The sequence below is a fragment of the Puma concolor genome, chromosome D3 (genome assembly GCF_028749965.1).
Source record: "Puma concolor isolate L17-30 chromosome D3, mPumCon1.1.hap2, whole genome shotgun sequence".
Taxonomy (NCBI): Eukaryota; Metazoa; Chordata; class Mammalia; order Carnivora; family Felidae; genus Puma; species Puma concolor.
Window position 1 is genome coordinate 5,527,907 of NC_141678.1, and position 63,048 is coordinate 5,590,954.

A 63,048-nucleotide genomic window follows, 5' to 3' on the forward strand; every position below is an offset into this window, starting at 1 on the left:
GACAGGTAAGTTTCGCTTGTTTAACTGTTTCTGGGAACGAAACCTAGGAAAAGGGAGGGCACCCGGGAGGCGGAATGTTGCAGTCCACCTGCTTTTCCTGTTTTGGCTGCTGGCCAGTCTGGCCCATACCTGTTCTCACTCCATCAACCGTCTCCAGGCCCCTGCCCTGCCCGCCAGGGGCGTGGGGCGGCTGAAATGCCAGCCCCAGGGAGCGTGGTTTCCTGTGTACTCGCCGAAAGGCCTGATACAGCAGTAGCTCAATTTTATTGATCGTGTCAATGGCAATAATTCAAGAAAGCTATTTAAATTCACGGGAGGAAGCCAGAGCAATTATCCACGTCTGCCTCAGATTCTCCATCATTTTTGTTGTTGGCTATTGAGCGTGGAGACAGACATTTTGTGTAAGGCTGACGTGGGGGCTGGTGAAGGCTGGGGTTTTGTTTGCAGCCGGGAAAAAAAAAATCATAATCAACAGTTCGTCAGATATAAATCTATATGCACAAAGGTTTATGGGGCGCTCTCGCGGGGCGTGCGGGCACCCAGCGGTTTAAATACATTTTATCCCTAATCCCGGCCAAATCCCCTTGGCATATTCCCGCAGTCCCCTATTTCAGCACATAATAACATTGTGATTTGTGACAGAGCAGGTGACTTTTTTTTTGCAGTCTTTCCCCTGTAGTTAAACTTTAATGAAAGCTTAAATCACACCGGAATTCTCGCGGGTGACAAGCAGACGAGATCAGTAGAAGGTCCGGTGAGTCTGGCTGGGTGGGCTGTGAGGTGGGGCGGGGGGAGCTGAGGGGGGAGAGGACCCCGCCCCCCTGCCTCACACCCCATCACATGGCATCTTCTCTGGGCGGGGGTCGTGATTAATTCAGCTCTAAGTCCCTGGCTCCTGGCACAGTGCCTGGGACACAGCAGGTGCTCAATGAATAATTGAACAAATGAATGAGCTGGGGGTGGGGGGGTTGCTTACTTTAAACGGTGTCTGGCCGGACTCGGTTGCCCCTGGATATCATGATGTCATGGTATTTTCTCTGTCTGTGCTGGACATCTTCCGTTTGCCTCTCCAGGTCTCTCTCCACCTCTTTTCCATTGTGACCGGTACAGGCTGACCCGTGTGGGCCGCGGCCCCTGGGCTCCTCAGCCCTCTGGCGTCCAGGGGGAGTCAGCCAATGGGAGGCGCCAGCTGGAGGCTGGAGGCGGGCGGAGAGAGAGGCCAGGGTATTTACTCCCCAGCTCTCTGCCTGCCTGTCTCAGGTTGAGTGTGCCCCTCCTCCTCCTCCGTGGTGGTCCTCTCCTAGAGCCCCACTTCCGGCTCCAGTAATGCTCACCCTTCCCCGGGGCAGTGGCAGCAAAAGCTTGTCACCTTGCTGCGGTGGAGGTGGGGGACGAGGGGGGCGGGGGGGAGAGAGGGGGAGGGGCTTTACCCTGCCCATACTTTTGCAAATAGTCCCTTTGTTAGCTTTTCTTGATTTCCCATCTGAGGGTGCCCTCTGTCTCTTATGGGGATCTTAACTGATAACATACCTAAGCCATGACGTCCTAAGGATTATCCCTTTAAAATAAATTCATGTGTTTTCGCTCAAGTACCGACTTTGTCCTACCGCAAGTAGGGCAGTTCTCAGCAGTTCTCAAAGTGTGGTGTTGGACCGGCAGCCCCGGGATGGCCTGGGAGCTTATTAGAAATGCAGAGTCTCAGGCTCCACCCAGCTACCTGAGTTTCCACAGATCCCTGCAGGGGACTTTCTTGACTCCTGCCCGAGCCAAGAACCGCGACCTTAATAGTTCCTGCCAATCATAGGTTTGGTGTGCCTGAGCCGCACTGGTGGTTGCCTTCCGAGTATCTATTCTCTCTCTCTCTTTTTGGTACTAATAAAACAATAATTTTGTATGGGACAGCAGTGTGCCCAGTTTAAATTTTTTTTTTTCAACGTTTTTTTATTTATTTTTGGGACAGAGAGAGACAGAGCATGAACGGGGGAGGGGCAGAGAGAGAGGGAGACACAGAATCGGAAACAGGCTCCAGGCTCTGAGCCATCAGCCCAGAGCCCGATGAGTGTGCCCAGTTTAAACTCCACCTTTCCAGCTTCCTCTGCACATAGGGGTTGCCCATGAGGCAGTCCCGGCCAGTGAGATGTGGCACTTCGGTGAAAACTCTTTAAAAAGTGGAGAGTGGGGGTGGGGAGCAGCAGGACCTGGTACAGACCTTTTGCCCTTTGTTCTTTTCCGTCTTTCTGCCTGGAATTAAGATGCAATGCTGGAGGTGGAGCAGCCACGTTGTGACCACAGGTGACCATTAGAATGAAAGACTTTAGGGGCACCTGTCTGACGTCGGCTCAGGTCACGATCTCACGGTTGGTGGGTTCGAGCCCCGCGTGGGGCTCTGTGCTGACGGCTGGGAGCCTGGAGCCCGCTTTGGATTCGGTGTCTCCCTCTCTCTCTGCCCTTCCCCCACTCATTTCCTCTCTTCTCTCTCAGAAATAAATAGGCTTAAAAAATATTCCTGATTCTTTTAATTTTTTTAACGTTTATTCATTTTTGAGAGACAGAGACAGAACGTGAGTGAGGGAGGGGCAGAGAAAGAGGGAGATGCAGAATTGGAAGCGGGCTCCAGGCTCCGAGCCGTCAGCACAGAGCCCGACGCGGGGCTCAAACCCACCAACCGGGAGATCGTGGCCTGAGCCTAAGTGGGACGCTTAACCCACTGAGCCACCCAGGTGCCCCACCAATGATTCTTTTTTTTTTTTTTAGCGTTCAGCTGTGTGTGCCCTCCAAATCATCCTGCAGGTGATGAAACCCTGCTCGAATGAAAACTTCACTGTTAAAGGCAAGATGCCATTATAGATTGGCAAAAAAGAGGCTTGCCTGACATAGAGCTGGGTGCGTAGCAGATCCCGGGGTTTATGAATCTGTTTAGACCCACATCCCGGCAAAAGAGGATTTGAAAACACTTCTGGAGACACGTTAGCTGAGATGAAATTGGAAGCGGAACTAAGGAGACCTGGCTGGTCTCAAATGACATTTTCTCCATCGTCGTCATCACCGTCACCGTCACCATGGTCACTCGCAAAATCCCTAGAATGCCCACTGTTTACAGGGCCATGTGCCGGGTCCTAGGGACTCCAAAGGCGCTAGTGACCTGACCTAAACATCCAAGGTGCTCACTGTGCAGGCAAGAGGAGACACCAAGAGGTCATCGGAGCCGGGCAGTCAGGGAAGACTGCGTGGAGGAGGTGGCATTGGGGCTAGCAGCCAGGGAAAGAGAGAATGTCCGCTAACCGAGTATCTACTTATTTTGGGCACTGTGTATTGGCAGCCGCCAGTCTCATAGCTTCTCTGTGATGAAGGGATGCCCGTGAGGAAACGGCCTCAGAGAGGCGGAATGATTCGCTGATGTCACACAGCATCTTAGGGGTAGAGGCTCAACTCTGAACTGTGAGGAACCCGGTGAGCCAATCAGTATTATGTACGGCACTTTGCCAGGACACTGAGAGATGCCAGGGAGGGGACCCCCACCCCAGAGAGACCATAGCCTCTACTGCAGCCAATGGCTCAGAATCTAGCAGAGCCCTCCCAAGAGTTTTGCATCGTCCGTCTCTTCTAGAAGAGGAAACTGGTTCAGAGAGGTGAAGCCACTTTCCCAGGGTCGCATAGCTCGAGGAGCAGAGCCGGGGTTCAGACCTCGGCCCATGGGGCTCCAGGGGCTCTGAGTGCACTGGGGATCCCAGGAAGGCTTCATGGAGGAAGAGGGCTAGATTTCACCAATAAGGGAGTGGAGGGAAAGGCCAGGCAAAGGTGGCCTGGGTTCCAAAGAATCCGATGTTCGTTGTGTCTTTCTTATGTACGCCATTCTGAACCCTTCGCACTTTGGTGTTATTTAGTTTTTATTAAACTTCACGCTCACGAATCCCCGTAATCTCTACAACCATGTGACGTTGGTGCTAGTTTTGACCCCATTTTACGGAAAGGGAAACTGAGGCAAGTTGTTGGTTAATCTCTCTGTTCTTTTCGGGCATTTCTCTCTTTCCCCATTCTGCAGGCAGCCCGGTGACCGGGGCAAGATTTCTATGCAATTCCAGGTGAGTGCAGGCAGCAGGGACTTTGAGGCTTTGCTTTAGCCACCTAACCCCACTGACGGACCCTATCATACAACTGTTCTCTTCTCCTCACGTCGTGGCCCCCACAGTGCACGTCTATGGCCTTCCCTGCCCAGGCTCTCTCCTTCTGGAAGGAAATTCTCCCCTCCCCTGTCCCACTGGGGAACCACCCCTTCCTTGTTCTTCATCTATGTGGTTTGAGGGAGTGAAACTCCGCCCCATCACCACCGCCATTGGTTAGGGGGTGGTCATGTGACCTAGTCACGTGGCCCAGGCTGAGCCAATGAGAACCTTCCCTGGGACTTTTGCTGGAACCACTTGGAAAAAAAAACCTCTCTTTTCCCACTGAGTTGTTATACCAGTGGGACGTAATTGAACCCGCCGGAGAAAGAGACCCGCCTGGAGGAAAGTAGCACCAAGAAGGAGGGACCGATGACATTATTTGTGCCCCTGAGCCCAGCCATGTCTGAAATCTACCTGGGACTTTTCAGTTACACGAAACAAGAAATCTGAGCGTTGGCCTTCTATCTCTGGCTAGTTAATTGTCCTGACTCACACAGCCTCCTTTCTGAGATTCCCCACCCACCCCCCTCCTCAGCCCGGGTCATTTCTGGTCTCAGCAGACTTTGCGGAGACTTGGGAGCAAGGGAGGGGTTTTGCAGACCATGCTGCTCAGACTCTGCCCCTTTCCTGTTTTCCAGTCCCCTTCCTCCCCTCCCCCTCCCCCCCAAAACTATATCTCCTGAACTTCCTGCGCAGCCCTCCCCCACCAAGTTTGGGCTCCCATCACCTTTCTGAGCCCTTGTCATTGTGTCTTACTGAGAAAATGGCTGTCCACTCTTTCCCCGCACCCTGGCCTCATAGAAGAACGGGCTCTGGGCTTCGGCAACGTCCGCTTTTCCCTTCCCCTTTGTGAAGAGGCTAAAAGCACCAGAAGGTCTAAGTTCAAGTCCCAGCCCAGCCCCTCTCTCCGGCAGCCGCCGGCAGCCGTGTGGCCTTGGGCAGGTGACTTAACCCTCTCTGTGCCTCAGAACCTGGCCTGGAAATGAGAATGCAGACGATGCCTTTTTCTTAGGTTTGCAGTGAGGATTCATTGAGTTGAATCTGTGCTGAGCGAAAACACTCAGAGGCGAGCCTGGCGTATAGGGATGGCTCTGAAGCATTTCAGTTATTAAGAGGAGGCAATGTAGGAATTCATATCCCCGCTGGAATGGATTCCGCTCCCTCCCGGAGAAGGCAGAAGCAGTTACCATCCCTTCGACCCACTGCGTCGGGGGTTTCTTCTGCCCAAACAGAAAGGAGAGCCCTGAGAGGAGACGGGCTGGGGGAGGCTGGCGAAGGGGAACCCGCGGCATGGGGGGGGGGGGAGGCTTTGGACTTGAGTCCTGGGAATGAGGCGTTGTTACTGGTCTTTGAGTAGGGAGAGGAGGCGTCTCACATGTGCTGTCTGGGGTGTATGCAGTGGCGCCGCATTCTTGCGATAACCGAGGGGCTCCGGCCCTCCCGCTCCCGCGCTGGTAATAAAGGATCAGTGGCTCCTCTGCGAGCTGAGAGCGCCCAACGGCCTAACAGCCGAGACGTGCAGAAGAAAAAAGGACTCAATCAAGCTAACAGCCCTTCCCGGCTGCCCCGCGGTGATCGCGCTTTGTGCTGAGCTGGGGAAAATACCGGCCCTTAAGTGTTCTCGCTCTCTGGGGAGCAGCGGTGAGGAGAGCGCGACAACCCACAACGGCAGGGTCAGCCTTGAGACAGGGTGAGACGCTGTGCGCCGCGGAGAGGGGAGGTCTGTTCCGCGCCAGCCCCGCGCCCTCCCCTGCCTGAAGTGACCACACACTCACGTTCACGGGGACGGCGTGCTCTTTATGTATGCTGGGCTCACTTTACCCCCCGGGACAGATGAGGAAACTGAGGCTCGGCACGGGAGAGCGGCCCACTCAAGGTCATATGCCTGGAAAGTTCCAAACGGGGACCAAAGTCCACGTAATGTTTCCTGGGCTGGCGGCCTCGCAGGATAGTGGGGTAGAGAAGCTGGTGTGGGAAACAAGTTAGGGAAGGCTGCGGCTTTGCAGTCAGATAAGGGCGGCCTGTGTGCAGGCAGGAGGAAGAGGGTGTGTGTGTGTGTGTGCATGAGAGGTGTGTGTGTGTGGGGGGGAAATTATCAGCCTCTTTCTCGATTCTCAGAATCCCCTGATGTTCCAGACTGCTTCCAGGCCTGTGAAATATCCGCTCATTTATTCACTCAACATATACATACAATTAGCTGAGCACCTATTACATACCAGGCAAACTCTGACCCTTCATGGAGTGTGTGCGTGAGTCGCCGGGCAGAGAGAGAAAAAGGTAAATAAGGAAGGACCAAGAGAAAGGCAAACAATAAAGAGCAGCGTCTCAGGAGTAAGGCAGGGGAGGTGGGACAGAAAATCCGTGGCATGGGGGGGGGGGGGAAGGGGCCACTTTGAAATAAGATGAGATGGGAAGGCTTCTTGGAGGAGGTGATGTGTGAACTGTGTGTTTCTGCGTGTCCGGAAAGAGCCGAGGGCTGGGTGTCCGCAGGCTGGGACTGGGCGAGCCCTCCTCTGACACCCTTCACCTTCACCTGGAGGGAGAGAGATGGGACAGAAACCCTTCAGAGGGACCGCGACCGCAGCTGACGTCCCGAGAGCAACTTCCGGGGAGACCCGGAGCCAGAACCACCCACTGGGTCCCTCCCGGGTCCCCAACCCACAGAAACTGAGATAATACTTAATTTTCATTCAAAGCTGCAAAGTTTGGGGGCGTCTCGTTACGCGGCAACAGGCAACTGCCACACGGGCCATGGTGGGTGGAGAGTGTCTGTTTGAGAGTGCGCAGATCTTGCCTGGAAACCTGCCAGGAGTCGAACACGTTGTGGCCCCTGGTTGCCACCGGCCACCGGTCCCTGGTTAGGGGCCTGGTCCTCTTGAACCAATCAGAACACACGCCCTGGGGCTGGCTCTCTGGGCCTGGAGGATCCCGAAGGAAAACCAGGAAAGAGGGTGTATACACAAGCCCTTCCTCCTGACCTTCAAAGCCTCCCACGGTTTAACCCCCGTGCATCCTTTGATGTCAACAACGACCGTTTATTGAGCACTAACTGTATGCCTGGGTTCCCCCCCCCCCCCCGGGGGAGCTCTGGCTCCATGGTTTTCTCCTATCGACTCGCCCTCGCCCTAGTCTTTGCACGAGCTGGTCCCACCACTTGGCGTGTCTTTCCTGCCCCCGCTGCCAGTTAAAGTCCCATTCATCCTTCCCCTCCGTCTCTACCTCATCTCAGAAGCCTTCCAAGCCACCCCCCCCACCCCAGAGAGTCCCCGACAGGCAGCGTGATTTAATCACCATCACTGCCCCCGGTGACTCATCACATGCACTTGGTTTCTTTACAGCCGGTCTCTCCTCTGCCAGCCCCGTTAGAACAAAAACTCGAAGAGGGCACGGATAGGGTGCGTGTTGTCACCCCTGTATTGCTCGGAAGGGGTCTGGCCACTTGGGTTCAGATCCTGCTCCTCTGGTTATTGGCTGCGTGACCTTGGACAAGCCGCTGACCCTCCCCGTGCCTCAGTTTCCCCATCTGCAAGATAGAGATGGTAATGGCAGTTCCCTCAAAGGGGCCGTGATGATTCCGTGAAACTCGCGTAGCCCAGTGCTTGGCATTCGCTGTGTTCTCACAAATGAATTAATGAGTTAGAGCCCCTCTCCTCCACTGTTGGAGGGCCACTCCCTTTGCTGTGGCCTTGGGCTCATGAGGGACGCGTTCTCGCTCTCTCTGGCAGCCACCCTGGCTTTGATGCAGAGGGTGAGCTCCGAGTCTCGTGGGCTGGCCAACCTCGACCACGATGCTGATCGCTGGCTCCTGAGCCCCCGAGTCCCCGGCAAGGGCCAGCCCTTCTCGAATGTGCGCTGCTTTCCAGACGAGGCGTGGGGCAGGAGCGTCCTTCCTTGGGCAGCCCCGCACGGCAGGCTTTCCGCCACCCGAGGGTGCGCCTGTGCCCGCGCCCGGGGAGCGCGAAAGCAGGCCAGGCTCAAAAGAAATCAGACCCCGGTTTCCCTTGGCTTCTCCTTTCCACTCATGGCTGCCCCGGGGAATCAATCGCTCTCGGGGACGGGACTCTGGCTCCTTAGCAATAACAATGACGTGGTCACTTGCAGAGAACTCCCCGCAGGCCAGGCTCTGTGCGGAACAGACGGGGTTCCAGAACGGGCGCAGCGGCCCTGCGAGCGGGCTGTAGCATCGTCCCCACTTCACAGATGAGGATGGCGAGGCCCCGGCCCTGAGGGGACTCGAGGGAACCCAGGCCTGGAGTCTGAGGAGTGGGAGACATTTTTGAGGGCTGTGCCGTGGGCTCGAGTGACTGCGACTGAAAACAGTAAGACCCCGGGCTTGGGGTCAGACTGGCCTGGGTGAATCTGGCTCCTCCCCCACCAGGCAAATTCTTTTTTTTTTTTTTTTTTTTAACGTTATTTATTTTTGAGAGACAGAGACAGAGCGTGAGCGGGCGAGGGACAGAGAGGGAGACACAGAATCCGAAGCGGGCTCCAGGCTCCGAGCTGTCAGCACAGAGCCCGACGCGGGGCTCGAACCCACGAACCGCGAGATCATGGCCTGAGCCGAAGTCGGAGGCTCGACCGACTGAGCCCCCCAGACGCCGACCCCTCCCCACGCCCCAGGCAAATTCTTAAGGCCCCGGCACCTCGGTGTCCTTCTCAGTAAGACGCAGGGAGATGCGGCCGCCCTTCCAGGCCGTTAAGAGCACTGCAGGAAGGATGGATACGGAGCCCACGGTACACATGCTGTACCCGGCATCCACCTGGCAGAGAGCGGATGCTTAGAAAATGATAGCTGGGAAGGCAGCAGGAAGATGAGATTCCAGCAAATCCTTGGAAGGCAGGCCTCTCCCTGTCCCTCACTTTTGACAAGGTACAGACTTTGAAGGACCACTTACTTTCCCGTGGGAAAAGGAAGGAGGTAGGAAGAGAGAAAAGAAGAGCATCAGGTAAGAGTTTGGGTTGCGGATAAGAGAAAGCCTAACCCAGCGTTGCAAACGGAGTCGCATTTTCCCGTATAAAAAGACGTCTGGGAGGCGGGAGAGTTGGTTCCAGAGCTCAGGTCTTCCCAGGTCACCGCCTGTGCTTCTCACAGCCTTTCCCTCAGATCACAAGGCGGCTGCCATGACTCCAGGCATCACATCCACACTCAAGGGAGGAAAAAAGGGCGCAGGGGACATCAGCTACCTTTGATTTTTTTTTTTTTTTTTTTTTTAAATCAAGAGAAGCAGAACATTTGCCACAACCTCCCGGTTGCCTTCTGCCTGCGTTTCATTGGCCAGAACTGCCAGGCGAGCCCGGGAAAGCAGAAAAGGCTGGGGGAGAAAAGGCTGGGAACAGGTGATGGGTCAGTCACAGTGTCTGTCACAGAGAGCCCACTCGTGGCCAATATTTTTGGCTTCGGGACGATCCCACAATACTCAAGAGAGTCAAGAGCACCCGCCCGAGTTCAGACCCCTGCTCGGCCATTTTCCAGCTGCTTGTGGTAGTGACTCAACTGCTCTGTGCCTCGGATTCCTTATCGGTGAAGGTGGCAGTCACTGCAGCCTGTCCCTCGGTGGGTCGTCATCTGGGTGAGATGTTCACGCACACGATGTCCTCCGACCGGGCCCGGCGCACACAGAGCTGTCTCCGGCTGTTAGCGGCAGCTTTCCCCACTGTCTCGCCTCCCAGTGCCCCTCGTGGCTGAAAACGGACACAGGCCACCTGCCCCGGCTTTTATGGGACGCCTTACGGACGATCCCGACCTAGTAGGACGGCGGCGACCCGGCTAAGCCCGCGAGGCCCAGCGTGGCATCTCAGGCTTGCCCTGCGGATTCCCTCACATCAACACACAGCTCAGCCCTTTCTCCACTCACAAACCGGGCAACTTCCTCCCCTCTATGGAGGGCACGGGGCTGCGCAGAATCTTCCTGAAAAGAATGGACAAGGCGTTCCGGAACCTGGTGCTAACAAAACTGCTCGGGAAGCATCTCTCCCCTGTGGGAAGTCAACCCGCTCCCGATTGCGAGAAAGCCCCCCCTGCTGCAGCCTGGCCCTCCCGGTGGCCAGGAGGCCGGCGGTCCTCCGACGGAGGACGTTTCGGCCGCCCGCCGGGGGTCCTGGTTCGCTACGTGCTCGGAGGCAGCCTGGAGTGTGGTCATGGGCAGGAGGCACGTGCTGGGAGGCATTTGGGAGCTGGCCGACTGCCGTCCCGGGGAAGGAAGTGGGCGGCCGGCTGTCTCCTGACCTGCCGGGTTCCTCTTTATGAGCTTTCAAAAACAAAGGCTGTGTTTGGAGAAGACAGTACAGTATTCACAGGTACCTGAGGAAGATGCTGGAATGTTTGGCTCAGGGGAAGCAGGACAAGGCCCAAGGCCTGGAGCCTGTTCTGCAGATTTGGACGCTTGGAACAATCCGGTTTTCACGGGGTGAGTCACTCTCGGGAGGCAGAGGGCCCTTCCTCACCCCCTTTGTGTCAGCTGAGAAAAGCATTCGATACCCGCCGTGGACCGAGGCTTGGGTTCTGTTCCTCTGCTCCCGGGACACTCCTAGTTGGGCTTTGTTTGGAGGTGTGGACAAACCGTGGTGTTCCTTGGGCCGCTCTGTGAATTACCGGGCACGACGACGGGGATGAGGCGCGGGGCTTTGAAGGGTTGACACTCTGGGGCCCTTAGATGTGCAGCCGACCGGTAGGACGAATGTTTCACCCCCAGAGCCTTTTTCGGAACCGGGGACGTTTCGGACCACGGCGCTGGGGCCCGCGTTTCCCCTCCTGACAAGCTCAGATGTAGAGTCTGTGGGTGACAGGGCAGCTCAGACCTCCTGCCCAATAAGCCCAGATCTCACTGGCTTCCCCCAGAGTGCCTGCTGTGTGTCACATGCAAACTACAGTGCGCATCCCAACGAATTACGTCCTAAGGATTCAAGGGGGTCACACATGGGCCGTTTGGACCCAGACGGGCACAATGATCGTTCCGGGCTGCGTGTCGAGGGCCGCGGAACATGACATGGGCTCACAAGCAGTGGAGTGACCTCTGTGTGCTTGGCATGAAATTATCTTCTAGGCAAGCGGCGATACGAAAAAAGCAAGTCGCGGAACAGTACGGAACGGAAAAGGGGGTGGGGGAGGGAAGAAAAAAGAGTTAAAAAAAATCAAGAGCTTTTCTGTTGAGAGGGGGCGCTGGCATAGCGGTCACAGGTGACGGTCAGAGCCAGACCGTCTGAGTTCGGCCCTGTTCTACCACTGGCTAGCCCTGTCCCTCTCTGAGCCTCAGTTTCTCTGTCTGTAAAAGGGGTGTAATGATAGTGACACCCTCAGGGGATCGCTGGGGGCCCTATGCCAGCATCTGTCAGACAGACGAATCTGGCCCTTCCGAAGGGTGCCCAGCACCCCTGCCTGTGGCTGTCTGTCACCTCTGCACTGGGGGCTGGAATCGGGAAGGCGAGGATCTCCCCCCCCCCCCCCCATCACAGTCTAGAGATTTTGGAGCTTCTTAGTGTCAGCGCATGTGGGTTACATGTATACATTTTAATAATAATAATAATAAAGAAAATTAGTAATGCTATTGTAAAGGGTTAATACGCAGGGCGTGTCCCTACCCACCGAGGGGCCGTCCTGCAGCTTGGGGGGCGGGCGGGGGACTGACACAGGGCCCTGGTGGAGGCAGGCCGCCGGCCGCTGGACATCTATCAGCGTTGGGTGGGGAGACACGCTTTCTCCCGAGGGGCCCCTCTCACGTTACCTGGTGGCTCTAGGACAGAAGCGATGAGCTGAGATTAAAGGCTCTGTTGACGCACAAAGGAATAGTTTTATCTGGAAAATTCCACGGGCGTGGTGAGGCTTGCCAGGCCTCTAATGCAGGGGCCTGGGGATTCCCGAGCGTTCCCGAAGAGCCCAGAGGGGTGGGCAGGAAACCGGCCTGTTCAGTCATGTAGTTAATTTTTACTGAGCGCCTGCTATGAGCCAGGCCCCGGTCCGGGCACCGACAGCCAATAGGTATGCGATTGAATGTGACAATTCCAGCCAGTTGTGAATTCCATGAAGACAGTCACAGGTTTGACGGGATCGAATGTGACTGAGTGTCGGGCCTGGTGGGGGTGGGTACGTCCACTTCTAGCCGTGGGGTCAGGCCGTCCTCTCCGAGGAGGCAACGTTTGCACGGAGATCCGCATAAAACAAGGGAGTGAGCTGGAGTCTCTATAGGAACAGCATTCCGGCAGAGGGCACAGCAAGGCCCCGAGGCTTTGGTGGGCTTGGCATGTTCTGGAAGGAGCAAGGAGGTCCGTGTAGCTGGAACCTGATGGTTTGGGATCGGGGTGGGGTGGCTGGGGGGGGGGGGGTGGGAAGCAAACTTGCTTGGAAATGGGGACCGTGCAGATGTAACCAAGTTAAGATGAGGTCATTAGGGTGGGCGTTAATCCAGTAGGACTGGTGTCCTTACAAGCAGGGGAGGTGGGGTGCCTGGGTGGCGCAGTCGGTGAAGCGTCTGACTCTTGATCTCGGCTCAGGTCACGATCCCACGGTTTGGGAGTTCGAGCCCCTCATCGGGCTCTGCGCTGACGGTGCGGAGCCTGCTTGGGGTTCTCTGTCTCCCTCTGTCTCTGTCCCTCCCCCACTCACCCTCTCTGTCTCTCTCTCAAGATAAATAAACTTAAAAAAAAAAAGAAGGGGCCACCTGGGGCCCACCCGAGGCTGGAAGACGTAAGGAAGGACCCTCCCCCGCAGCCTCGGAGGGAGCATGGCCCTGCCCACACCTTGACTTTAGACTTCGGACCTCCAGAACTGGGCTCTAAGCCACCCAGCTTGGCGGGGTGGGGGAGGGGGTGGGGGAGGGGTTGTTAACTCAGCCCGAGGATGCGAACACAGACGTCCAGCAGGTGAGGGCACCAAGGGCCTCGAGGGGGGCCACGACCTGCCACAGCCACACAGCTGGTCAAGGTCACCGTCAGGGCTTGAGCTCGGCCACGCCTTCCCCTGCCTGCAGGGCGAGGGCTTGTCACAGAGCCCTGGGGACCTTGTCAAGTGCGGGCTCTGGTTCAGGATCGCGGCGGTGGGGTTCGAGCCTGGCTCCCTGCCACTGGTCTAGGGGACCGTGCGTCGAGTAGCAAAGTACTTGAGGCCGACTTAGCGGTGACCCGGCCGCCATCCACTTCTGTCTCACTCACAGACTATTGTTTTGTTCAGTGTTCATCCCTCAGGGACAGTGACTCAGCCCAGCACAGGGGTGAATCCCAATTAATGTAGCCAGGAGTCAGCAAACTGATTTTCCGTGGAGTCAGACAGTGAATCTTCCGGGCTTCGCGGACCAGATGCAACAGCTCAGCTCTGTCGTTGTAGCACGAACTCAGTCATACGTGAAAAAAATGGGTGTGTGGGGCGCCTGGGTGGCTCAGTCAGTTAAGCCTCTGAGTTCACTTCTGGTTACGATCTCACGGTTCGTGGGTTCGAGCCCCGCGTCGGGCTCTGTGCCGACAGCTCGGAGCCCGGAACCTGCTTCGGATTCCGCGTCTCCCTCTCTCTCCGCCCCTCCCCCGCTCACACTCTGTCTCTCTTTCTCTCAAAAATAAAAGTTAAAAAAAACTGGTGTGGCTGCGTACCAATAAATCTTTATTTACACAGGCGGACTTGGGGCCAGATTTGCTGACCCTTGGTCTGAGCCAGTCAATGGCTGTCCTGTGCCCCTCGCGTGTGACCCAACTGAAACCAGTGAGGTGTGAAAGGGGTTCCAGTGGGGGGTTATGGGGAATCTTGGTTTGCTCTTGAAAAAGAGAGAAACACGAGGAAGATATGGCTGGCTCATCTTGGGCTGCAGTTTGTCCTGGTGGGATGTGATGACTGGATCTGCTGCAGCCATTTTGGGGCCGTGAGGGGAGTGATCCGTACTGAGGGTGGCAGAGGACATACAGGGAGAGACCCTGGTCCGGACGCCACCACTGAGCTGCCGAACCAGCCTGCTCAGAAGTTCCTCCACCGCAGGACTTCTTATGGAAAATATAAACCTTCATCATTATCAAGGCTGTTGGAATTGAGGTTTTTCTGTTATTTGCTGCCCAAGACATCCCGACTGACACAACCTCCCCAAGTTCCCTCCCCGAGTTAACACCCTCTTCTTTAGGCCCTGCAGGCAGCAACTGAATCAGGAGTCTAGAGATTTGGTTCCCAAATCTGTGTGACTTTGCCCAAACCAGTGGTGTTCCATCTGTGAAACGAGGGCAACACCACAGGTCAGACAGGTTTGCTGTGAGGTCCTAGCAGGTAAAGTCGCAACAGCTATAGGGCAGTGATCACCCAGTCGGGTTCCGCCCACGCATCCTGGGTGTCAGGGCTCCGACCCTCCTCTTCCGGGTGCCTGGCCCCTGACTGCGGGCACTTTCCTCAAGCCTCTGCCTCGGCTCTTGGACCGCCTGCCGGAAGTGCTTTGGCCCCAGGCCAGAAAGCCTGACCTGCCTGGGGGTTGTCATCACTCTGGGACAGCCCTTAGGTGGCAGCTGACAGTGCGTGGGTCCGGGGGCCCCCTGCCTCGAGGCAAGAACCCTGGGGCGTAGCTCACACTCCAGAGCCCTCCACAATCAGGGGTTGGGGCTAGGGGACTGGAGGTGGTACCTCCGGTGACCCTCCTTCCCCCTGCTGGCTTCCCCTGGAGCAGCTGTCCACAAGTCCTCAGCTCAGAATCTGTTGCTGGGGGAAACTGAGGTAAGCCCCCAGGCCTTACTCTGCCCGTTCCCGCTCTAAGTGCTTTGTGCGCATGAACGGAGCTGATCCTCCCAAGGCCTCTCTGAAGCGGGCACTATTATCCCATATGGCAGAAGGGGAAACTGAAGACCAGAGGGGCCGAGTTACTTGCCCAGGGTCACACAGCTTATCTCACTCCTGAGTTCGTGTCTCCACCGCTGTACTGCACTAGGCAACGGAGTTCTACGGGCTAGAAATCCCGGGTTTGAACACTAACCGTGACCCTGGACGAGTAATTTTGCCCCTATGGACCTCAGTCTTTCATCTATTGAATGGGCTGCGTGAAAATTAAGTGATTAACAGACGGTATTAGTTATTATTCAGAGACGGGTGTCTCCGAGCTGGCTTCGCCCTGCTGGGGTTGAGTGGGTGCGGGGTTCTCAGGACCGCCAGGGGACCCCTGTGGGAGAAGGGTGAGGTGGCCGGCCAGGCCCCGCCCCACCAGGAGCAGGTGGGGCCTGAAGCCAGCTCCCTCACGGTCTAGCTGGGCGGCCTTGGGCACCTTACTTGATCTCTCTGGGCCTCATTTTCACGATCTAAAATAAATAACCGTAATGCAACCAGCCTAACGGGACCCGCCACATAGGGCTGCTTGTGGGGACCACCCGTCTGCCGGGGGCTCTGCGGGGATGGGTCCCGAAGAGCAGCTCTGACTTACTGAACCCAGCACGCGGATCCTGTTCTAAGCACTTTGGGGACAAGCCCTGAATCCTCCCCGGTCCTCAACATCCCTCTATCATGTTTGCTCCCGTCGTACAAATAGGGAAACTGAGGCACAAGGAGATTAAGCCACCCGCCCCGGCACGGCCTCTGCTTCCCAGGGTCCTCTGTTGCATGGAAGGGGGCCCCTCGGATACCAGCCAGCGCACACGAGCAGGCATTCATTGGGTACCTACTGAATGCAGGCGCGGTTCTGGCCGCTGGGGCGAGTGGGGATGCTCGAGGCAGGGCTGGGACCCTCGGAAAGAGGCATTCAGACGGCCCGGGGGCCCCGAGGTCTCTGCCTCCTCCGGGATTTCTCGATTCTGGCTCAGAGGGGGGGTCAAGGGAGCCCCACAACCTTTCTCCCTCGGAAGTAGAAGCTGTAGCAGCCCCCGTGTTCTGGCCTCCAGCTGTGCCTTCTGCCTCGTGGCTTCTTTCGGGCGCATATTAGGTCAAATCAACCTCAGATCTGCGTCCCCCGCCCCCACCTCACTCCCCACTCCAGGAACATCTCTCCTCCCGGCCTCCTTCCCAGGGACGCGTGGATCCTCAGGGGGGCACGAGGGAGAGGCTCACGTCTCAGGGCCGCCCTCGGGGTCCCTGCTGGGCCCTGCTGGGGGGTGGCCGGTGTCTGTGCCCAGGGAACCCCGAGGCCCCAGGGGCTGGAACCTTGGGCAAGGTCCTCCTCTCCGAGCCTCGGTTTCCTTGTCTGTAGAATGGGGCTGGTGACACCTGCACCGCTGAGAAACCCCCCATCCTGTTTTGTGGATCTGAAATAATGTAGAGAAGGCACTTTATAAACCAGAACCCTGTCCTTGTGACGAATTGCTGTCCTATCTTCCCAGCTCACCCAGTGTGGGGTGGCCGAAAAACGCCTGAGTGGGAAACTCTCCTTCTCCTCCTCTTCTCTCCCTCCCCACCCCCCTCCATTCTTTCCATTCCTTCCCCCTCCCCCTCCCTCCCCCTCCCTCCTTCCCTTCCAGCCCCCTCCTTTCCTTCCCCCTCCCTCCCCCTCCCTCCCCCCTCCTCTCCTCTCCCTCCTGTCTCCCTTTCTCCACCTTCATTCCCTCCCCTCCCTCCCCCTCCCTCTGTCCCCCTCCTCTCCTCTCCCTCCCCCTCCCTCTCCCCCCTGTCCCTCCTCCTCCCTCCCCCTCTCTCTCCCCTGTCCCTCCCCCTCCCTCCCCCCTCCCTCTCTCCTCTGTCCCTCCCCCTCCCTCCCCCCTCCTCTCCTCTCCCTCCTGTCTCCCTCTCTCCACCTTCATTCCCTCCCCCTCCCTCCCCCTCCCTCTGTCCCCCTCCTCTCCTCTCCCTCCCCCTCCCTCTCCCCTGTCCCTCCTCCTCCATCCCCCTCTCTCTCCCCTGTCCCTCCCCCTCCCTCCCCCCTCCCTCTCTCCTCTGTCCCTCCCCCTCCCTCCCCCCTCCTCTCCTCTCCCTCCTGTCTCCCTCTCTCCACCTTCATTCCCTCCCCCTCCTTCCCCCTCCCTTTCTCCCCTGTCGCTCCCCCTCCCTCCCCCCTCCCTCTCTCCCCTGTCCCTCCTCCTCCCTCCCCCTCCATCTCTCCTCTGTCCCTCCCCCTCCCTACCCCTCCCTCCCCCCTCCTCTCCTCTCCCTCCTGTCTCCCTCTCTCCACCCTCATTCCCTCCCCCTCCCTCCCCCTCTCTCCCCGCCTTCCTCTTCACTCTCTTCCTTAGGCTTTTACAGAAAAGAAATCCTGAGCTCAGAGCAGTGTTCCCCATCGGGTCGTGGGCGGTGGGGACCCTGGAAGACACGGCTCAACCCTCCCAGCTGCAGGCAGGCGCGAGGAGGGAGCACTGTTCTCTGTAATGTCGCGGTCATACTCAGCACTTATCATGTTCAAAGTGCTTCCTTGGCACGAAATAATTAATTCTCGCCACGCTCCCGTGTGAGGGAATAAATAAATGTCACTTGTACGGGGTGACTAAGCCCGGGGGACATCGAGGCCGACAGCCTCAGGATGCGCGGAGGGGTCGACTGGGGACGGTGCGCAGAGGCTCCGCCAGCCCCGGGCCCCGGGCTCAGGTGACCCCGGCCTCTCCTGGGCCTCTACCTTCCCGACTGTGAAATGGGAATCATCCCGGCGCTCGGGTCCCAGACTCACTGGGACCAGCCCGAATACAGCCTCCCAAACACAGGTGGGGGTTGGGCCCCCACCCCCACAACGCCTGGGGTCTCCCTCCCCACACTCGTCTCCTCTTCCCCCCGCCCCTGCCCAGCCCACCTGTGCCAGCCCAGGGGCCTGGACTCCCCGGGGTGTTGGACACACCAAGCCTGTCCACCTCGGGTCTTTCCGGGCCGGTCCCTTCCCCTGGGAGCCTCAGTGCTGGCTCTTTACTCCAACTGGGTCTCTCTCCGTGCCCCTTCCTCTGAGAAGCCTTCCCCGATCGCCCCATCTAGAAAGATCAAATGGCTAAGAACGCCACCGTCCCTCCCTCAGCCCTGTTTTCCTTGTGGCATCACGGCAGGTATGCGCTGTCGCTCATCTGAGGACTGTGGGCTCTGTGAAGGCAGGGACCACATCCTTCCCGTCACCCCCCTGCCCCCAGTGCCTGGCACACAGTAGGTGTTTAACAGATGGCTTACTGCTGTGTCCCCAGGGCCCAGAGCGGCTCCTGGCACACAGTGGGTGCCCAATAAACGCTTGTTTGATCATGGTTGCCCTCAGCTGACGCACAGTGGATGTCTAATGTCTACTTGTCTTGTTCTATGGCTGTAACCCCAAGGGCTACAACAGTGCCTGGCACGCAGTAGGTGCTCAGCAAATACTTGTTTTGTTTGTTATTCTATCTCCAGTGCCGAGCAGTTAGTAGGCACCCGGTGTTTAGTGAATGAGAGAACGAACGAGTGCTTGGATCAAGAGCTGTTCTCCCCCCCCCCCCCCCACCGCCCCAAACCCTGGAATCTTCCAGAACAGAGGCGCCTACCTTATGAGGCGAGAGGCGGGGCCGCAGAAGGGGCCGCAGCAGCTGGGCCCGGCGGGCCTGCCTCTGCCCGGCTGTCCGTGCGTCCGGTCGCCTCTCCCCGGGGCGCAGCCCCCAGCCTTGCAGGCAGCACATGGCCCTAACACGCTCTGCCAGCTTTGAGGAGGCTCGCCCTGGCACCCGGTCTGGCCACGCCGCGAGGAGGAGGGGACCGCAGATGGCCGGCCATCTGGCTGCACAGGAGGCTGTCTGGGCCGGCGCCCCCACACAGGCCCACGCTGTACTTCCTCTTCCTCTCTGTTCGGTGGGGCCGTGGGGGTGGGGCCCTGGCCCGTCCCCACGCTTCTGGGTCTCACCTGGGCACTGCGGGACTCGTCGGCTCTGCGTCCGGCCCTGGAGGGTCCCGGAGGCACTGGGCCGGCGGCGACAAGAGGAGCGTGAGCAGGGCGTCGAGGGCTGGGCCCGGGCGGGGGGGGGGGGGGGGTTCCCATCCCCCGCCCTAGACGAGGCCAGAGGAGGCCGTCGTCGACCGAGACCGGATGGAGCCGGTGTCAGCCCTCCGGGCCCCACCGCCGCAGCCGTGGAGTAGAGAGTGAGGCCCCGGGGACGCAGGACAGGAGCGCGTCCGTGGGTGTGCATGTGTGTGCGTGCGTGTGCCTCTGGGTGTCTGTGGGTGTGTGGGGGGACAGGGAAGTCCCAGACGTCCCGGTTCACAGGCAGGAGCTCCGTACTTTTTGGTCTGCGACTGCGTTCACGGTCCGCGGCAACGTTTCTGCGGACGTCCGTGTGCGAGGACACACGCCCCGGTGTTTGTGTGTGCTCCCTGCGCCGTCCCGGGGACATGTGTGCAGAGCTGGCGCGTGGGTGCAGGCCTCGGTGTGGAGGCGTGTGCATGCACGGCCCCCACGGAGGTCCACGTGCACTCGTGTGCGGGCCCGCAGACGGTACGGCTGGTATACCCGTGTGTGTGTGTGTGTGTGTGTGTGTGTGTGTGTGTGTGTGTTTGTGCTCTGGGACGCGCGTGTGTGCGGGCAGGTGTGTGCGCGAGTGGTGAGCGCGTATGGATGGCCGCATCAGAGCGTCGACGTTCGGGCCAGGGGACTTGGATCCACACCCCAGAGGAAACATCGAAAAAAAAAAAAAAAGAAGGAAACATTCGAACTGGGTCTTGAAGCATGAGTAGGAGTTCGACGCGCAGAGGAAGTTTAGGAGAACTTATCTAGGCAGATGGCACAGCGTTGAAGAAGTCACCGATTCCGGCCCCGGGGGCAGGCTGCCGTCTTCTCTTCCGCAAATGGTGCGGGGACCCTCCCTGCTCGTCTCTCACACCCTTTCTGAAGTCTCACACCAGTCTCCACTTGGGACGGCGGCCTCCCCTTCTTCAAGACCTGGCCCTCGGGCCAGCCCCTTGGCTTCTGTGCGTCCATTTTCTTCGCCCTCTTGAGGCTGCTGGGAGCTGTTCTACGGCTCCTTCCCTGCCCCTCATCATACAGATGGGGAAGGTGACGCCCAACGAGGCACAGAGGCCTGCTTGAAGGCGCACAGTAGGGCTCGGGACAGGACGGTTTCCCTCGGGTGAGAGGCACCCCACCATGCGGGTCTCCGTTTTGCAAAGTTTGGCTCGGACCCCGAGGCGAAACCCAGCGCGTCCTTCGACCAACGTGCTGTAGAAGCAGTACTCAAACGTTGCTAACTGAACACGCTCGTTGGGGACCGTGTGCCTGGCTCAGGGGACCCAGCAGCGACCCAAGCAGGAGCAGGTCTTTTGGGAAGCAGCGGTCGGCACCTGCCCTGTCCAGTATGGCAGCCACCGGCCTCGCGGGTCCTCGTCAGAGGGAGGCGGGAGGGTCAGAGTCGGGGAAGGCTCGACAAGGAGGCGGAGGGCACAGCGATGTGGGGCCACGAGCCGAGGAACGCAGGCGGCCTCTCGAAGCTGAAGAGGCAAGAAAAGGTCCTCGTCCAGAGCCTCCAGGAGGGACACAGCCCCGCAGACGCCGTGCTGTCGGACCAGTGAGGCCCGTTTCAGACTTCGGACCTCCCGAACCGTAAGATTAATTCGCACCGTGTTAAGCCGGTATGTGTGTGATGGTTGTGCCAGCAGCAGGAGGAAACTCCTACCTGTGGCTCTTTAAGTTGAAATGTAATTAAATTTCAAGTTCGGTTCCTCATCACAGCAGCCCAAGAACACAGCATTCCAAGGACTCAGTAGTGTTGTTTTTTTGGGGGGTGGGGGGTGGGGAGACACCTTTGAACACAGCAGAGGCCCTCTGCAACTTTCCAGGACCCTGGTGGGTACCGATCTGTGTTTCCCAGGCGGCGTGCTGGGTAATTAGGAGCACAGACTTAAGCGGGAGGTCGGGGTTCAAACCCCAGCCTCGCCGCCACCTGGCTGTGTGACCTTTGGAAGGCTGCTTAACCTGTCTGGGTCCCACGTGGGGATGATGACAGCACCTACCTCACCCTCGTAGGGCTGTTGAGCGTTACAGGAACCTTCTGGAATTGCCTGCAGCACACAGCGAGCCCTGCTGGGGCATTTGCGATCGTCCTCATTTAGGGTCTTTCCCAAATGGTTACAGAGACCTGGGCCGGATGCAGACACAGCAGCAAATGATCCTCGACAGCGAGAAAGTCAGTCCCTTTCTTCTTTCCATTCTACTGCCTGCTTCGAGGAGAAGGTCTCTGCGGGGTGCTGGGGTGTCTCCGATGTGTCTGGCTTAGCTACCTTTTCCAAAGAACGGGAGAGAGTTACCATCTTGAAAACCATCAGGCAGCAGGATGGTGATCGCCTTTGCTCATGTTCGTGGTCACCTTCTGTTTAGAGCAAGTGCTGTTGGGGTTCTGGTTGGGGGGCGATCTACGCTTTCTTTTCCTTCCTTTTTTAATTTTGATGTTTATTTATTTTCGAGAGAGAGCGAGAGACAGACAGAGCGTGAGCAGGGGAGGGGCAGAGAGAGAGGGAGACACAGAATCCGAAGCAGGCTCCGGGCTCCGAGCTGTCGGCACGGAGCCCGACGCGGGGCTCGAACCCACAGAGCGTGAGATCATGACCCGAGCTGAAGTCGGACGCTTAACCAACGCAGCCACCCAGGCGCCCCTCTACGCTCTCTAAGTTCGTTTATTTGCCTAAAGAGAAAGCAAGTGGTTGACATTTTGCAGCATTGAGCAAATCCCAGGTCTGGCACGAGGGAGCGGGACCTGTTCCCCAGGGTGCACAGGGCGGGTGGGCGGAGCCATGTGCCGATGCCCCAAGGCCCCCCGGAGGGCAGCCCCCGCTTTGAGGTCCAGGGCGGAATGTTTCCTCGTCTGCATCAATGATTTGATTATCTGGATTATCTTCTGATCCGTGTAGACTCCCCCTGGGGACAATTCACATCCAACACCATCTCCCTTCTTTTGGGGGAGACCCCCCCCGGGGTAACTGGACCAAATCGGAAGCAGGAAGCCCCACGAGCCTGGAGTTAGGAGACCCAGGGCTGAAGGGGGCTGAGAAATGGGGGACCCCACCGTGACTCAGCCTCCTAATCTCAGCGAAAGGAGATTCTCTGGCCAGGTTGATGTGAAGCACTTGGCAAGTTCACCGTCAAAGATTTAATTTGCTCCCTCCCTTCAGAAGGTGACAAGTTCCACTCACAAGTCAGCGAGAGTGGGCAGGACCTGAGCCTCTAGGAGGGCAAGTCGGTCCCCACAGCACCTCATCCTGGGAAATTCATAGCAAGTGCCCAGTGGCGTGGCCGGGCCAGCTTCTGCCAGCGGCGGGGGTCACTCGGGGACTCAGGCGTGGCCCCCTGCCTCTCTCTGTCTCTCTCGGACAGACTAGCATCGCCCAGGCCTGGGAGCGCCTGGTAGTGTCGTGTAGTCAGGCCACGGTGGCCCCTGTGGCACCCTCTTGCCCTCAATCCCCCCACTAGCCCCCTCTTCCAAGTGTCTGCGGAACAGGGGCGGGAATCGCCCCGCACTTAGTGGCACAACCCAACAGCCATGACTGTACTGTTATGTCACAGTTCTGGTGCTGACTGGGCACAGCTAGGTTCTCCGCCAGGGTCTCCCGGGCAGGTGCCGGGGACCCAGGTCAGCTCCGTTCTTGGCTGAGCTCCTACGGTCGATGCCGGCTGTCGGCGGGGACCTCAGCCAGGGCCGTGGCCTCCACGGGTGGCTCGGGCTTCCTGACAACATGGGGTCTCCACGGAACAGCGTCCCACGAAGGTCAGGAAGGAGCCGTGTCACCCTCTGTAATGTAGCCTCAGAAATCACGCACTGTCACTTGCACCTTACCCACGACCCGGACCCCACCTCTCGATGGCTGGAGAGACGAGCACGTTGAGTCGTGCAGAGAGCTTGTGAAATGGGCGAGCCGGGGGCCACCTTGAAGAACACACGGCCGTCCCCACCTTTCCTGCCATACTTCCAGCCCCGGGTTCTTGCCGGCCTCCGATTCCGGGGACCTTCCCCAGGCACCTGCCGAAGGCCAGCTGTTTTCACGGACATCAGCACCTCCCCTGCCCACACCTCCCCTTTGGGGTGGATCTGGAACATTCCCACTCTGCAGAAGTGGGATCTGAGAGTCAGAACGTCTGAGGCACCTGCCCAAGCTCCCACAGCCGCTCGGCGGGTTTGGGGGAACATCAGATCCCAGGGGTGCTTCCTCCGGTCGCAGCCTTGCACACCCTGGGAGACAACGCCTCCCTCACTACAGACCACGTGGTCTGGGTTCGACTACTTCTGCCCTCTGGCCCGGAGATGGGCATCCGGCTGCCACCAGGCCAGTCTGAATTTTCCAAGCCTGTGGCCTCAGTGATTGATTCAGGGAACGGTAGGTGACCCGACTTGGTCCAGTCAGGGGTAATCCCGGAAGGGTGGCAGGAACAGTTGGGAAGAGAGAATTGCGGATGGCTAACCACAGAATTCAGCTGGCTCTGTTGGGATGCCTTTTCCATCTTGAGGGCCAGGCCTGCCCGGAAGTGAAGCCAACAGAAACAGAAACAACCATGAGACAGAAAGAAAAGGCACTGGAGGTTAGTGCTTGAACCCCTGGATCCAGCCATACCTGAGGCTGGCCTACCTTTGGACTTTGTTGTTATAAAAGCCAATCGCTTTTCGTTTTTTCTTTTTTTTAAATGTATTCACTTATTTTGAAAGAGAGAGAGAGAGAGAGAGAGCACAGGAGGGGCAGGGAGAGAGAGAGAGAGAGAGAGAGAGAGAGATGTAATCCCAAGCAGACTGCACTGTTAGCATGGAACCCAGTGCAGGGTTTGAACTCATAACCGAGAGATCATGACCTGGGCCAAAATCAAGAGTCAGACGCTTAACAGACTGAGCCACCCAGGCGCCCCTGGATCACTTAAAAAAAAATTTTTTTTTAAATGTTTATTTACTTTTGAGAGAAAGAGGGGAGGGGAGGGGCAGAGGGAGAGGGAGACACAGAATCAGAAGCAGGCTCCAGGCTCCGAGCTGTCAGCACAGAGCCCGACGTGGGGCTTGAACCCACGAGCTGTGAGATCATGACCTGAGACGAAGTCGGACTGAGCCACCCAGGCGCCCCTCAAACTGATTGTTCTAAACTCTGAATCCCTTGGGAGCAGAGCTCGGTCACAGGAAGCCGGATGGGGGCGTTCAGGGTGGAGACCCGGCAACGAGGAAGGGGCGGGTGTCGGAGGAAGGGGTGTCGCTGCGGCCGAGGCGGGTTGACGGGGACGCAGACGCGGGCACTCGCGGGCATGTTCGGGGGACACAGAAGTAGCTGCCGTGGGTGGTGCACGGCAGACGAAGGCTGCTCGACGGTCCCGGGATGGTGAGATGCCAGGTGAGGGTTTCGCTGTTGGCTTTCCAGGTGACGGGGTGGCCCTGAGGGTGCTGCGGCGGGGGACAGCCTCCTTCAGACCGCACTTTGGCAAGACGCATTCGTGCAGGGCGGGGCGTGGTTTGAAGAGGTCGGAGGCCGGAGGCAGGGCTGGGGTCAGGGGTCCGGGGGAACCAAGGGGGAAACGCAGTCACCCAGATCAGGGTCAGTGCCGTCGGCAAGGAGTGATCAGGGACATCCTCGGGGACAGCTGGCTCGATGTAGAGACAGACGGGGGGACGGGCTCAGGGTGGGCCGGCGCCTTGGTGCAGCCCCAGTATTGGCCCCTGTGCCGAGCAAGGCACATGCCTAGCGTCCCCTCCCTTGGGGACGGGCGTCTGTCTTTGGCCTGTCACATACACTGGGGGATCCACGCTGGGAGGACAGACTCACTCTCCCCTGCTGTGTGGCCGGCCTCTGCATGGACGTACCACGAGTTACTTATCCGCTCTCCTGCCCAGGGACATTCCGGTAGTTTCCAGTAAGCCCCCGTTTCAAATGCGAAGCAGTAAAGTCTGAGAGAGCACTGGGGGGCGGGGGGGGGGGGGCTGGCTATATTTTGTGTATTTTATACACATCAACATAAATGCACAAATATTGGGGCGCCTGGGTGGCGCAGTCGGTTAAGCGTCCGACTTCAGCCAGGTCACGATCTCGCGGTCCGTGAGTTCGAGCCCTGCGTCGGGCTCTGGGCTGATGGCTCAGAGCCTGGAGCCTGTTTCCGATTCTGTGTCTCCCTCTCTCTCTGCCCCTCCCCCGTTCATGCTCTGTCTCTCTCTGTCCCAAAAATAAATAAACGTTGAAAAAAAAAAAAAATAAATGCACAAATATTTAAAGTCAAAGCCGCTCCTTCAGGACCACTCTTCTGCATGGGGGTCCCTCCGGCAAAGGCCCGGATCGCCTAGTCCTTCTCGGTGAGAACCCGCTCCGGGCCTGGAGGTGGGCCTCCTCAACCCCGGACAGCAGGCCTTCTGGAAGCTGCCTCGGCCCCCGCCCGCCCTCAGCTGGAGGGAGACATTGAGCCCGATTCATCCTGCCTTCAAAGGGCTCCTGTCTGAACCGGGCTCCCGGGTGAAGCCCCTGCCAAACCCTCGCCGCGGAAAGCACACTGGGCCCTTGTGTCGCCCTTGGCCGCCCGCAGGAGGTCAGGGCGGCTGCCAGCGCAGGAGCCCCGACGCGGTGGCCCCCCTGCCCCCCACCCCAGCTCCAGGCCCCGGCCCCCGGGGAAGGAGGGAGGCCTCACACGGGGACCCACGTGCCTCTGAGCCCCGCGGCGGGGGGTGGGGCCTCTCGGGGCCTCTCGGGAACCTCACTCTCTTCCTCTTGGGACACGAGCGGCTCCTTCCCACCCAGGTCTTTCTGGCATCGGCCACTCAGCGCCTCCAGCCTGAGAAAGGAGGATTCTCCTGGCAAGAAGCAGGTCCTGGGGCCGGCCCGGTGCGAGGGGACAGGATTCCACAGGGATCTGAACGCCCGGAGACAACGGGGGGGGGGGGGGGGGCAATCGGAGTCCCTCCCCTCCCCCAGGGGGTCTCAGCCGGTCCCACTCTCCACGTGGCACCCCGGTTCAGTCACTTCCACATTTGTATCTTCCACAGCCTCCTTGCCGGTGACCCGGGGCCTTCATACCACGACCTGGATTCTTGTGTTTTGAGAGAGAGACAGAGACAGGGCGCGAGCAGGGCAGGGGCAGAGAGAGAGGGAGACGCAGCCTGCAAAGCAGGCTCCAGGCTCTGAGCTGTCGGCACAGAGCCCGACGCGGGGCTCGAACTCATGGGGCTCGAGCTCATGGGGCTCGAACTCACAGACTGAGAGATCAGCCGCTCAACCCACTGAGCCACCCAGGCGCCCCAGCCACCTGGATGTCTTAAAGGGACCTCGACACGTCCCAAACCCTCCTCCGCCGCCTGAACCCCAGACCTCAGTCTCCGCTGGGCTGCGGGGACTGGCATCCTCGGAGGCCCCCAGGTGGGGTCAGAACTGCCCCGTCTGGGGGGGGGCTTCATGGGGAGCTGTGCCAGCAGCCCCCCCCCCCAACACGCCCCACACCCACCAGGACACGTTCCTGAAAACAGACTGCCATCTGGTGGTCCGGTCCCAGACCTGGGAGCTCAGATCTCTCCACCTGCGCCTGTCTTCCCAGGTGGCAACATGCTGTCCCTGGAGGTGGGGGGAGGGGAGGGGGGAGGCATTCAGGGACAGACTGCCGAAGGGACGGTGGGACGTTGAATGCCGGGCGATTCACACTGTCACCCCGGGCCCGGAGGAAGCCGCGGACCCTTGTGCTCAGCCGCCTGCATTTATTTCAGACTTTCCCAGGATGAGGCCTGGGGGAGGACTCCAGGGGTGGGGAGGAGGGACGACACGGGAAGCTGCCCCGGAGGGAGGGAGCGATGGGAAGCGGGTTCCTCTCTCTGGTTTCCAAAAGGAGGCAGGAAAAGAAAATTATTCTGCAGATGAGTAGTCCTGTCTGCCCTGGGCGCTTTTCTCCCCTCTGCAGCGCGGAGGACGCGGTCCCCGTGTCTCGCCACGACGCGAGGGGCTCGTTAATTAAACGGATGGGCAGATGTCCCCGTTCATTAGGCCACGAGTGTAGCGCGACCCTGCGGCTCCTTCTCCAGACCCCGCCCGGCCTCGGCACCCCCTGCTTAATTACGGGACCGCTTGTGGCCCCAGCGCTGGCCGAGGAGCGTGGAGGCGCCCCCGCGTCCTTGGCGGCAGGGGCGGCAGGTGATGGAGACTTTTAATTTCCATCACGCTCGTCCGTCGGAGCCGTGTTTTAAATCACTTTAACAGCGGATTAAAAATATATAAGCTGATATTAGAGGACATTCTCAGTGCCTTTATAAACACCTTAAATCAGAAGTTTGGCTTCATTGCACTTGGGTGGTTAGGGGAGGCTGGGGGGGAGGGGGGGCCGGGGGAGCCCTGGGGGGGGGGGCGGGGGAGCCGAGTGGGTGCGGGATGCAAGGCCCCAGGGCCCGGGGTTCAAAACATCCCTCCAGTCAGTGCGTGATGACCGACCGAGTGGCGCCCACCGGCCCCCACCCCGGGTCCAGACCCCCGGGGAGCACTACAGCCTGGCAGGGAGGATGCCCGGTGAGCAAGGAATTGCGCACAGTGACAATAGCCGCCATTGATCGCATGCTGCGTGTCAGGCGCGGTTCCAGGCCCTCGGCGAGTAGCGTCTCGTGGGACCCTCACAACCCTGTGGGATTCGTCCGTGAGGGAGCCCGGATCTGGCCCCAGGGCCTGTGATCTACCCACCGCGCCTTCTGCCTGCGTCTCTAAAAGTCACCACAGCCCAGAGAGGAAAGTTTCCAGGGAGAGAAGCGGGGGGCGGGGTAGCATGACTGGAGCTTGACCTCATCCCAGGGGCACAGAGGAGGCTTCCCGAAGCAGGGATGTCTAGCTGGGACCTGACGGTGAGTAGGAGAGAGAGGCGAGGCGAACTAGGAAGTAGGTGGCAAGGGAGTGAGAATAGCAAGTGCAAAGGCCCTGAGGTAGGTGCTTGTTTGGCACGTTTAGGGAACGGAAAGGTCACTGCGGCCGGAGCCAGACGGAGACCTAAGGGCAGATGGGGCGGAAGGCATCTGGAGGACTTCTGTACGAACCCTTCCCCCCAAGAGGCCCGTCGGCCGTCGCTGCCCGGAGCATCACAAGTAGACTCAGTCCGCGGTACAGGGTGGGAAAAGACGGGGGGGGGGGTCGGCGGGGAGATCCCAGACTCCCCAAAGTTCTGCTTCCCCAGGACGGGGCTCAGCCAGGTGAATTCTGGAAGCCTCCAGAGAATTCTGTTTCTTACCCACCTGAGCCTGCCGAGGCACCAGGCACGGCAACGATGAGGAGTATGGATAACGTGGGTCGGTCCAGACGAGCTGCCGGTCTGAGGGAGGAGAGACGGATTGTGGCCTGGGAGGCTCAGCCAAAGAGAGAGGAAATCCAGACCCTGAAACGCTGGCAGGCTGGGGGTGGGTTCCGGAGCCGAGGCCGCGCCGTGCAAAGTCTCAGAATCCCAGGGGGTCAGAGGGACAGCCTGTTGGTGGCCCAGGCCAGGGAGAGGCAGGAACCTAGACGCCCTGGGGGCTGTAGAGTCCCCTGGCTTTGTCACACCCGCACCTGCTCCGTGGGCTAATCCTGCTGGCCAAACCCAAGAGATCCACGGAGGCCGTGACCGCTCCTCTCCGCCCCTGCCCTCAGCAAGCCTCCAGTTACCGTCATCACTGGGCTGGGACTCACAGCTCTCTCCCTGCGGCCACCCTCGCCCCTGCAGTCTTTTCTCCACGGAGCAGCCAAAGGGTTCCTGCTAAATCGGCATCAGGGTTTGTCATTCCCGATGGAGTAAAAGTCAGGCTTCGCTTGGGCCCCGGAGGCCGCACGCAATCTGACCCCATATCGTCCCCAGGCCTCGAGCTAAGCTGCTCCTGCTGTCCCCTTCCCTCCCCCTCTCTGTTCTTCCTGGCTGCCTGGCTGTGCCTGGGACGCACCAAGTATGTATGCCTACCCCAGGGCCTTTGTATCGGCGGTTCCTGTTTCCTGGAGTGCACCTGGATGCTTGCCTAGTTAGCTCCTTTACCTACTTCTTGCTTGAATGTCACCTTCTCTGGGAGGCCCGGGCGCCCTATCTGAAATGACACCCACCTCCCACGCTCCCTCCCACCCTCCCCGCCGTATTTCTCTTGATAGCGTTTATCACCGTCTGACATATCTTTTCTTTCGCGTGTTTATTTTGTGCCGCGGCTTCTATGGAGAGTGGAAGTGTCATGAAGCTGAAGGTTTTTTTTTTTTTTTTTTTGTCTCCAGGGCCAAGGACAGTGCCTGGCACCGTGCAGACGCAGAGGGTGTATTTACTGACTCGACGAGGAGAGGAGGTACCCCTTCCAGGGCACATGTCGGCCACCACGGCTGTGATCGGGTTGGCCAACCCACGTAGCGCATTCCCTTGACCACGGTGATTGGCTCAGGGATGGCCATGTGACCTGGATGGACCAGTGAAACTCAGCCCTGCAACTTTTGCCCAAATTGCCCCGGGGCAGAGAAGCTTCGTCTCTCCGGAGCGTGCTGCGCTGGGAGCTTTGAAGCGAGGTTCTTCCCGGGGTGCGTCGGTCATCTGGGGAGAGTGCGAAGGCAAACCGGACTGAGAGACGACGAGAAAGTGACCTGGGAATCTTTGAGTCCCTAGATCCAGCCATTCCTGAAGCCACCCTTCCCTAAAGCTTTCCAGTTACCTGGCCCGATAAATTCTCTTCTCTGTTTATAGCAGGGGGTGTTGGGGTTTCTGGTACTTGTCACCCAGAGTCATGACCGGGCACCGGCTCAAAAGATTGTCATCCGTTGTTCAATCTCATCGTCACACGTGAGGCCGACACACATTTTCCCAGGTTTCCCCAGAACCTGCCACGGAGCCCAGGCTGACTCTCTCTGCCTTGAAGTCTCAAGCGGATTCTCTTGCAGATTAGCTGGTGAACTTGGGGTAGTCACTTGTCCTCTCAGGGGGGGCCCCAGCTTCAGCACTGGAGCACAGGGTAATAACCGTGTTCGGTGTCCAGTGACATTGGCAGATGACGGCCCTTCTGGAAAACCCAGCACCGCCTCGGGTCCTTCACGGCACGTGACTCTTCCCTTGCAGCGGTCACACTGGCTTTTCGTTTGGTTTCTGGGACACAAAAAGCTCATCTCCACCTCAGGGCCTTTGCACTTGTTGCTCCCCCTGCCTGGAACACTCTCTCCTGAGCTTCAGGCATAGCCGGATCCTCCTTCTTCTCCAAGGCTCAGCCCAAATGTTGCTGCCACCGAGAAGCCCTCCCTGACCTTCGCCTAAGGTCCTTGCTTACCCCACCTTCCTATCTCATTCTCTTTCCGGCCCCTATCATCCGAATCAGCTCCTTTGTGAATCACAAGCCGTGAGCACAGAAGCTTGCCCATCCCGGCAGGCATATAGTGGGTGTGCCGTGAATCTTAACGGACCCACCGCAAGTCCTCAGGCTGGTCACTTACCCTCTCAGAGGCCGCCTTCCTTTTCTCATCTGTAATTTGGCATCTCCACTCATGCCTGGCCCTCTGGGGCTCCGTGAGCCCTCAAATTATGTTGCAATCATATGAAAAGGTGAGGGCTGCTTATTAGGTTGGGGATAGGTCCTTCCACCCTCCCTACAAACCCCCTAGCACTCCCCATCCCCAATCCAGCCCTAAAGGAGGAATTCTCCCTGCCACACTGGCTTCAATCCCAGCGGACTTCCTGGAGGGGGGGGCATTGTCTCCCCAGCTTCATCCGCCCCTGAGGCTCAAGGGTAGGCTCCCTCCTTTCAAAGCCTCTTCCTCCAACCCCCCCTCCCCTGTTCCCTTCTCTGTAAGCCCTCATCATCGGCACAGCCACGGCCCCACCCCCAATCCTGAACATTTTCTTCAAGAACGCAAGCCAGCAAGCGGTCAAGGGCACGGCCTCCTCCTCCCCACCCCCCCCTCCACCCCCGGTGTCCCCCGCCCTCCAGCCTGGGGAATTAGACTCTGGGCCACGCCATCTGTCTGAAAACAATTAGCAATAAACGCCAGCACACTGGGGCTCCGGGTCACCGGGGGATGGAGCGGTGGGGGTTATAAATCCAGAAGGTTCCCAGCTGAATCAGCCTTCCTGTCCACGGGCCAAGAAAAATCCTCCCCGGCCCCGGGGGAGAAAGCTTCCCGGCTGCCTCTTGCTGGGCCGCAGGCTGCAGGCCGCAGGATGGCAGGAGCCTCCGAGCGAGCCTCACAAAGCCCCGGCCCCGGCTGGGGAGGCGGCGGGGACCATCTGGCAGAGTGCGGGACGCGTCCGGGCCAGACGGAGAGCAGCCTTATTTGCTGTGTATTGTGTGTTCCGTTTCTGAAAACAATCCCGCGTAGGCTTCAAGTGCATGGCTCGCGGCCAGCTGGGGCCCGGGGTGGGGGTGGGGGTGGGGGTGGGGTGGAGTGCTTCCGAAGTGGGGGGGGGGGGCGGGCCTGTCCGCAGGGTGGGGGGGGTGGCAGCTCGCCGTCCCCACCCACCCCACTGGCCCCAGTCCCTCTTCCCCTCCCCCACCCCGGCTTGGCCCGTGGCTAACGTTCCCCGATTAAGGCTCTCCAGCCTCTCGCTCAAATGTCACCTCCCCTTACGAGCGCAAAGGGGAACCCACTTTGCCAAACTCGGCTGAGTTTATCTACACGAGGGTTGGCTCACGGAGCTGTGTTTTAATTTGGGTGATTTGAATAAGTTGCTAGCGTATAAAAGCCAGGAGATTCTACATAAAAGTCTGGATGTTCAGCTTCTTTTGAAAAATCAAGAGATCTGGCAAGCCAGAGCTCGCCACATCAGCATGGCCACGCTCAGCCGGGGGGGGGGGGGCAGCTGGGGAGAGAGTGGCTGGCCCTTTAGTCTGGTCAGACTTTTCTGTTCCAGTCATTTGCTCGTACACTCACCCGTCCAAAAGCACCGGGACCTGTCACCGCGCCTGAGTCTTTAAGGCATTTAGATCCTCACAGGGGAGACAGCCGCTAAACCCTAGACCGGTGCATATATAATAGAATGTCACACGGTGACAAGAGTTACTAAGGAAATACACAGCAGGGGAACAGAATGGGTGTGGTCTCACACAAGAGGCCAGGGAAGGCAGACCCATCAGGCCTGGATAAGATGGCGGGGCCCCAAGACAAAGAAAGGTGTTCTTGCGGACACAACAGCAGGTGCAAAGGCCCTGAGGTTGCACGCCGGCGTGTCTGAAGAGCAGCAAAGAGGCCGGTGTGGCCGGAGAGGAGGGAGTGAGGCCTCCTTTGGAATAGGTAATCCGGACAGGCCAGGGCTTGGGGTACCCCAGGTGGAGTCCTTCTACTGCGTTAGACTCCGGGTAATCCGGACAGTGAATCCTGGGAGATCTCCCAAGTGGGGCCCAACTTTGAGGACTCCAGGTGGTTTCGTCAGGGTTCTCGGCCTCTTCTGGATCAGCTTCGGGTGGTCCTGGTTCGGCAAGGCGAAGGCGGGGCTTCGCCAGAGGGAGTACCCCCGGGTGGTTAAGGCTCCAGCTGCCCAGGCTCCCAATCCCCACCACCCCTGCCCCCACCTCCCATCTGGGCCAGACGCTTCCTTCACCTCTCAGAGCCCGGGTTTCCCCAACTGCAAAAGGCAGTAACCAGCACCCACATCGGGGGGTTGTTGTTCTACTCAATTAATACCCGCGAGCACATCTGCGTAAAAAATATCTACGCAAAATGTTTAGACGGATGCCAGGCACGTACAAAGTGCTACGTAACTAAGCTATTTCAATTTCAGGAGCTGAGGAAAATTAGCGTTCAAAGGAGCGCCGTCCTCCAACTTTTCGGTCTCGGGACCCTGCGGGGCTGAAAAGTCATCGAGGTCCCCAAAGAGATCTTGGCTTACGTGGGCTTATCATTCGGCATTAACCGGACTAGAGATCGACGTTAGGAAAGTTTTAAAACGTGCGTTCATTCATTCACTGAAAAAGAAGGAGGATATGCCCATTACCTGTTTATGCGACAGTGTGTTTTTATGAACGAGGTATCTGCTTTTTCCAAAGCGGTCCGTGGGAGGAGTGCAAACCTCTTTCACGCTCCACGTGGGAAAGGAGCCGGGTCTGAGTGTCAGCATCCTCGGCGTCCGGCCCCTAGGGACCTGTCATCTCTGCCGGAGAACGGGAGGGAGAGCCCGCTTAGCTCCATGGGGCTGCAAAAGGAAAACCCGTGCCCCCCCCCCCCCAAAAGGGCCTCAGACCCCCGGGGTCCTTGGTCCACATTTTGAGACGGCGGGTCTAGCGGGGCCTTTCTGGCCTGCGAATGAGCATATAGTTTGGTGTTTCCCTGGTGCGGGCGGGGGACGGGGCTCCAGGAAGTGCCGGGACCCGGCAGGGTGGGTGGGGGGAGACAAAGCCCAGCCCGCCTCGGGCGCCAGACCCGTAGGTGAGGTGGCCAGTGAAGGGGGAGGTGCAGCCCGGACCGCCGGGCGCCGAAATGGGGGGTGTGCGGGCCTTTGGGGAGCGTGGCATCCTGCCCCACTGGCGGAAGGATCTGGAATCTGCCCGGTCGCTCGGCGCTGGCTATGGCTGCGTCACTGAGCGTTACCTTCCCCGGCTGTCGGTGGCTTCCCCATCCCCTCTCTACAGAGGAGGAAACTGAGGCTCCTGCCTCCCAGCACCGAGTCGTGGTTGTGGACGGCAGAGCCCGGGAGGGCACCCGAGGCCTGGGGTGCGGGGACCGTAGCAGGCAGAGTTGGGATGGTCCTGCCTCCCCAGCCTGAGGCCGGTGGGGCTCCAGGGGGGCACTGGGCTGGGGGCCGGGAGACCCCAGGGGCTCAGAAAAGAAGAGCTGCCACTGAGAGGTGGGGGAGCATCTGCGGCTTGCCCGCGGCCCTCACGGCCTCAGCTTCCTCATCTGTACAATGGGGGCGATAAGCCGCTGGTCCTGCGGCCGAATCGGGCGCTCGCTCCCCATGGGCGCCGCCCCCCGTGGGCACGTGACCCACCTCCCCCACTTGCAGGGATGTCCCCACGGCTCAGCTGGCCCGGTCCCCCCGGGCCCCTCTGTGTAATGATGACTTACGAACGTGGTCCCCGTACGGCCCCCGGATCCCTGCCGGGTCCCCTAAGGCCTTTACCCGCTTTACCCCCTTTACGCCTCTTGGAAGCTCTGGCTGGACTGTAGGGCCCTCGTGCGCGTCCCACCGAGGCCAAAAGGGAGCGGGGGCGCCGAGCACCTGCGCGGAGACCCACACGGTTCCCGGCTCTGCCATCTGACGACAAGGGGACAAGGCAGTGGGGCAGGAACGCGTCCAGGGATAGAAAAGAAAGTCGACACCCCAGTGTGGGCGCCGGGGCTCCAGGGGCCATTCCTGGGACCGTCCTGAGGAAATCGGGGCCACGCTACCCTCATGGCACCCCTGTTTCCCACCCCAGGTCTGGGAGGGCAGAGAAAAAGGGAGTTTTGAACCGCGCCCCAGAGTGCTCGGTCCGGGGGGGGGGGGGGGGGGGCGGCTCCAGCCTTCCCTCCTGGAACCCGGCGGAATGGACCCTCTGGCCACATGGGGGCTGCGGGGTGGGCAGGCAGCCCCGGGGGCCACCAAGGAGGCAGGGCCCTCAGGCTTCCAGACGACCTCATTTGCTCAGCCCAGGAGTTTGATAAGATGATCGTACTGGCCCACGGGGGAGGCAGCCCGGGCAGAGAGGAAGGGGGCATTTCACGCCTGTCCACACAGCGCGGGGTTCACAGATGCACCCGGGTAACCTGGGGCGCTCAGCCTCCTGACTGAGATCAATCCTTACACAACCACACCGTATGGAACCCTGCCATGTTGAGCCCAAGACCCGCCGGGGGCTGATGGCAAAGAAGTGACCATCGACTCTAATTTCCACCCGGAAATTCCCGGAAACGCTGACCTTATTCACCCCGATCACAACCTTGTGCTGAGGAAACCAAAGCGGTTGGTCTGGAGTCACATCGGCTCCTTCCTGGCTGTGCGTCCTTGGGCAAGCTGCCTAACCTCTCTGAACCTGTTGCCTCGTCTGCCCATAAGGGTGTGTTTGCTCAATACTCCTGTCACTTGATTCATTCTTTCTCTCCTTTGGCCCTCTCACCCGTGGTCTAAGGAACGGGTTGTTGTTTTCAATTTTTAAAATGTATTTATTTTTTGGGGCGCCTGGGTGGCGCAGTCGGTTAAGCGTCCGACTTCAGCCAGGTCACGATCTCGCGGTCCGTGAGTTCGAGCCCCACGTCGGGCTCTGGGCTGATGGCTCAGAGCCTGGAGCCTGTTTCCGATTCTGTGTCTCCCTCTCTCTCTGCCCCTCCCCCGTTCATGCTCTGTCTCTCTCTCTGTCCCAAAAATAAATAAACGTTAAAAAAAAAAATTAAAAAAAAATGTATTTATTTTTCATTAAAATTATTTTTCACTCAGCGTAGAGTGAAATAAGTCAGCCAGAGAAGGACAGATACTGTATGTGGATCTTGAGAAACTTAACAGAAGACCACGGGGGAGGGGAAGGGGGGAAAAAAGTGACAGAGAGGGAGGGAGGCAAAGCATAAGAGACTCTTAGATACAGAGAACAGACTGAGGGTGGATGGGGGGGGGCGGGGGAGAGGGGAACGTGGGGGGTGGGCACCGAGGAGGGCACCGGTGGGGAGGAGCGCTGGGTGATGTACATAAACGACGAACCACGGGAATCTGCCCCCAAAACCAAGAGCACACTTCGCACGCTGTATGTTAGCCAACTTGACACGAAATTATATTTTAAGAAAAGAAACAGAAAAACATTATTTTTAATGTTTTATTTATTTTTGAGAGAGAGCAACCCTCACAAGTGATTTTCTTTTTTAACGTTTATTTTTGAGAGAGTGCGCGAGTGAGCAGGGGAGGGGCAGAGAGAGAGAGAGAGAGAGAGAGAAGGGGACAGAGGATCCAGAAGGGGCTCCACACTGACAGCAAAGCAGACAGCCCGATGCAGCACTCGAACTCATGAGCCCTGAGATCACGACCTGAGCCAAAGGCCAAAGTCAGCCGCTCACCCACTGAGCCGCCCAGGTGTCCCTGGAAAGCCTCGCTTTTTACATCAGAATGGAGGTTCAGGGAGGCAGAGCCAGACTTGCTCGGAGTCCCAGAGCTCTAGGGTGAGGCCAGGATTTGAACGTGACTTTGCCAGGCTGATGCCCGTCTCCCCTCCCCCCAGCACACCCGGGCTGCCCGCGAAGGCGAGTGAAGCGGACACCCGCCGTCGGAGAGGATGCTTCTCCAACGGTGGCGCCTGGGCCAGTGGCGGCCAGCTCGCCGGGCTGTTTGCCAGGAATGCAGAATCTCAGGCCCCACCAGAGACCAGCTGAATCTCGTCTTTCTTTTTTTTTCTTTTTTTTTTTTAATTTTTTTTTCAACGTTTATTTATTTTTGGGACAGAGAGAGACAGAGCATGAACGGGGGAGGGGCAGAGAGAGAGGGAGACACAGAATCGGAAACAGGCTCCAGGCTCCGAGCCATCAGCCCAGAGCCCGACGCGGGGCTCGAACTCACGGACCGTGAGATCGTGACCTGAGCTGAAGTCGGACGCTTAACCGACTGCGCCACCCAGGCGCCCCTGAATCTCGTCTTTCAACAGTCTCCCCAGGATGACTGGTGTGCACGGTAAGGTTTGAGAAGCACGGGCCTAGATCAGGGTTTCCTGGCGTGTGTTTAGGGAAATGAACGTAAATGTGATTAAAAGAGAAGGTACCGAGGGGAGGAGGGTCAGTGCCCAAATCAGTCTGGGAAGGGCAAGATTAAACAAAGAGGGAGTACAGAACTTATCAGGGCTTTTAATTTGGAAATGTACATTGTCTGTCTGGACGACAGATTATATCACAGGACCCATGGTTTTTTAGAATCTCCTTGTGTTCTACTGAATATACTAGGAGGGAAACCTGGGTCCTGGAGGTCTTTTTTTTTTTAATTTTTAATTTATTATTATTTTAAAAAATTTTTTTTAAATTTTTAATTTAAAGCATACGTATATTTTCAAAGTTTATTTATTTATTTTGAGAGAGAGAGAGAGAGAGAGTGAGCAAGCTCACACAGCGGAGGGGCAGAGAGAGAGGGAAAGAGAGAATTCCAAGCTGACCTTGAAGAGCCCGACCTGGGTCTCAATTACATGAACCAGGAGATCACGACCTGGGCCGAAATCAAGAGTGGGATGCTGAACCGACTGAGCCACCCAGGTGCCCCTGGGTCCTGGAGATCTTAATGATAAAATCGCAGCACTTATTATGCACCAGGCCCTGGGCTCCTCTACACATTAGCGTGTGGCTTCCCTCCCCAAAGTAACCTCATCATTCAAGATGGCTCCTGGAGCTCCAGCCATCACGTCTGCATTCCAGCAGCAGGAAGGAGGAAAGAGACCACTGTCCACCTGAGTCATCCTCCTTTAAGGAGCCTTCCCGGAAGTTCCACTAAATCCGTCTGCCTTCATCTCACCAGCCAGATTTAGCCACACAGCCATATTTTTAACCACTGGGAAAGGTCACCCAGCTCAAAATCAAGATGTCGTGGCTCAAGACCGTGGGCAGGTGGATATCTAGAAGGTAATTATCAGTCAGTGTCCTGGGGCTTTCCCATGGGGGAGGGTGCTCGTCCAAGGTCACACTGCTGGTCGGTAAGGGAACATTTTTGAACCTGCCTCCTGCCCTGCCAGGGGTCTCAGCTTTTGCTGCGTTTGCGAATTGTCTTCTGAGGGAAATCAAAAGGTCTTATTTAAAATGTTCCTTTTAGGTTTTTCTGCTCAGAGAAGCCTGAGAAATGTTGGGAAACACAAAGAGAAGCAGGCTTCCTTACTCCAGCACTCGTCCAAGTGAATCAAGGAGCCACTGATAACAGAAATGGCTTCCTCAGGGAAAGTTTTATTATCTCACTGCACAGAGAGAGAGAGAGAGAGAGAGAGATGGTGTCGGGACTGGTGGATTCAGCAACTCACCATTGTCACTGAGGACCTGGTTCTGTTTCTGTTTCTCCATCTTCAGGCTAGCCCCCTCATGGTGCACCATGGCTGCTGTTGAGCCAGGCATCAAGTCCCAAAGCCCAGGGGGCAGCAGAGCGAATACCCTTTCCTCACGGCTATGTGTAAAGACAAGGCAAGCTTCCCACAGCCTCCGGACACACTCCCCCTCTTGCTGGCATTTCTTGGGGACCTCTCCTAGGCCAATCGTGCACAAGGGAGGCCCCGGGACCCCTGTGATTGACCGAAATCGTCACCGTCCACTGTGGGGCAGGGATGGGACCGAGTCAGCACCCGGACAAAATCAAGGTCCTGCTGGCAGGCAGGGGGGATGGCTGACGAGGCAAGCCCAGTGGGGCTGGTCGTGGTGGCTCCGGAGGTGCAGACACACCGTGCGGTCCCCGCGCCGGCGGGCGGAAGGCACCCCGGCCCCTGCCCAGAGGGCCGGCTCGTTGTGGGGGGCGGGCGCTGGATGGGGTGGGGGCCCCGGCATTTGTGCACTAAGTGGACCGGAGAGGGGATTGCGTGAGATTAGCGTTTTCCCCAAGCTGCATGTCGGAAACGCGGTATTTTATTTACCTCCATTAAGTACTTTTCTGATACCAAATGGAACACTCACTAGGGTGGACGTGAAGGTCTCTCGGACCCCCGCTCTCCAAGGAAGGGGCCTGTCGCCCCAGTCTGGGGGGCCTCGGCTGTCTGCCCCTCCAGGAGTCCCTGCTGCGGGGCCACTTCTGGGCCATGACCCTCCGGGCGCTCTCCCCATCCGATGACCCAGCGGTTCTCAGCAGGGGGTCTTGCCCCCCAGGGGACATTTGGACACATTTCTGGTCGTGGCGGCTGGCAAGGCAGTGACGCTGGCATCGGGTGGGTTGAGGTCAGGGCTGCTGGTGAGCACGCTGTGGTGCACAGACATCCCCCCGAAGCACAGGGTGATCCGGCCCCAGATGTCAGTGGGGGCCGAGCTCGAGAAGCCCTGATGGCTGATGACACCAGGTATCAGACCCTGGCCGGCCCGGCCCCCCGTGGGACCCCTTCACAGAGCCCATGCCAGCTGCAGAGCCCCACAGGGGGCCCCCTCCTGCCCTCCCGTGTCCACAGACTGTGCATCTCAACCGCCTTCTCCGAGCCTGCACCCCTGGGAAGGCAAACGGAGACACTCGCTCTTCCAGAAAATTCTAGCAAGGTCAGAGTCGGCCGTGCAATCCGTAGGCAGCGAGAGCTGCCGATCTCCGACTCCCGAGGTAACTACTGTTCACCCGGGTGCACGTTCATCCTGAGGTTTCGTGTTTTGTTTTTTTTCCCCGGGGCATCTGGTGGGCACCTGTTCTCTGTCCTGGCCAGCTTCCAAGTGCCCTGCTTCTGGTAACCACGCCCGGCCCTCCCCTGGGGACTCATCTTCTAGGCTCAGGCCGGGAGGTCTGCCACGACCTGACTCCTTGCCCGCCCCCCACCCCTAGAGAGGGTCATGTGACCTAGGCCTGACTAATCAACCTAGTCCCGCCTGCCGACCTCTGTGATGGGTGGAGCAGCGGGCGTATGCTCTCAGCAAGGCCTGAGGAATCCGTTGGAAGTCGGGAGAAAGAAGAATGCTTTCTGCTTTGGTTGCTCAGCTGGTGGAGCAGGAACCTGGAACTGCCTGGAGCCCCGACGTGGAGAGAGACTGCTTGAGAATAAAGCTGGAACAGAATCGGGCTGAGCAGAGAGATGGGGAGCCCGAGGTGGAATCGCAAAGACAGCGGGTCCTGGATCAAGCCATACCTGAAGTCACACTCTTGGTTGTTTTCTTACAACAATAATTTCCTTTTTTTTTTTTTTTTTTGTAACTGAGTGTCTGTTTATGAGTTGAATTGTGTTCCTTCCCCCCAAAAAGACATGTTGAAGCCCTCACCCCCAGGATCTCAGAATGTGACTTTACTTGAGAATGGGGTCTTTGCATAGGTAATCAGCATAGGGCGCAGTTGTTAGGGTGGGCTCTAATCCCGTCTGACTGGGATCCCTATAGAAAAGTGGAATTTGGACACAGAGACAGACATGCACGGAGGGACGATAATGCGAAGACACACAGGGACGATGCTGTGCATGTCGTGTGACTGGAATGATGTGTCTACAAGCCACGGAATGCCTGTCATTGCCAGCAAGCACCAGAAGCTGGAAGAGGCAAGGAAGGATTCTCCCCCTAGAGCCATCAGAGGGAGCACGGCCTTGCTGCCACCTTGACTGTAGACTTCTGGCCTCCAGATCTGTGAATTGGGAGAGTTTACGAAGGGACAGTTGACAGAGTTGGAAGCAGGATGTGTTTGGGAAATCAGGAAGGAACGGTGCCGTGCCCAGGGCGTCTGGGTGGCTCAGTCAGTGAAGCGTCCGACTTGGGCTCAGGTCATGATCTCACAGTTCGTGAGTTCCAGCCCCGCGTGGGGCTCTGCGCCCACAGCTCAGGGTCTGGAACCTGCTTCTGATTCTGCGCTCCCTCCTTCCCACGCTGCCCCTCCCCTGCTCGTGCTGTTTCTCTCTCTCAAAACAAAATGTTTAAAAATAAATAAGTCAAGAAATAAATAAAAAGAAGAACACAGCCCCTGTTATGATCACAGCGAGGCAGGAAGGGAGGTGGGGGAAATACCCCAACCTCTCTCTCTCCTCCTGCCTGCCAGTCTTCCATCGGTGCCTCCCATTGGCTGAACCCAGCAGAGTGCAAGGGAGCCTGGGTAATGTAGTCCCCAGGGTCGGCTCCCTGGTGCACAGAGCGGGAGGGTCTGGAGAGGCAATGAAAGCATGCCACTTGTGAGCTCTTGGTCACGAGTTCGAGCCCCATGCTGAGAGTAGAGCTTACTCGAAGAGAGGAAAAGAAAGACCACCAGAATACTTAAAACGAGGCTACGCGAAAGTAAAATTTAAGGAAACTGTTCAATCCTCCCACTTCTCTCTCCCCCTGCCCTTGTGATCTGTTCTGATGCTCCCCTCTGGTCAGTCTCACCCAGGGGCCAGAGGGGAGGAGGTCAGGTGATGCAGGTCACATGGGCCAGCCCCAGCAGGAACAGAGCAAGGAAGAACATAGCGCGAGATCGTTACAAAGATCCGGTGTCATTTTACGGCCGGGGGAACAGGAGAAGGTCAAGTGCCTTGCTTCGGGACCCTAAGCTAACCAAGGGCAGAGCTGGGATTCGAACCCAGGACCGTGTGGCTCCTGGATCCCCGCTCTGCTCACCCCACGGGAAGCCCAGCCACGTGAGCACGCGGCGCGTGTGCAAGGGCACTTGCTCTTTGCACGCCCACCCGGTGCGCCTCGTCCCGGGCGTGTGTTTCAGGGGGCGTTCTCTTTTTTCCGATCTCTGTTACCACCAGCAAGTTTCAAAAGCAGCGAGAGAGAGAGAGGGAGGTGAAATGACACTTACTAAACAGCAACCCTCTCCCACCATCTCCGCGCTCACGGTGCCTCTGCGTCTAAGTAGGGGACGTGGCGTTCGGGGTGCGAACGTGAAATCACTGTCCCCTCGGCAGGCAGGCGGGCGTGGGTGAGGCAGACGCCTGACTCCCGGGAAGCAGGGGCTCTTCCGTGGACTCGGGCGAGGCTGTCTGCTCCTGGGGGACGATGCAAACGCCCGGCGCAATGCAGCCGAAGGGCCATGTGCGCACCAGTGGGTCCTCCGGGACGCGGGAGGTACCACGGCCTCTTTCATCAGCGTTAGTACAACTGATCCTTGGACGTGAGCGAGTGGGGGGAAGGATCCGATGCAGGTGAGGACCGGCCACCTATGATTTCATTTCAGCCTTGCAGCAACCAGGGAGCTCTCGCCCAGCGGAGCAAGAGAATCGCCCTCAGTGGATCGGGGGTCAAGGACAGACAGAAGCGCAACTCTGCACTGAGAGTCACGGGGACGGCATCAGACCCGGGCGGAAACCTGGGCTTCTGGAGCCCAGGTGCCTGGGGCGGAGCCCCACCCCTGCAGTTCCTTTGCCTGAGGACAGGTGACTTGTCCCCTCTGTGCCTCGGATTCATCGTTTGTAAAGTGGGAGTGACCGTAGTACCCTCTCCGGGAGTGACAAGCGTACCCTCTCTAGGGTTCAGGGAGTCGGTGCCCGGAAGGGACCCGGGGCAGTGCCGGGCACGTGGTGGGCAGGCCAGCAGCAACTCGTTATTTTTAAATTCTGTCGCTCCAGCCTGGGATGGGCCATTTTCTTCTCTGTCCCACCTGCAGAACCTCCCTGGCATTCTCCTCGGGCACATCAGAGCAGGAATGTTTGTGGAATGAATTATTGATGGACTTGGGCCGGATGCTGTGTGAAAAGCATTCCGATCCAAAGGCTGGGAGGAAGAGATTTAACCCTGAGGGGGCTGGAGTCGCACTGGGAGGCGAGGGGGTGCCGGGACCCCCCCAACCGTGCAGAGCTGGGAGCAAGGAACTGACGCCTCCCGCCCACAGCCAGTAAGGACCCGAGGTCTGCTGTTCTAGGCTGGATCGCGTACCCCCGAATTCCTGTGTGGAACCCTTGAGCCCCAGTACCTTGGAATGGGACTGGATTTGGAAATAAGGCCTTTAAAGGGATGATGAAGTTAAAATAAGGCTGTTGAGGTGGCCCTCATCCAACCTAACTTCTGTTCCTGCGAGAAGAGAAAGAGGTACGAGGGATGCCAGTGCAGAAGAAAGGCCGTATGAGGACACAGTGAGAAGACAGCCATCTGCAAGCCAGGGAGAGAGGCCAGGAGAGATCAGACCTGGTGGCCCTTGATCTTGGACTTCCAGCCTCTAATACCGTGAAGCCCAAAAGTCCTGTCATTTGAGCCACCCGGTCTGCGTTTGCTACGGCAGCCCGGGCCGACTAGGACACCTGCCAACGGCCATTGAGCGGGCCATCTTAGAAGCAACTCCTCCAGCCCCGGTCAAGCCTTCGGATGAGGCAACCCCAACCCTCGGATACGCCTCTCTCGAATTCCTGACCCACAGAAACCACGTGAGATTAATACTTCTTGTTGGCTTAAGTTGGTATCTTGCTCTTCGACCACGGAAGGGGCCGTATCTAGCTCCCAGGCTCGGCTTGGCCCCCACAGAGCCAGGTCCCTGACGGACATAGAGACACAGCCTCTAGCTGTCACTTTTGCTTTTTAGTTCGGCAACTGTTTTCCGCTTGGCATATAGTTAATGCTCAACAAATACTTGTCGATGGATGCGTAATAAACCCTGAGCTCTCCCGGGCAGATGGGTACTTAATCAGAGCTCTTTGTTTTTTTTTTCCAGGACAATTTTTTTAAATGTTTATTTGTTTTTTGAGAGAGAGACAGACAGAGCACGAGAGGGGGAGGAGCAGTGAGGGAGGGAGACACAGACTCCGAAGCAGGTTCCAGGCTCCGAGCCGTCAGCACGGAGCCCGACGCGGGGCTCGAACGCACAAACCGCGAGATCATGACCTGAGCCGAAGTCAGACGCTTAACTAAGTCACCCGGGCGCCCCTTTTCAGGACTATTTTTAAAGTCCAGCAAGGAAAGGCACTCTCAAATTTCCCTTAGCAACTTTTCTAACTGTCTAGCGACCCTTGATGTCATGAATTTTCCCCTCACACACAGCCCGGTTTTCATCAACTGCAGCTAGAACTCTTCCCGTTTTCTTTCTTCTCTTTCTTTCTTTCTTTCTTTCTTTCTTTCTTTCTTTCTTTCTTTCTTTCTTTCTTCTTTCTTAATTCCTGTTATTGGTCAAGCAAATATTTACTGGCCACATCCTGCGGGGAGGTCATCAATGACAGATGCCCCCTTGCCTGCGATGAATGAGGATGTGCACTGGGAGTCAGGGGGCCTGAGTTTCACTTGCTTCCCCGTTTGGGGACTCAATTTTCCCGTTTCTAAAAATGGGAGCTCTGTGCTCGACTGGGGGCAGCCAGGAGTTTTTTTATCACGCGCCGGCTCCTCGAAACTGAGAGCGGCCGCCTCCAGGTGCAGGTTGAGGATCCCGAGGTGACGTTCAGACTCAGAGGGAAAGCAAGCTGGGATCCATTAGTGATGTCTGCCCGGGCCTGGCACAGGAAGGTGCTGGGCATTGGCCAACCCTGAGCTTGGCCGACTCAGAATTTCCTGCAAGGCTCTGACGGTCCCTGACTTGGGGAGTCTCGACGGACCCATGGGGCATATCAACCCGCGGACGTAAAGCTGTGGCGGCCGGGATCCGTGGAAAATTCTGCGCGGGGAAGTGTAGCTGGGGCCAGAGAACCTCGCTGGGGTCGGTGCATTCGGAGGCTGCCTGGCACACACATGGGGGGCTTTCCAGGTGCTGAGGGAGGAAGGGGTGGGCTGAACGGGGCTGTTGGCCCAGCTGGTCCTGGACATTCCAAGCTGTGAGAAGAGACCCCCCCCCCCTTCTCCTGGGGTCCTAGAGCCTTGTTTGGGGCTGAGGCTGGGAGTCCCTGACTCGAAGCAGTTAACGTGTATGCCGACATCTTCCCAGACAGATTCTGAGTTTGGGGGGGGATTGGATTACGTTGGGACAGAGGCCGTGTGGAAAGGCAATCTTGACAATAAATAGTAGAATAACAGTATCCACGTCGGTCACCGATAATCGGGCGCGTTCTATATGTCTGTGGTGGTGAAGGCAGTTGTCCACGTGACCTTCAGGACGCCCTACGAGGTGGGGCTGCCCTCAACCCCTGCCGTCCACAGCAGCCAGGGCGGCCTTTGGGACATCAGCCAGACCATGCCAACCCCAGGGGCTCCCGCTGCTCCCAGAAGATCCACCCTCATGACGACCTTCAAGGCCCCTGCCTGTCTCTCCATCTGGCCGCCCGCCCCCTTCCCTTCCATTCACTCAGCTCCGTTCTCAAGGACCTTTCTTCTGCTCGTCCCGCCCGCTGACTCGTTCCTGCCCCAGGACATTTGCACGTGCTGTTCCACTGCCCGGAACGCCTTTCCCTCAGAGTCCACGGGTCCCCCTTCACCTCTCACGTCAATGGCCTTGCTTGACCTCCTTCTCTAACGAGCGCGGACCCTCCCCAGGGCTCGCTGGGAGGCCTCATTCTGTCGTGTCTCCCCGACGCTATCAGGGGGCGTCTCTTGTCCATCTGCTTGCTGCCTGTCTTGCCCTGTCCACGGAGAACCCTCCCGAGCGAGGAGGCCTCGCTGCCTTAGGGCCACCTCGGTGCCCTTCATCGTAGCAGAGAGGACAATGATGTCACCATGGGGCGGGCCACCTGGCCACCTGAAGGCGGAGGACAAAACACCACGACCCCAGCCTCAGAGGTGGCCTCTGCGAGGACAAAATCTCCCCCACGAACGTCAGGACGGGGGGGGGGGGGTGCAGAGATCGACTCTCCTTTGGGACGCTGGCACCGCTTTCCCCGCCCCAAAAAGAAGAGAAAGTCCGAGCACGACGGTCCCGCCGACAGCACGCAGCAGTTTCGAGAGGCCCGTGTCACTGACAGCAAACATTCGCGACCCCCAGGGGCTGGTCAGAGTTTAGGTGGCCGTGGGTTTTCTCAGTGGCGCGTGACATTACGGTGCAGCCGACACGGACAGTGGCTTCGCTGGGATGAAATACGGTATTACGCCCACTTTCCAGGTGGGGCCCACGGAGGCCGGCCTTGCCCGAGACCACGGCGTGGGGCGTGGGGGAGCCCAAGCGCTGGTCTCGGAGGAGCTGGCTCCTGCCGCCTGGGAGCGCGCCCACCAAACGCCAGCCCCCCCCCCGCCCCCCCCCCCCCCCCGGGGACACCCGGGAAGGGCCGTGTCCTCGTCCGCGGCCCAGCATGCGCTGGAGAGCCCGCAGCCCTGGGCGGCAGGACTGGCTTTCTACTTCTTGCCCGGGTGAAGCACGTCTGGGCATTTTCCAGCGATCCGTCCGGCAGCCAACGGGTCTCTGTCTGCAGAGGCGGGCGTGACAGGCACCGAGCTCGTTCCCCAGCACGACTACCTTCGGCAGAGGCCCTGGGGCTGGGGAAACGGGGGCCAGGCTGGCTCCCCACGAGCACTGTCCGGACGCTGGACGCCCCTCCGCCCCTAGTCGGGCAGGCGAGCCGAGCACAGCAGGTGCCGTGGCCTGACCCCAGGGGGCCGGAAGTTGGGACTCTGGAGTCCACGACCACACCCACGCCGCACCCCCTGCGACTCCCGGTGCATAAGGACAGGAGAGCCCTGCAGCAGGTGACAGCAGAAGCCGGCCCAGAGAGCCGCGTTCGGGTCTTCGCTTTGCCACGTGACAGCTGCAGTGGCCTTGGGCAAGTCACTTCGCCTCTCTGGGCTTCGTTTTCCTCATCTGGAAAGTGAGGACAGTGGCAGTAGCCGCTTGAACAGATTGTTGGGGAAATTAAGCGAGTTAATATATGGGAGATGCTTGAAACACAGTGCTTGGCATTTAGTAAGTAGGTTATGAAATTAGCCACGATCCTAGGTCCATATAAATGTATAGGGGAAAAAAGAAACCTGGAAAGAAATACACTAAAATAGGGGCGCCTGGGTGGCTTGGTCGGTTCAGCGTCCGACTTCGGCTCAGGTCATGATCTCGCGGTCCGTGGGTTCGAGCCCCGCATCAGACTCTGTGCTGACAGCTCAGAGCCTGGAACCTGCTTCGGATTCTGTGTCTCCCTCTCTCTCTGCCCCTCCCCCGTTCATGCTCTGTCTCTCTCTGACTCAAAAGTAAATAAACGTTACAAAAATTTTTTTTTAAAAAGAAATACACTAAAATAGCACTGGAGGGGCGCTTGGGGGGCTCAGCTGGTGAAGCGTCTGACTCTTAATTTTAGGTCAAGTCATGGTCTCGCGGTTTGTGGGTTTGAGCCCCTCGTCGGGCTCTGCACCGTCAGCACAGACCCTGCTTGGGGTTCTCTCTCTCTCTCACACCTCCCCTGCTCTCTGTCTCTCAAATTAATAAACTTAAAAAGAAACAGCGGTGGAGAAGGCCGCCCTACCACCGGGTGACAGAAGCTTTTTATTTTCTTCTTTAGAGTTGAAAGTTTGTGTCCAAACATTTTCACAACAAGCACCCTTTCTGTTGTCCTAAAAACGAAGCCCCCTTGAGACCTGCAAGGCGGAAGCTCCTTTAATGAGCTGTCACTTGAAGTCCTGTTGTCTCCGAAGGTGACAAGGTCCTGTGTGTATGGCCCACCTTGGAGTTCATGGCTCTGGACCCCAGAAGGCAGAAAAGGGTGACGAAGGCCTGGACGACAGTGGAGCAGGACCCTGCGCATAATGGGTCACTCGGTGTGGGGTGCCAGGACTTCCGAACTTGGCACCCGGGACATTGCGGGCCGCTCTGGGGACAGTTTGGGAATTTCTACTACAACCTAACTTCACCAGCACGGGCTGTGGGTGCTGCATGCACGGGCCCTGGGTGCGTGCATGGGCTCTGGGTGGGGCCCCCACCCCTCTCACCATCTTATCTGCTCAGACAAGAGGGGCTGGGCTCTCAGAGCATTTCTTATCAGGAGGTTACCAGCTCCCCCCCCCACCCCTTGCTGGCTCCGGAATCTCCGGGACCCTTCGAGCTGGACACTTGGCCAGCCAGGCAAGAGCATGAGAACCTTTCCCAAAGGGGGAGCTGAGGGCTAAAGCCAGGGGTGTGCGTGGAAGAAAAGGAAGAACAGAGGTGCATGGTGGGGTGCCCTCCCTCCGCACCCCTCTCCTCCCGTCTCTGCAGGTCCGGAACAATGATCAGGTAGGGAGAGCTTCCTGCGCACAGAGTGCCGTGCTCGGTGTTTACAAACCTGCCGCGCCGGGAGAACTCCCAGAGGTGGACATTCCTCTTAGCTCCGTGGAGGAGGAAATGGGCAGACAGAGAGGGGAAGTCACTGTCCCCAGGACACACAGCAGGAAGCGTGATTCACCCAGGCTGGCGGCTCCCCACCCAGATGTGATGAGTGTTCAATCTGAGCCAGAAACCTGCTACAGAAAGATGTGCTCAGCCACATCCCGAGGCCAGGGACACGTAGGGACATCAATCTCTGCCTGCCAGGGCCCGGCGCCTGGCCCTCCCTGGTGGCTCCCCCCAAGCCCCCGCCAGCCCTGCCCCAGGCCGGCAGGGGGCTGGTGTGGGCCACCTCCCTGTTCATCTTGTTTGTTCCTATTATGTCAAATAAGCCATTATAATTTTATGTTTTTTAGATTAACATTTTTGCTCAAGGGCATAGTAATTAGCAGATGGCTGGGAGTTTAGCTATTCCAGGCAATAGTGAGGGGAAATTTTCCTCAGTCGATTTTTGGAAAGGCCAGGAGGCTGCCGGACCCACACAGACCCTCGACCCCAGGAAGAGGGGCTTTTGCGTGGGGCACACAGGCTGGGTGAGGACAGGGGGGGCATTGCTGCCCTGTGCACGGCCCCAGGGCCAGCCACCGCTCCCGGGCTGTGCGGTCCCCTCCCTCGGTGTCTCTCCCCTCCTCTTTCCCCAGGCTGCACCTGGCACCAAGTTGCTCAATAAATGCATATTAATTGAATGAACGGACAGAGGTTGCAAACCAGTGGCCCATAGGTCACATCCAGACCTTGACGCATTGAATCAAGCCGGCACAATATACTTAAGCAGCTTTTTAAAGTTTATTTATTTTGACCCAAAAATAAATAAACGTTGAAAAAAAAAAAAAGAATATTAAAAAAAAAAAGTTTATTTATTTTGAGAGAGAAAAAGTGAGTCCGGGAGGGGCGGAGAGAGGGCGACAGGATCCCAGGCAGGTTCCGCACCGTCCGCGCAGAGCCCCACGCGGGGCTCGAACTCACAAACCGTGAGATCATGCCCTGAGCCAAAATCTCCAGTCGGACGCGGAATGGACTGAGCCGCCCAGGCGCCCCTATTTTTATACAATTTAAATAAGTCACCGCCGTTTGACGACGAGGAGCTTGCACCAGCATCTAAACTTCCAGCTTCTCTAGAAAAGTCAGGGTTTCTGGGTCCGTATCCCCATGCAGCTGCACGTGGTGGACGTGAAGCGTGGCTCTCCTTGCCAGATGGGGTGGGGGCTCCAGCCTGCCGTGGTCTCCACCGCTCCCTATGGCCCCACAGCCAACCCCGCGGCTCTCCCATCAGCACTCGCGATTTAGAAAGGCTCCCCCTTGTGGCTTAACACGAGCAAGTCTCTCGCTCACATTACAGTTCGGGGTTCGAGGTTCCGGGTGGCACATGCAGGTGGGGGGGGGGGGGGCCCTGCCTCATCCACATCCGGGTCTCGCTCCGCTGATGTTTCCACCACGGCCCTGAGCTGTATTGTGACAGCGGCTTCCAGTGGTGGAAAAAGAACGAGATCAGGGGGCCTGCGGGGCAAGGTCGAGGGTCAGCCTCCGCGCGGCTCACGTCCCCGACTCACCTTCCATTGGCCACGGCTCACCGCAAAGGAGGCTGGGAAATGCCATCCCGCTGTACCCCCGTAGGGGAGAACAGGCGACGGAACAGCTAGTGGTGTCCCTCCCATCCCCCGGCTTCCTTCCCCAACCCCTGAAGCCATCACCTCCCCCTGGGGGGGGGGGGGGGCACAGGCTTATCATTATACATATTTCCCCCCAATCTATTGTTGGGGGGCATCAACCTGACGTCTGGAGATCCCCCCCTCACTCTCTGTGGCTTTGCAGCTCGAGAGCCCAGATTCTTGCAACTCAACAGCCCCGGCTTCTAAGCCGAACAGCCTGCTGGATACTCTTCGACTCTGTTTTTCCTTCCCTGCGCAGTGAAGTCCTCTGGAGGGCTAGTCTGGAGAGGGCAAAGGGCAAAGGGCAAAGGAGGAATCACTGGTATGAAAAAAGGGCACTGGTTACAAACAGTGTCCTGACCGAGGTAATACGTGAAAGACGGCCCAGCAGGTCCCGGTGATTCCACTCGCAGGCGGCCACCCGAGAGGAACGAAAACCTACGACCCGGTTAGTCTCATGCACGAGTGTGCACGGCAGCTGTATTGGTAACAGCCGGAGACCTGGCAAAGCCCGGTGTCCATCCAGAGGCGGACAGACGGATGACTCTGCGTGCACATGACGAAGGCCCCCTCGGGAAGTCTCGGCATCGCTGTGCCGAGGGGGACACAGCGATTTCTGGAAAGGGCCAGACAGAATGTTTTTGGCTTTGCGGGACTTAGCGTCTCTGTGCCGACGACTGGACTCCACCCTCGTCGAAGCGTCCAAGAGGCCAAGGGTGCGGCGGAAGTGAGTGGGCGTGGCTGCTTTCTAATCCATATTTATGAGCCCCGAAATGTCGATTTCGTATCACTTCCATGTATCATGAAATGTTGTTCTTCTTCTGATTTTTCTCAACCATTAAAAGTGTCAAAACCCCAGATAGTCTCATGCACTCGTGGTAGGGACGCAAAATGGTACAGTTACTTTGTAGACGGCACTGTGGGCGGGTTCTTACGCTTTCTTTTCGATGTTTACGCATTTATTTTGAAAAAGACACAGAGAGCGCGAGCAGGGGAGGGGCAGAGAGAGAGAGAGAGACAAAGAGAATCCCAAGCAGCCTCCGCAGGGTTAGCGAGCACAGAGCCCAAGGTGGGGCTCGAACTCAGGAGACCGTGAGATCCCGACCTGAGCCGAAACCGAGAGTCCAATAAGGCTTAACCGACTGAGCCACCCGGGTGCCCCTGTGGCAGCTTTATTCCTAATCTCCCAAATGGGAAGCAACCAAGAGGTCCTTCGGCAGGCGGATGGATAAACTGTGGTTTATCCAGACCGTAGACTATGATTCAGTGCTAAAAAGAGGGGCGCCTGCGTGGCTCCGTGGGTTAAGCGTCCGACTTCGGCTCAGGTCATGATCTCGCAGTCGTGGGTTCGAGCCCCGCGTCGGGCTCTGTGCTGACAGCTCGGAGCCCGGAGCCTGTTTCAGATTCTGTGTCTCCCTCTTTCTCTGACCCTCCCCTGGGATTCTCTCTCTCTCAGCACAGTCCTCACACGTCTTTGCCCCCCACGCCCCAAGTGGCTGCGTTTTAAGAGAACACACCGCGGGACCCCCGGATTGTCAGCTCACCGAGGTTCGGGCCGTGTGTCTGTCCTGCTCACTGGCCGGTGAGACAGAGGACAAGCACAGGCACATGTGAGCGAATGATCCAGGAGGCGGGGGGGGGGGGGGCCGGGGGGGGGCCGGGGGGGGGGGCCGGGGGGGGGGGCCGGGGGGGGGGGCCAGGGGGGGGGGCCGGGCAGGGGCGGGTGGGACAGGCTGCAGCCAGCGGAGGGGGGGGAGATGTTGGAGGCAGGATTTGCGGATGAATCAGGCACCCGAGGGGAAACAGCCGGGGCCAGGGCAGGGAAGTGGGAAGGGCCTGGGGAGTTGGAGGAAGCATCTGGATATGGCCCAGGATGAGGTCAGGAGGTCAGGCTGAAGGCATTTTGTCTCCGGGACAGAGAAGAATGGGTGGTTTGTGGTCACGTGCCCTGCGGACTTACTGCTCACCCCGCCAGGACAGGCCGCCTCATCCCAGGTGGTGGCCCCAGGCCCTTGGGTCCCTCTGCCGGGAGGGCCTGCGATGTCTGGAGGCTGGAGGGAGAAATTTCTAGGTCCAGAGCCAGGCTTCGGGGCAAGCCGGTCCCAGGAAAGGGGTGATCCTGACCCATCCCCAAGGAAGGCAGAACTTTGCCAACCGAGGCAGGAGCAAGCTTGGGGGCGGTTTGTACAAACGCGGACGTTCGGAAGGTGGATGGGGTTCTTCTTGCTGCTGTAACAGATGGCCACAAACTCGGGGGCTTCGAGCCACGCAGACGTGCTGCCTGACGGTCCTGGGGGGCCGCAGACCACAGCAGAGCCCTCCGCTTACCTGTCCCAGCTTCCGGACGTGCCTGCATCTATTTGGCTCCCCTGACTCCGACGCTCCTGCCTCTCCGTCTTGCCGGCTGACATTTCGGTGACATCGGGCAGCCAGGACGACCGGGGAGAATCGCTCCGTCTCGAAGCCCCTTTCGCCCCGTGTGATGAGTTGTGTTTTCTCCCCCGAAACGCCTGCGTTGAAGCCCTGACCCCCTGCTCGTCGGCACGTGACCGTATCCGGAGACGGGGACTTTGAACAGCTAATTGGGTTAAAACGAGGGATGCGGTGGTAACCATCTCTCCGTTCTGCACAAAGCCGTCTGTCGCAAAGGGCTAGACCTGCTTCCGTCCCGGACCCCTCCTCCAGGCCTGGGTCCTCCTCGGCCCCCTCTGACCGCTTGGGAACTTCTGTCCCATCCCTCAGGCCCTGCGGCGGCTCTCGGTGGGTATCGGAGCAGCCCCGAGGCCTCGCTGACAGGTGCACGGCCCGGTCCCGGACGAGAGGCTGCCCTCGGCATTCTGGAAAAAAAAAAGCTGCTTCCCCGGAGGGTTCTCTGACAGGAAACCAGAGCCCCGCTGCCCTGCAGTCCCCCTGCGCCTCGAGAAATGTCAGGCCGCTCCTGCCGGCCTCCCGGGCGGGGACGCCGGCCTCACGGCCGTGCAGAGGCTGGCACTCGGGGCGGCGGCGCGTCCCCCACGCGGCCGTGCAGGGGCTGCTGTGCTCGGTGCCATAACCGGCCCCCCCAAACCCAGCTCCATCATTCGTTCACTCATCTGTGGTTCATCCTGATCCGTCCCGCTGCCCTAGAACTGGGGCCGCTGCAGGTCCAGAGAAAGACCACACACAAATAGGGTAATTCCTGGACTCTGGACACCAGGAAGGGTAACTCCATACAATGAAATGACAAGAAAGAGGGACAGAATGGGGGCACGGCTGCTCTAGAAAGGCCTTTTGACCCCCGTTCTCCCCCCCCTCTTTGAGGTGATCTTTGACCCGAGCCATGCCAAGATCTGGGGAAGAAGATGCCAGGCAGAGAGAATGGCACGTACAAAGGCCCTGTGGCAGGACCGGCCAGGTGTGTCCAAGGGCCCTTAAGGAGGCCTGTGTGGCTGGAGCAGGAGCTCCAGGCCCGGTAAAGAGCCTCCCACAGCTCTCGGCTCCCTCCCCGTTGGGCCCAAAGCCATCGCTTTTGTTTTGCTTTCAGTGCCCTCCTGCCCGCCACACCTCCCGGTCCTCCGTGGCCTCCCCAGGTTTTCCTGCATCCTTGCTTTGGCCCATGGGGCGTGAGGATTGGAGTGTTTTGTTTAAGCAAAGAAGCCGTGAGTCTGCATTCCTTAGGAGGGACACAGTTTTTGGAGTCAGTCCTCTGGAGGAGGGAGGTGAGCAAGCAGCAGGTCTGAGAAAGCCCTTCCAGAAGGCAGGCCGGCGGGAAATAGCTAGCGTGGGGTGGGGGTGGGAGAGACCGAGGGAGGCTGGGGCTGGGGGGTGCCGCCGCCCAGAGCCCCCTAAAGTCTCCGTGGGCTTCTGTCTCAGTTGACGCTATGTGGCCGAAGTGCCGTAGACCGGGGGGGGGGGCTTAAACACAGCCCTCAGGGCTCTGGAGGCCGGCCACACCGGGCACGTCCCTGTCGGGCCGAGGCCCTGGTCCACCCAGTCCCCTTGAGAAGGGCCAGGGCGCTCTTCCCAAGGGTGAAGGGTGGGGTGGGGCATCCCCACGACCAGTCACCTCCTGATAACATCACACTGGGGATCAGGTTCCCTTCAACATATGGATTTGGGGGGACACAAATATTCCGTCCGCGGCAGCCTCAGTGGAGGCGTCTGGTTTCTGGACGCGTGGGAGGTCGACTTGGCCCACCCGCCTCCCTCGTGGGGGTCACGGAAACTCGCCACCCTTGGCCGGGGACCACCGGCAAGTCTGTGTTCGCTGCTCGGTCTCAAGGGCAGCGGGGACCTCCTCGGGTGACCTTGCCGGTCTCCACGTGTCCCTCCGGGAGGGCCGTGCTGTTCCCGCTGACCGCTGCTTTCCCGCAACGCTGCCCCTCCGTTCGTTCCAAGGGATCCGGAGGCCAGCGGAACAGGGGGGCCAACCTTGAACTCAGCGGAGAGGAACGCTTGACTCATTTCCAGCTGGAAGGCCGTGCAAGGGCTGGGGATTTATGAGCCTGCTCTAAGTGAATGCTCAGCGCTGTTTTCAAGGGGGGAGGGAGAGGAAAACCCGACTACCACCGGCTCGGTGTCCCTTCCCCAGACAGCAGCCCCAGGCCTCCGCGGCGGCCTCCGCAGCTCAGTCGGCCAGAAAAGGCGCCACGGTCGTGAGACCGCGGCCGGCCCGGCACTGCCCGCCTCTGCCCCCACGGAGTCCTGCGGTTGGGGAAGACCAGAAAGTTCTGGAGACGGGTGGAGGGTGGGATGGTTGCACAGATGTGAATATCCCCGTTCGACACGACAACAGCTGTCCTTCTGCGCCACAGCTCTTCCGTGTTGTCATCCGTGTGTCTGAACCTCGCCTCCCCCTCCACCCCTCCTCCCCCCCCCTCTCCCATCTCCCCCCTCCTCCTTCCCCTCCCCCTCTGTCCTCTTCCCTCCCCCTCCTCTCCCTCTCGCTTCCTCCTTTTCCTCCTCCCCCTCCTCCTCCTTCCCCTCCCCCTCCCTCCTCTCCCTCTTCCCCCTTTCTCTTCCCCCTCCCCCTCCCTCCCTCTCCCTCCTCTCCCTCCTCCCCCTTTCTCCTCCTCCTCCCCTTCCTCCTCCTTCTTCTGGTACAGTGTGTGTGTGTTGGGGGGGGGGAGGCCCAACGTTTGGGCATTTTATTTGTTTGGATTCCAGATCATCAGACATTATGTCAATGGTCATGCCAGCTGGGTATGTTATAAAAAATACTGATTTGATTCTTTCTGATGCCTTAATATCTCTGGGAGCGAGTCCATTTTTAGCTCACATATACAAGGACAGCACCAACAGCCTGCAGGGGCATTTGTCAGCCTGTTCGGCATACGACACCCACAGTAGGGGAGGGGACTTTTTAAGGTTGAATAGTACCCCACTGTCCGTCCGCACGTCCTTCTGTTCGCCTGCTCATCCGCCGATGGCCTTGTGGGTTGCCCCCCCCCCCCCCCCCCCCCACCGTTTGTGAGTAATTGTGAGTCATGGAGGGGCTCTTTTGTTTCCTTCAGCATCTTTAAAAGCACCTTGGCTGCCAAAGTGGCGGCGGGGTGCCACATGCTGGGGGCGCGGGGCACCCGGCGTCACACGCGCTGCTGGTGGGGGCGCAGAGAGGCACGACCCTTTTGGAAAACAGCCCGGCGGTTTCCTACGAAGGCTGAGATGCGCCCGCCCCGGACCCAGTCGCTTCGGGCCGAGGTGGGCGCTCAGAGTCAGGCGGCCCGGCCCGCAAGCTGCTCCCAAGAGTCGAAAGACAGAAACAAGCCCAGTGCCGGTCGGCGGGCGGCCGGATGCGCACCCCGCGGTCCCTCCGCGCAGTAAAATATCGTTCAGCCGCATAAAGGGGTGAAGCCCGGACGCCTGGATGGGAAGAAGCCGGAGGGCGGGCCGCGCCCTGGGGGACCCCACTGACACGACCCGTCCGGAAGTGGCGAATGTACAGACACAGGGCGCAGGCTGGCGGTGGCCGGGGGCGCGGGAGGGGGAAAGGGAAGTGGCCGCCGAGGCTGCGGGCTCTCCTTCTGCGCCGAGGCAAGTGTTCTGGAATCAGGGAGTGGTGGCGGTTGCACAAGCGTGCGAGTGTGCGGAAACCACAGCGTCTCATCGCTTCCAAAGAGGAGTGGCGGTTCTGGAAGCCGTTATCGCTCCCATTTGACAGATGAGAACACTGAGGCTCGGAGACCCAGTAACTTGTCCGAGGAGATAGAGCTGGGGTGTGGGAAAGCAGGGATTGGAGCCCCGGCGGGGCCTGCCTCCAAAGCCCCGCAGGTGACCCCCCACACCATCGGGGGCTCCCCAGGCCTGGGGCAAGCGTCCTTGCCTCCCCGTGCCTCAGTTTCCAAAGCCGTGCGGTGGGCGCGATTCGAAGAGGCCTGAAGGTGGCGGGCACCGTGCCAGGCACCGAGCAGGTGCAGCCGGCAGCTCAACGCTCCTTCTTTCTCTACTTCAGCCTCGGCTCCGTGGAGGGCAGGCCCGGGGGCTGGGAGAGGCTGAGGCTGCTCGGAGAGGCTCGGCCACCTCCCGGGAGCTGTCCCCAGGCGGGGAGAGAGGCCACGGCATCGTGTTCCCGCTGCCCGTGTGTGGGTGTTTCCCGACACCCCCTTTTGTGCAAACACATCCCTGTTGCCATGGCGAGAGGCACCCTCTTCTATCTGGAGTGACAGTCACCACCTTGCTGGGACTGGAGCCAGCACAGCCCAAGGGCAGATGAATTCTACCATCGCAAAGTGAGACTCTGCGGGCTCTCAGCCTCCCGGGAAGGCCAGCTGCGGAGCCTTCTCTTCTCGCACGCTGCTCCCCCCAGGGGGGCGAAAGGAGGGCACCCGGGGCCCCTTCCAGAACTTCATCCTGTTTCCTGAGGAGCTCCGGGTGGGGGGCGGGCAGGCTGACGCAGGTTTCAGTCTGGCGCCTCTGTTTACAAGCTCTGTGACCTTGAGTTTCAGTTTCTTTATTTGAACAGGGTAGATACCAACAGCTCCCCGCAGCCTTGTTTCAGGGGGTCACTCATTCATTCAACCAACGTTCGCCGAACCCTGACTAAATGCCAGGCACTGGGGGGTGGGGGGGGGGGAGAGCAGGGGGGCAGGGGCAGAGTCCCTGTGTTGTCACAAAAGAACAAACACAGGAGTTTTATTTATGAGCGGTGCTATGCAGGCGATGGGACAGAGGATAACAGGGGAGAGGCAATGTGACTTTAGCCTGGGGCAGGGGCTAGGGGAGATCTTTCTGAGGAGGTGGCCACGAGGAAACCTAGGGGACAAGCGTTCCAGGCAGAGGAACAGCACACGCAAAGGTCCTGGGGCAGGAACGGGCTTGGCATGGTTAAGGAACAAGAAAGTCGATGTGGTATGTCAGGGACAATGGGGGAGGAGGCGAGGCGGGAGGGGCGGGCAGAGGCCAGTCGCGCAGGGCTGTGTGGGGTGCCACGAAGAGTCCCGATTTTGATTCGAGAGCCCAGGGAACAGACGAGAAGGATCTGAGCCAGGGAATGGCGAGATCTGCTTCCCATTCGGTAGGGCATCTGCTCCTTGCCTCGGATGCGTGTGTCTCAGCCTCGCAAACTGGATTTCAGAAGACAAGACTGGGCTCAGCACATCTCGTTTGAACAAATCACTGACTTTCACGGAGCGGGCAAGCAGTCGTCCTGGAGAACTAAAGCGGGGGCGGAAGCAAAATCATTCTCCTTATTGATGTTCCCCTGGTGCCGGCTCTAGTCTGGCTGCGGCCTTGGGCCAAAACCCAACGGCAGCTCGGACTCCCACGGATATTTGCACACCCACGTGCACGGCAGCATTACTCACGACAGCCACAAAGCGGAAGTAACGCGTATCCATCCACGGACGGACGGACGGATAAACAACAGTGGTCTGTCCGTACAGTGGAGTATTATTCTGCCTTTAAAAGGACGGGGCGGCTCATCCCTGCTCCAACACGGACGAGCCTGGCGGGCACGGTGCGCAGTAAACGAAGCCGGTCACGAAAGGACACATGTTGTATGATGCCACCGACACGAGGCGCTGGAACAGTCAGATTCATAGGGACAGAAGGTAGGGGGGTGGGCGCCAGGAGCCGGGGAGGGGGCTGGGGAGGCAGCGTTTCTTGGGGACAGACTCGACAGACTCTCAGTTCAGGAAGAGGAAAAAGTTCTGGGGACGCATGGTGGCGATGGCCGGACGACAGTGTGAATGTACTTAATGTCACTGAACTCACTGGATGCTTAAACACGGTAAAATGGTAAATGTTACGTTATGTATATCTTTTCACACACAAAAAAGAAAAAGCAGCCCCCAAAGATGCGAACACGATGCAAATCCCTGATGACGCGATTCTTGTTGGGAATATTCGGAACATTTGGTACGGAGGATTCTAAGACGACCCCAAGTAACCTTGTGTAACGCCCTCCCCTTGAGTGGCGAGAGGGGACTCCTTGTTTCTCACCAACACGCAGAATGTGAAGAAGGTAAGTGGGGGGGTGGTTTGCGGACGTAAATAAAGCCCCGATCAGTTGACCTCGCACTAATCAAAATGGCGGCTATCCTTGGTGGGCCCGACCTAATCAGGCAAAACGCTCTAAGAGAGCGTCCGGCAGTGAGAACCGGGAAACCGCAGACCCTTTCTCTCCGTGTCGCTGGCTTTGCAGAAGCCAGCTGTCGTGACCCCGCGACCCCCACAGCCACGGGGAAGTAAAGTCCACCGGCAGCACGAGGCGGCTCGCCAGGGGCCCCACCGTCCCCCGGTTGGGATTTCAAGCAGGTATCGGGGCTGAACCCCGGCCACGGCTCTCCTGGGCCACGTGACCTCACACAGGTGTCACCGGGTGGTCCTCCTAGGCAGCCGGCCCGGGTCCGAGCCTCGGAGGCGGCCCCTTCCCAGCGACCCCTCCGTGCCTCAGTTTCCACATCTATGAATGCAGGTGCGTCCTGGGGGGGGGGGGGGTGACGCGGGAAACAGGCCGGCCTCACGGTGAGACACGCACAGGGGGCAGGTGCCCAGCGCTTGCCTCCTGCAGGGGTGTCCCGGGAACGAGCGGGCCTTCCCTGCCCCGGTGGAGGCCGGGGGAGGGGACAGGAGCATCCGGGGTCTCCTGGGGGGCTGTCACTCCCTTCACTGCGGAGACTCAGGCTTTGCTCCCCCCACCGCTCCCCTACCAGCCCCCAGCGGCGGGGGATGGGGGGGGTCCCTGAGGCAGGCTGTGCTGTCACTCCTCCAGCCTCCCTTCCCCCCTCCCCCCAACAGGCACCCAGGAAGCAGGAAGCTTCAGTTTCTGGAACAACACCTGGTGGCGGGGGCGGGGGGGGGGGGTGGGGGGGATGGCTTGGTGCTTTTCCTCTCTAGGCCCCTCCTCCCTCTGCGCCAGGCCTGGCCCTTGGCTGACTTCAGCTAAGTGGCAGGCGAGGAGGCTGTGGCTTGGGAGAATCGCTCTGAGAAGCCACTGGGTGGAGGCTCAAGCCCAAAGAATGTTCCAGAAACAAGAAATGCTACTCGTGGAATTGCATGGTTGGAGGAAAGAGAGCAATGCTGGTGGATTCGGGGCGGGGGGGGGGGGGGGGAGACAGGCAGACAGACGGATGGAGAGAGGAACTACCAAAGATTTGTTCCCGAATGGAACCCCTCCCCCCTCTGACCCCAACTTTCTGGAATGATGTTTATTATCCAAGTCACGAGGGCTCAGCGTCCTGGGGTCTCCGAGGGAGGCCCTGGCGGGACTGGGATGCACACAGCTAGGACACAGATGGATTGGCAAGGGGGGCCCGGACAGGGAAGGGGCCACAAGAGCCGGGGCCCCTCCACGGCGGGGAGCGGGGGGGGGGGGGTCTCGGGAGGGTCTTTGGAAGCAGGACTCAGGCCAGGAGGACTGTGACTCAGTGACCCGACTCTGGCTGGGAGCCCGCTGACCGCTCACCTGCCGTGAGCCCTGGGGCTCCTCACACAGCCAGTGCCTCAATTTCCTCTTCTGTTAAATGGGGACAAATGATAGTTTTACTGCGCCACGGGCTGAGACAAGCCCTGTAAAGTGCCTGGTGCACGGGGACCGGTTAGATGTTGTGTTATTGTGTTGGTGTTACCATCTGGGGTTTTTAAAAACACCCAAAAGCGGGGCGCCTTGCCAAGTAACGTCCCGCGGGGGACACAACAGAGAAGAGGTTATAGACGTGCCAGGTCCCGTGAAAGAAGTGATCGGCACCAGCGTAGAAACCGCTCCTCTTACCCCTGTCGGACTCCACTGGGAACCGGCGCCCTGGAGGCCGGCTCCAGTGAAAACGGCCATGCTGCCTCCTCCAGGCAGCCCTCCGGTCTGCCCAACGGAGAGGCAGGCGATGGGGCGGCTTGGGCATGCCCACCCTCACGCGGACCCTCAGAGACACTTGCAGGGAGCTTCACACTCACAGAGACACACCCGGACACACCCCCAGGCCTGGAAAGCGAGAAGGACTCAGTGTCGACCTTTAGAGGCGAGCTCTGGTTTTTCTCGCATTTCCTGCAGAGGGAAACTGAGGCCAAAGAGCTTCCAGAGTTTGCCCGGGGGCCGCACAACAGGAAGTGGCAGGGCTGGGATTTGAACCCGGGAGGCTGGCACCAGTCCCGATCGGTGCCCCAGACAACCCCTCCGGTCACGTGTCCTCCCAGGGCGCGGCAGGTGACGGCAGGGGAGGGGGGCAGCTGTGGCACCTCGTGTTGGTGGTGGCTCTGTTTTCTTTCTGGCTCTGCAGCGGCGTTAACCCAGCACCACTTCCAGATGTCAAGCAGCCCTGGGGGGTTGTTGTGACTGAGCAGGAAGGGGAGGGGACGACAGTCCTGGGCGCCCTTCCCCGGAAGCCACCGTGGACGCCGGGCCCCTGGAATTGTGCAGGGCTGCATTTGCACAACGTCCCACGGCCACCCTGGCTGAGGCCTGTTCTGGAAGGCAGCACCGGGCCTCCATCAGCGGCCTCTTCCGTCGCTTAGAAATAGCAGGGGCTCCCTTGCAAAGGACCGTCTGGCCGTTTTCCGGAAGCTTCCTGGCCTTAGGGCTGTGTGCCTCACGCCTCCCCTTCTACCTCCACGACGCCACCTCCTTCCGAAACTCTCATCCTCCTCGTAATGGAGTTTAAGGACTGAAGGAGCAGGGACTCACCCTCCCACGCCCAGAAATCTCTTCCAGGAAGGAAACAGTCTCCCTGGAGCCTCGGAGGCTGGACTCCCACACCCCTGAGCACACATCTGCCTTCAAACTCGTTCAGGCTCCAGAAGGCAGGTGGCAAAATGTCCCGTCCAGTGGTGCACAGCTGGCCCCAACCCAGCGGGAAGGACCTGTGGAGCCTTGGGGACACCTGCGGGGGTGGGGGGCGTTCTGGGCCGCGGGTATGGCAAGGGCAAAGGCCCTGAGGTGGGAACAGCTCGGTGTGTTCGGGGGACAGCTGGGAAGCCAGTGTGGCTGGCGCTGGGGAAGCGACGGGGATGGGGTTTGACAGCTGGGTGGTCAGGGGCTGCTCCCCAGGACCTTGTTTGCTGTCGGGAGGGGGCTCGATTTTATTGTCAGCCCGAACATTACGTGTCAGAGGCTGGGCCGCGAGCTAAACCCTTGACGTTCACCGTCACAGAACCCTAGAGTTCGGGCGTCTCGGCATAACCCAATTCACAGACAAGCAAACCGAGGCACAGAGTGAGGAAGCTGCTTGCCCAGGTGGCCTGTCCCCGAGGTCCCTGGGGCTGACACTTCCTTCCCTCCCAGGAGGCCAATGGCCCCGCCCCAGGGGGACCTTCCTGGCAGTGGGGGTCCTTTGAAGTCCCAGCCCGCCAACCTGGCTGACCTGTTTCCTCCCGGACTCCTGCCTAGCCTCTCAGGGCTGCTGGGAGGGACGGAGGCGCAGGGGAGGGCAGGCAGGTTTGCTTTATTCAACGTATCTTTCTAGATTTTTCAGTTGCATGTATATTTTTTCAAAGCGTGCAGTAAAAAGCACGTCTCTCTCTCGCCTGACTCTCAGGTGCCCTCCACTGTCCTGCCCCAGACGCACCTGCCGGTTACCGGTGTCCACGTGACTTTCCAGGGCTGACCCGTGCTCGCACACCCACAAATGCACAAACTAAATATGAACATATTCCATACAGTACCAGTGAGAGGCCCACACTGAACAAAATAGCTTAAAAAATTTATCCAGTCAGGGCACCTGGGTGGCTCCGTTGGTTAAGCCTCTGACTTCAGCTCAGGTCACGATCTCGTGGTCCGTGAGTTTGAGCCCCGCGTCGGGCTCTGGGCTGAGGGCGTAGAGCCTGGAGCCTGCTTCGGATTCTGTGTCTCCCTCTCTCTCTGCCCCTCCCCTGCTCATGCTCCCTCTCTCAAAAAATAAATAAACATTAAAAAAAAAAAGTCCGTCAAGTCTGTCACCGGTCTCAGCACAAGAGAAACCTCAGCCCAGCCCCCACTGGGGAGCCTCCTGCACGATCCCTGACCAGGGCCTCCTCGGAAGCTTCCCGGGCCATCGAAAACAAGGAAAGTCTGCGACGCCATCACGGTCGAGGTGCCTAAGGAGATATGACGCCTGAATGTCACATGGCGTCCTGGCCAGGGTCCCGGAGAGAAGGAGGACGTTAGGGAAAAGCAGAAAATCCGAGTGGAGTGTGGGCTTTAGTTAATAATAACGCACCCATACTGGTTTGTTCCTCGTGGCAAACGTCACCTGCAAGTGTAAGATGTTAATAAAGGGAAGCTGGGCTCCAGATGTCCTACCTTGGCAATTTGTCTGTAGCTCTGAAACCGTTCTGTGAAACAGTTTATTTTTTAAAAACCCGGCAAGCACACGCAAGGGTAATGCGGTGCGTGCCCTATTGTGCGTTTTATCTCTGGGCGAAAAAAATACGAAACAGAAACGACGCGGGAAGCATAGGTCTTCGAGGTGGCTCTGTGCCCCGGCTGTGGGACAGCCTCACCCTTTGTGATGGCCGCGTGGGGTCCCACCGGCTGGATGTCCCGTAACTGACTACTGGGTCCCCTGTCGGTGGGCCCCGGGCTAGCTTTCAGGCTTTTGCTCCCATCGGCACCCGGCCACGCACATTTCTGTCCGTCCCTGGTTGCGTGCCTTGTTCCAGCATCTCTGCGGGGTCACCTCCCAGAAATGGAACAGTTGCTTCAAAGAGTGTCTGCATGAAGAGCTTGGGTTTTGATGCCTGGCAGGGGTCTTTCCCAAAAAGATGGGGACAGATAGGAGGAGGGGGCTTAACTATATTACAGAGGGTGGTCAGGGAAGCCCTGTCCGAGGAGGAGGCACTTGAGCAAAGACAGGAACAAAAAGACAGGTGCAGCCGTGTATGTGTGCCGAGAAGAGGGTTCCGGGCAGGGGAAACAGCACACGCAAAGGCCCTGGGGGGGGGACCATTTCCGGTGTGTTTCAGGAGCAGTGAGGAGGACAGCGAGTTGGGGCAAAGTGGGTGGGGGGACAGAAGATCACAGACACTGCAAGGAGCCAGCTCCTGGGGACCTGATTCAGCCACTGGCAAGAACTGGGATTGTATCGTGAGCCGGACGGGAACATTTGAAGGGAGGGTGACCGGCCTGATGTCGGTTTTACGAGGATCCCTCTGGCTGCTTGGAGGGAGAGGGGGCAGGGTGGATGTCAGGAGAGCAGGGAGGGGGCTACTGCAAGAGTCCAGGCTGGAGAACTTGGTGGACCAAGGTGTTCACTGTAGGTGGGGAGAGGGGGCAGATTTGGGGTGTATTTTGAAGGCAGAGCTGACGGTGCTTGCTGAAGTCCAAGGTTACTAGGTCAGGGCACAACATAGTATGTTAGTTTTTGTAGGGACGCTATCACAGAGTGCCGCAAACTGGGCTGAAAGCAACAGAAATTTATTCTTTCAAGTTCTCAAGGACAGAAAGAGAGAGAGGGAGACACAGAATCCAAAACAGGC

At 58.7% G+C, this 63,048-nt stretch overlaps 1 protein-coding gene and 1 long non-coding RNA gene across 2 annotated transcripts; one reads left to right on the plus strand and one right to left on the minus strand.

Annotated features, from left to right (window-relative positions):
* Positions 1-10,043: 10,043 nt before the first annotated feature.
* Positions 10,044-29,613, plus strand: LOC147575258 (uncharacterized). Its single transcript, XR_015242180.1, has 2 exons — positions 10,044-10,570; positions 29,155-29,613. It is a non-coding gene; the product is annotated as an uncharacterized LOC147575258 (long non-coding RNA).
* Positions 13,698-18,650, minus strand: LOC147575259 (uncharacterized). Its single transcript, XM_086683330.1, has 4 exons — positions 18,519-18,650; positions 16,246-16,507; positions 15,771-16,009; positions 13,698-14,123 (listed from the first exon to the last, which is right to left on the minus strand). Exons 1-4 carry the CDS (start codon positions 18,648-18,650, stop codon positions 13,713-13,715), a joined length of 1,044 nt encoding a protein of 347 aa, XP_086539456.1. The 3' UTR covers positions 13,698-13,712.
* Positions 29,614-63,048: the final 33,435 nt, after the last annotated feature.

Coding starts and splice junctions, on each gene's coding strand:
- LOC147575259 (XM_086683330.1), bottom strand. CDS start 18,650: ATGTGCTGCCTGCAAGGCTGGGGGCTGCGCCCCGGGGAGAGGCGACCG. Junction 16,508..18,518: donor CCCGCCTCTCGCCTCATAAG/GTAGGCGCCTCT, acceptor AGGAATGGAAAG/AATGGAGGGGGGTGGGGAGG. Junction 16,010..16,245: donor AGAGGAGGACCTTGCCCAAG/GTTCCAGCCCCT, acceptor TGCGCCCGAAAG/AAGCCACGAGGCAGAAGGCA.